The sequence below is a fragment of the Melanerpes formicivorus genome, unplaced genomic scaffold, assembly GCF_026170545.1.
Source record: "Melanerpes formicivorus ecotype bairdi unplaced genomic scaffold, bMelFor1.0.p_v2 SCAF_3, whole genome shotgun sequence".
In the NCBI taxonomy this organism is placed as follows: domain Eukaryota; kingdom Metazoa; phylum Chordata; class Aves; order Piciformes; family Picidae; genus Melanerpes; species Melanerpes formicivorus.
In genome coordinates, this window is record NW_027142355.1 from 4,825,335 (window position 1) to 4,889,491 (window position 64,157).

Below are 64,157 nucleotides of genomic sequence, written 5' to 3' on the forward strand. Positions count from 1 at the left end.
CTAATACTACTACTGATGGAAACTTAGTACTGGAGAAAGACAATGCTACAATCTAGCAGATTTCTGCTTCAATCACCTGCCTTTCATAATATCATAGTATCAGTCAGGGTTGGAAGGGACCACAAAACTTATCTAGTTCCAACCCCCCTGCCATGAGCAGGGACACCTCACATTAGATCAGGCTGGTCAGAGCCTCATCCAGCCTGGGCTTAAACACCCCCAGGGACAGGGCCTCAACTACCTCGCTGGACAACCCATGCCAGGGCTTCACCATTCTCATGGTGAAGAACCTCCTCCTCACATCCAGCCTGAATCTCCCCACCTCCAGCTTCATTCCATTCCCCATAGTCCTATCACTACCTGAGATCCTGAGAAGTCCCTCCCCAGCCTTCTTGTAGGCCCCCTTCAGATACTGGAAGGCCACAATTAGGTCACCTCAGAGCCTTCTCTTCTCCAGACTGAACAGCCCCAACTCCTTCAGTTTGTCCTCATAGGAGAGATGCTCCAGCCCTCTGCTCATCCTCGCGGCCCTTCTCTGGACACCTTCCAGCACCTCCATATCCCTCTTGCAATAGGGGCTCCAGAACTGGATGCAGTACTCCAGGTGGTGTCTCACCAGAGCTGAGTAGAAGGGGAGAATCACCTCCCTTGACCTGCTGGCCACACTTCTCTTGATGCAGCCCAGGATCTGATTTGCTTTCTGGGCTGCAAGTGCACATTGAGAGCTCATGTTGAGCTTTTCGTCCACCTGCACCCCCAAGTCTCTCTCCTCAGGGCTGCTTTCCAGCTTTCATGCTTACCTTCAGGAGACTAACTACAGAAAACGTGTTTTATGTTCACTGGGTCTAGACACATTTCTCCATTTCTCTTTGAATTTAAAAATAAAGACAGATTCTCTGCTGACAGCTGAGCATGCATAAACCTGAGAAAGGACTATGTGCTGAGGATCGGTTCTTCCTTTGATGAAGAAGTAATCACTGCTTTGGGCCAAAAGGTTATTCTACCTAGAAAAACTCTATAGTAGCATCTTGGGGGGTGGGGAAAGAAGGCAAATAAAAAGGATGCAGGTTTATCAACAGTCTGTTAATCTGTTTACCTTCTGCTCTGAGCATCTGGGAAAACCCCATCTACCAGCAAAGGTCTCTATCTTAAGCGCAGCTCCCCTGGTAGTTGCCAGGTTTTTGGCATCAACATCAAGAAGAGCCGATTCCAGATTGTGCATGCCTGCCAATGTCACCTAAGCAAACACTTTGTGTCTGATAGACGATACAAGTGTTATCATATTTCTTAAGCTTGTGTCCCCAAGCTGGCACACACAAAACCATAATGTGGGTTTATGGCTGGTTTTGAACTTGGTCTGGGTTTTTTTAGCACTCTCTGAGGTTTTTTCCTCAGAAAACCATACACTTCCTCATCTAATCCTTAAGTAACAAGTTTCAAATTCACACTGCCCGAGTAACAAAACTCAGAAAATATGATTAAGCTTCAGGGATTCTAAAACACACACATGAGGTAACAGCTCAAGAATTTCACTCAGAAAAAAGAGTCCAAAAACTAGCAAAATGACCTCAGAGTATGTTTGTCAGTGCTGTTAAAAACCACAATAAATATAAAATATCAAACTTCACCGTTTCAGGGCTGTATTAATCTGTTTACAGGCATTACCCAAAAATGCAGGTATTACCCAAAAACTACATTAGAGAAAAACCTGAATAGCTGACAAGTTATTATTCTAGCTCCTTCTAGCAGGTTGCTCCACAAGTAACTGCAAAATTCGTTGTGAAATAAGAAGTCAGAAATCACCTCATTGCTTGTGCTTTGATATCAAGATACAAACATTTTACTTCTCAACCTGTCTCTACATCAGTTTTGGATCTGTGATTTCCAACAACCAATGGCTTTTTTTCCCAGAACAAAATAGCAGACTTGCCATAGCAGTTTGGTGGTCAAAAAACAGAAGTCTCTTCCACAACTGCACAGACATCCTCAAGCTTCTGAACACTACCCTAGAGAGAAGTGTTGGGCATTAAACCTCCACAGCTCACCTTCCACCCTCATACCACCCTAACCTTTCCTTCTCTCACTAAGAAGACTCCATGCAGTAAACAAATACATAGCAACAGGAATCCTTACTGCACTGCTACAATACTGGTCCTCTGAGAGTCAGGGATTTAGTCTCTCCTAAGCTTCCCTAAACGATTTTCAGTTTTCTATAAATAAAGCTGCTTATCACTGTACTTAAGCTTCAGGAACTTTAATTAGACCAGGAATTCCTCTAATGATTAGATAAAGGCTGTGGCAATGGATTGGTAACAGTCAAAGAGAAACAAAAGGATGTCTCCTCCTTTCTACTCTTTATGTGCATCTTGCAGCATAAGAAATTGTCAAATAAAACCAGTGTAAAGAAAAGCCTCCTTTCAAAAGTATGTTTTAAGCTTCTGCTTACTAAGAGAGGAGAAAATATCTTTATACCTCAGCACGCCCTGTAAGCAACCAACTTTGCCTTCCACTTAAGGCCTAAAAAACATCAGAGCAGTACTAAGCTTCAAAAGTGTCAAATGCTGAACTTGTCAGCTGCTCTGTAGGAAGAACACAGACTTCTGGTGTACTCAGCTGAGATCTGTAAAACCCTGGTAAGTCAGAGCGTTCACTGACAAGAGTTAACTATTTGGAGCTCCTTCTAAAGCGCTTATTAACAAAACCATGTTTGTATGACCTTGAACTGTTGCTGGACTATTGTGCTTGCCTGCAGCAGTAGCTGTTCCCAGAGAAGCTGCTGAGCAGCTGCGAGATCTGCCAAGAGCACAGGGTGTCACATTCTTGCTCATTGTGCTTACTCACTAGCACAATCCAACTTTCCAGACACGAAAACTCCAGTGATTTGACAGAGGCTATTTACTGCTTTGGCCTAGGCAGCCAAAGTCCCTTTTAAAGTGCAATCAAGATGCAGGTTTATTTTTAAAGTTGTGCCACAGTTAACACATAAAAACCACACAAGTTTTAGGCTAGTTGGGTCAAATTAATTTTATTATGCTCCAAGATGAATTGCCACCAGTGCAACATCCTATTCACTGTACATTTCAAAAATTCACATACTAAAAATTTCAGTTGGATAAATGGAAAACTGAATGATTGAGAAGTTCCCACGGATTTCATTGCGTACAAGTGGCGAGCCGATATTGTCTACGCACACAGAGTGTTGAGATACAAAAGCCTCATGCTAGTTTGTTAATTGCTAAGGCTATCTGGACGCTCATTTAACCAGAATATATAAGAGAGGCCTTCATTACAACGTTTAGCAACAATGCACCAGTATCATGAAATGCTATCTTCTGCTCATAGTGCAAGTGGCGGAGTGCTGAAGCATGCAGTTATGACTACCTTAACTGCCCTTGCAGTCTTTATGCCTGAAATTTATCATGTACAAACACTAAAGTAAATATTAACCTGGACACCACGGAATGTGAGTGTACTTTTTGTACGAAGAAACAGAAAGAGAAAAAAACCAAAACCTTTCTTTGGCCAGTATCTACAAATCAAAGTTTCATTCAATCAGGTAACTTCGGAGCTCCCAAAACCCGGAATATGAAGTTTGATTAACGAACTGTGATGCTTTATTGTTAACTATATTACAGAAACTCCAATTCTGGGAGCGCAACAGCTAAACATATCTAGTAAGTAGCATGTTAGGAAAACCTCCAGGCCCCATCTGCTTCATTTTAAAATGCCCTATAAGCAATAAAAAATAAGGGAGCAGTGCCAGAAGTTATAGGAAAGCCATACAAATATTTTCCTTACACACAGTTAAGTTCTTGACTCCACTGCCATTAGCTACCCCAGGCTGCACTTGCACTTGATCCAATGTTCAAGTCGTTTTACAGCAAAGCTAGTAGAAAGTGTTTCTAGCAGCAGAGGGCAATGTGAAAGTTACTGCAAGAAAATGAGACCACTTGGAAATTTTTTTCCTCAAGTTATGTGCTTAAATTACACTTGGAAGTAAGTTAGCATCCTCTGAATAATTTAACTATAACCTTACCTCTCCCACTACTTTTCAGCAACTTTCTTCTCATATGACTAAATTAATTCTAGGTTACAACCGAGTTAGAAATCCAAGCCGTATCATGCAGGTCCAGCCTGTCAAGATCAGGTCAACACTGGGTTTCTGTCAATACAATTCTGATAATTTAAGTTTAACTTGATAGCTTGACTACAGTCCAAGACCCCGGACACTATGCATTAACTACGCTCCAAATATGACTGACTTAACTAAACATTCCATGTCAGATAATGTGGTTTTTAAGAAGATTTTCTACCTGAAAGTTACACTAAGTACAGTAATTAATGCTGCAGATATTAAATACCCACATAGCATAGATTAGTATGTTGCAATAGGCAGATATGCCAATGCTTACTGCACTACAAAGTACAACTTACATAAATGTGCGAGCTGTGACATGAGAATCCCATCTGCTGTACACTTACTCAAATACTATTCTTGTGACTCGGGTTCTTGATCTCCATCACAACCCTTGGTCTTAAAGCCAACATATGAAGACAGAATATTGCCATAAAGTTCACTACTTACTCAGAGGGTATATTCTGAGTTAAGGTTTTTCTGACTTTATGGATGTAGGATTGGTGCCTCAGCATTTGTTGTGTACCATAACGCAAAGACTGCAGAGTAATACCACTTTTGTTTATTAGTACACCGATATCCTACACATCTTAAAAGGTAATTAAACATTATCGAAGCAAGCATTAAACGCAGCCCTTCAGCCTTTGAAAACCATGTAAAATTGATTTAAAAAAATAAATCAAACTGTAGCAACTGCCAGCCTCCAGTACAGCCCCCGGTAATTTACACTTCTTCATTCCGAAAGTAAAAGCTGGGAAGAAAAAAACAAAACAAAAGAAAGACTGAACTTGTCTGCATCAACGATGCCTTTATCACTATTACAATGTAAAGCCACCCTGTTTTAACTACAGATAGAGCTCCCTAGTTGAAAGATTACTGCTGCTGTTCAGTAGCAGTCAACACTGCTACAGCCAGGGCAAGGTAATCTTCACAACTAAGCGTGCATCGCCGCGGTGATTTTGTTTTAGGTGACACACGCTGCTAACGATTTGAACTGCAATGTTGTGACGTACCTGGAACCGTGCAACAGTGCAAACCAGCCTCAACGTACATGTAGCATTGCATTTGAAATGAAGGGGCTAAATAAACTAAGAGCTGCATCATTTAAAGAACATAGTGCTATACTAGGTTTTAATAAGAAAATTTAGATACAGAAAAAGTAGGGTATGAAAATAGTGTTTTCCTTCTTGCATTATAACTAAATTACATTAAGGTTTTTGTCAGTCTCACATATTACATTTAAACTCCCTTATTGATGGAATTGAAAGTATTCACATGTACATGATCATCCAGGTGTAAACTTGCACACATTAACAGGGAGCATCTTTGTAGAGGATTATGACAAACCTTTACAGATTAAATGAGGTATTGCACAGATTAATAAAAAAGCAAAAAGGCAACAAAAATATACAGCAAATTGGTAGAACATTTACATGATAATTTTACAGAATCCATAGACAGAAAGTAGTGTTTAGTATATCATTCACCTTAAAAAATATATATAATAATATAGGATCAATCATCCCATTCATCATCATCCTCAAAGTCTTCTTCGTCGTCTTCATCCTCATCTTCATCTGTAAGACACAAAAAGGAATAAAACAAAAAAGCAAGTTGCACACACCAAATGAGCATGACAAAAGTGTTACTGATTCCTCCCCACAACTTTCTGAAAACAGAGCAGTTCAAGGAGGTCACAACAATATATTTGATAACTACTTTAAGATTTCTAGACACAACATTCAGGCACTGGCTGAAAGTTAATCTAATTCAATCCCTTTCTCACTCCTTTCCCCGCACATGAAAAACATATCTTGTTTTCTGTCATGAAAAGGGCAACAAAGTTGGTGAGGGGTTTGGAACACAAGCCCTATGAGCACAGACTGAAGGGACTGGGGTTGCTTAGGCTGGAGAAGAGAAGATTCAGGGGTGACCTTATTGCTCTCTACAACTACCTTAAAGGAGGTTGTAGCCGGGAGGGGGTTGGTCTCTTCTCCCAGGCAACCAGCACCAGAACAAGAGGACACAGTCTCAAGCTGTGCCAGGGGAGGTTTAGGCTGGAGTTTAGGAAGAAGTTCTACACAGAGAGTGCCCATTAGAATGGCTGCCTGGGGAGGTGGTGGAGTCACCATCATTAGAGGTGTTCAGGAGGAGACTTGATAGGTGCTTGGTTGCATGGTTTAGTTGATTAGGTGGGCTGGATGATAGGTTGGACACGATGATCTCTAAGACCTCTTCCAACCTGGTCTATTCTATTCTATTCTAAAAAGAATCAAAAGTTCTCATTTAACATACTACTTATTGCTCTTCCTTAGAAAATGTGAAAGGGGCCAACTTGTTCCAAATTTAAACCTCAAGGAGGGATTAATTTCTGATATGTGAGAACTACTTCACTAGGTTTACGACATCACAAGATCTCTGTTTGCTGTACAAGCAGATTAAAGAAAGTAAACTGCGAGCTAAAGGCTATTGCAGCTACTGGAAGAGTCTAAGCTGTGTAATGCACACTGGCATCAGTATTTGTTGTTAACTTTATTCAGCCTTCCATGATTTTTATAATAGTTTTAAAGTTGTAGCCTATTAAAATTGAACCAGAACAAGAGGACACAGTTGCAGGCTGTGCCAGGGGAGGTTTAGACTGGAGGTCAGGAAGAAGTTCTACACAGAGCAAGTGATTGCCCGTTGGAATGGGCTGCCTGGGGAGGTGGTGGAGTCACCATCACTGGAGGTGTTTAGGAGGAGACTGGATGGGGTGCTTAGTGCCATGGTTTAGTTGATTAGATGGTGCTGGGTGATAGGTTGGATGTGATGATCTTGAAGGTCTCTTCCAACCTGGTTTATTCTGTTCTAACTACTCATTTGTGAGGGAAGAGCATTTCCTTCCTTAGGACAACATTGTATTGAGCACCATTCTGGTATTTATGTAAAGTATCAGAACAGAAGATCACCATGTGGGGCAACAAACCAACAAACTATACTGCCCTTAGTCAAATGGTCTGCTGAATGCAAATGCAGCTTTGGCATCAAGGCAAGCTCAGAAGAGACATAACCAGTTGCACTGTAGCTACTGAACTACACTTATTACAAGCTGGCATTTGAAATGCAAATCCTCTTCTAAGCACTGAAGTGTGGGAAGCTGATTCAGTACTAGTATGGGACTAGTCAAGTAACGCTAGTTATCTGATCATTATCCAGCAGATGGCATCCAAAGCACACCCTAATCCAGAGCTTTAAGAGCATGAATCTTTTCCACAGCTTTGGCCTTTAAAAGTTAACTGCAGATTTTCAAGCAGAAGAGTGAAGAAGTATAAACAATTCACAGTTGGATGTAAAAAGGAAAGCAAAAGATTATTCTAAACGAATTTCATTGGCCAGATGTGAGATATTGCTAGGGGTACATCTCAGCATTAAAAAAACCTTCTCTCCAATGTATTTTTATGACTTATTTCACCAGACAACTAGTGGATAAAAATAAATCAGTCATTGACAAAACCCACAACTTCATAAAAATATTGATATTGCTTGGTCAGGAAGTTTTACTTCAGTATTACTGGAAACTACTATACACCAGTAATTCAAAGTAGCATGAAGTAACCATTCAAACCATCACTAGAGGCTTGCCTAGAGCATTGGGTATTGGATTATATGCCGAAATCTGTCGGGTTTTCCAGCAATATTTTATGTTGAAAACCTGACACTGTGAGACTCACCTGAAGAATGAATGGCTTTGCTCCTTTTCTGCATAACTTCCATTAATGCACCCACAATTCCTGAGGTGGGTGCAGGTGTTGGTGGTGCACTCTCCTGACCATCAGATACCTTCAAAACAATAAAGGAAACATTAGAAAGATGCAATTAATAAAACAGAACCTGTATATTTCAAGATAATCTTGTAAGAAAGTTTGCTGAATTTGTTCTCAGCCAGAAGGGAGAGTAAAATTAGCTTGTTTCTTTAGCTCAAGTGAAGTTGTTTTGTTTTTTTCTGTGATAAAGTTAACCTCTTTTGCCAGGTAATACAACTATTAGTATATACTTAATCTTAAGGATTTCGCAGCTCTGAATATCATGAAGCAAGTGCTCAGCTTCTTAACATGGTTGTGCAAGCTTGGCTAGTGTGCCTGCCTGGTGACACATGGGTTTGATGGGTGGACCACTAGATGGATAAGGAACTGGCTTGATGGCTACACCCAAAGAGTGGCTGTCAATGGCTCCATGCCCCAGTGGAGTCCAGGGACAAGCAGAGTCCCCCAGGGATCAGTTCTGGGACCAGGCTTGTTCAACATCTTTGTGGGTGCCATGGACAGTGGCATTGAGTGCACCCTCAGCAAGTTTGCTGATGACACCAAGCTGTGAGGTGCAGCAGACACGCTGGAGGGAAGGGAGGCCATCCAGAGGGACCTGGACAGGCTGGAGAGGTGGGCACAAGCCAACCTCATGAAGTTCAACAAGACCAAGTGCAGGGTCCTGCATTTGGGTCGAGGCAACCCCAGGCACAAATCCAGGCTGGGCAGTGACTGGCTGGAAAGCAGCCCTGAGGAGAGAGACTTGGGGGTGCTGCTGGACGAGAAGCTCAACATGAGCTCTCAATGTGCACTTGCAGCCCACAAAGCCAATCAAATCCTGGGCTGCATCAAGAGAAGTGTGGCCAGCAGGTCAAGGGAGGTGATTCCGCCCCTCTACTCAGCTCTGGTGAGATGCCACCTGGAGTGGGGAACAGGCTGCCCAGGGAGGTGGTGGAGTCACCATCCCTGGAGGTGTTCAGGAAAAGTGTGGCCATAGCACTGTGGGACAGGGTTTAATGGCCACGGTGGTGTTGGGTGGATGGTTGGACTTGATGATTTGAGAGGTCTTTTCCAAGTGAAATTATTCTAGGATTCTATTGCGTCTAGTTCTGGAGCCTCTATTACAAAAGGGATATGGAGGTGCTGGAAGGTGTCCAGAGAAGGGCCACGAGGATGATCAGAGGGCTGGAGCTCCTCTCCTATGAGGACAGACTGAAAGAGTTGGGGCTATTCAGTCTGGAGAAGAGAAGGCTCTGAGGTGACCTAATTGTGGCCTTCCAGTATCTGAAGGGGGCTACAAGAAGGCTGGGGAGGGACTGCTCAGGATCTCAGGTAGTGATAGGACTAGGGGGAATGGAATGAAGCTGGAGGTGAGGAGGAAGTTCTTCCCCATGCGGGTGGTAAAGCCCTGGAATGGGTTGTCCAGGGAGGTGGTTGAGGCCCTGTCCCTGGAGGTATTTAAGCCCAGGCTGGATGAGGCTCTGGCCAGCCTGATCTAGTGTGAGGTGTCCCTGCCCATGGCAGGGGGGTTGGAACTAGATAATCCTTGTGGTCCCTTCCAGCCCTGACTGATACTATGATACTATGATCATTATTTCTTTCACCCTTGGTATATATTCCAGAAAATACTTTTTTCTAGTTTGGGTTTGTTAGCCAGGTCTGCTTTGGGCTGCTTCTCCCTTCTCAAAGTAAAGGATTTCAATACTGCGTACCTGACCTGTCATAGCAAGTAGATATGAACATGTCCTCACACTTCTTACATCAGAAACCTCAAGAGGACTGGCAAAACAAAACAAAACAAAGGAAAAAAAAGACAGCAAACTAATGTTTGCCCAAAATCTAGTGTTGGCCTTCCACTGCCATTACTGTTGAAGACATCTCCTGCAGCTGCTCAGACAATTCTACTGAAGTATTCAGGAAACCAGCAATGTTTTGTAGTTCTTGCTGAAGTTCTCTAGAGCCTCAATACTGTGATGTCATCACTGTAGGATTATGAGAAGTGAGAAATGAGTTTGAAACAAGGATAATTTCAGGCACCAATCCTCACCTACAGAAAATAGTTTCCAAGCACTTCTCAGTACTACTGTTTATTTTCTCAGTACTACTGTTTACAGTATCACTTCAACAACTCTAAAAAAGTATGAGCCAGCCTAGAATAGAGCTGCAATTTACTGTCCATACTGCAGTACTGCAGCCATTTTGCACACCCTAAGGGGGCACAGATGAGAGACAGCTTTTACTCACTGATTTCAGCTGTATTCCCTGTCGTATCTGGTCTAACAGTGCATCCCTTCCTGAGCAGGACACTGGTCGATTGTTCTGTTCTACTTTCTTTAACTGAGCTCCTTCTCTGATTTGATCCAAGAGTGCTGCTTTGTTTCCTGCAGGAACTGGAAGCTGGTGATCGACCTCTGAAGGAAGGCCTGGTGGTGGAGGAGGACCAGGAGGGGGTGGAGGAGGAGGAGGTGGAGGAGGAACAGATGACCCACTTGCAGGTGGCGGTGGTGGTGGTGGAGGGCCAGATGGTGCAGATGATGAATGCACTGGTGGTGGCGGAGGATACATCCTATTTGGAGGGGGTGGGGGCACTGCTGCACCAGGTCTAGATGGAGGTGGGGGTGGAGGTGCTGCTGTGGGAGCTCTTGAAGGAGGTGGAGGTGGTGCCCCTCGGCCCCTAGCAGGGGGAGGAGGAGGGCCTGAACTATGGGGAGGTGGTGGTGGAGGTGGAGGGGGTCCTCCTCTACATGGTGGTGGTGGAGGTGGAGCTGAAATGAAACAAAACAATTTACAATTACATGCTATTCTATACAAGAAAGTCTTTCAGAAACAGCAGAAAAAGAGGAAAAAAACCAGTCTTTTGCAAGGATCTCTGTGCCTGTGCAAATGTTACCAATTCTGGATTAAGTTGAATATAGAATAATATAAACTGTGCTTATATGAATGGACACCAAAGCTGAATGCAGCCCCCTTGCCTGTTGTCTGTTTTATAGAGGAATCAACATTGCAGGGAGCAAGTGCAATAGACAATAAGACTAAATAAAAGTCACAAAACATCCTTGGTCATTAATTCTGGTTTGGTCCTGCAGCAGTAATTTTCTTCAGAATCTAATGATATCTTAAATTAGTGTTTCAACTTCTCATGACAAAATGTTGAGGGGAAAAAAATAAACATACCAAAAGACTCTTCTAGAATTTTGTTGAACTAGAAGGCAAAGGGAAACAGTTTTGGAAAACAAACATAATGTGAAATACAGAATTTCTACTGTATCTCTCATCCATTATTTGTTTAGGTAACTGCACAGTCCATTTCTTAAAGGCACAGCCTCAAACGGTCACAGTCATTCTGGAGGCAAATTATTTTGAAGTAACTTCTTCTGGAAATAAAAAAAGCTACTACTTACAGAGGCAGAGTAATTGACTCCTCACCCCTGTTACTAAGAATTAGTTCCAACAATATCTTTATGCCAGGAACTGTAGAAAGGAAACAGCTTCAGGGCTACCTCAACACACAGGATCATTTCTATACGACACAGCCTCAAAATATACTTGCTCTGCTAATGAAATTTTAAATAGCACCATTTAATTTCCTCTTCCATTAAGCATCTAACTTATGGCACTTTAGAATGTGTGACTGATGCATGTAATTAGTTAATAATCCTGGTGCCATCCCACAACTAAGAAAATTCATGTTTGATTTCACATGCTTTGGTAACAAAAAGTGTATTACACTCAAGAAGATACCGCTTCATTTACCTCTTCTCTTATCACTTTCCTGTTGCATGCTGAGAAAGCAGGCTCTCTGCACAAGAACAGAGAAAGGACATCCCCCAAAGAGTGCTTTTGAGCAAGCAGGAGACTATAGTGCCTCAGTGCCTCCTTCCCTGCTCATCTTAGAGAATCATATCACTCCTAAAATGCTGTGTAATGTTTTGTAAGTTCTACAAACTGCTCTGCATGTTTCCATCCCTAAAAAAGAACAACATAAGGAGAATCTCCTCGCAAACTTCACACATTTTCCAAGAGACATACTGCGAATATTCTTGATACTAAGCAAGTCCGCTTTTTGGTCGCCCTGCTTGTACTATCCTTTGCGTCCACTGGAGGGCAGTATTTACCAACGTAATTTACTCCGCGAGCACTACAGACTGCTTTTCTGTACCGCTGCGAAGACATACAAACATGGGTTATGCTTCGGACTCTCTGCTGCCTGTAGATTTTAAACGCAAGTTCTAAGTTTTCCTGTGGGGAAGACGTTTATTTGCACCCAGTTTAGAAAAATATGCCACCACCATATTAGAGAGAGCTGATGAGTTTTCATAAGGCTTGCCTGTGCTCAAAATGAGGAAGGAGGGACAAGGAGGAAGCATCATTAGCGCCTCCTCTTTCCCTCTGCTAAACAAATGATACAAGCAAAGCAAGTTTTAGCTTTTTTTAAACAAATGTACACTAATCTGAATATTGTTACTAACAAGAAAAAAAACCAAAACAAGCAAACAAAAAACCACACCACAAAGCAAGCAAAAACCACCAACCCTGTAAAGTCTTCTATTAACAGTACTGTAACTAAAAAACAACCAACAGTACCAAAACTAGGGAAAGGGCAGGGAAAATAACTTCTGTCTTAGCAGTCCTAGCAGGGTGAATATGTAAGCACAGAAATTCTTGCAAATAAACACCAAAAAAATGTGTGTCAGTTGGGAAAGAACACTTCAAACAGCAGACAAGCCTACACATCAAATAACGTAAACGTGGCTAAAAATCGCTGAAATATTTTATCAGCCTCCATCAGAAAGCACAGAGGTAGATTATTATCACACAGTAAAGATGAGGCAGCTTTTCTTTCAACCACATACATGCAAATGGCTGTAAGTTGAACACTCAATTAACAGAAAAAACAGACATTTAAAAAAGTATTTTGGGCTAGACGTAAGTAAAACCTGAAAGTTTATCTTCTCAGTCCAGTTTTATCAGTCTGAGAGCAACAGCTCTGTAGTCATTTAAACAGAGTAAAGATTATATAATGCAAGTGACAGGGTTTTGAGGAAAAAAAAAATAAAAGTAAAATCTAACTGCAATTCTGGTTGCAGATTCACTGGGGAGATTGATTATAATTTTTAGCCTTGCAGTCAAACGGATGTGGACTATGGCTTCTCATCTAGAGAGGAAATCACACAGCAGCATGAATACTTTGAAGCGTATGTTTAGATGCCAGCTCAAATACATACGTACCACTCCACCGTGGAGGACCTGAGGAATAAATGTGACAAGTCATTGTACCCTGAATCTGCACTCAAACAATGTAGCCACTAAAGTGCTATAATTTTCAATGGCATTGCTATCCTGTTTCCCTCAAGATGAATTCTAGGCAATGGTGTCCAAAGTTTGACATTGGCAGTGCAAGTTTTCAGACCGACTTGTTATGTTACAGGAAATGGCTTAGGTGAGAATTCTCTTGCAGCAGGACCCTGCTCAAAAGCAGCACATTTTACTTTGAATTAGAAAACAAACAAAAATGCTTTAAAACAAAGAAAACCACAAAAAAATAAAACCAAAACCCACTGCAGCTGTTGCAAGGCTCATTGCTGAGTGCTACCAGGGTAAACAGGCACCATATGTACATCTGCCAGCCATGCACTGCTACTATAACAAACAGCAAGATGGCTTCTAAGACTAAGTTATTTATAAGATTGAGACTATAAATAAATACACAACATACAGTCTGAAAAAAAACCTCCATATTGAACATACTGCATGGCTTGTAGCTTGCAGACTAAACATTAGTGGAAATTACTTCACTGACATAAGATTCTTACTCTTTAGGGAACAAGTGCACTCACGGGTCATCAACATTTTCATCTCTATTACAGTGTACAGAAACATTATGAAATCCAGTGCAACTGTGTGACTTGAAGCCCACAGAAGAGAAACAAAAAGTGCTTATCATCAGGGAGAGGGAGGTTGTAGCCAGGTGGGCGTTGGCCTCTTCTCCCAGGCAACCAGCACCAGAACAAGAGGACACAGGCTCAAGCTGTGCCAGGGGAGGTTTAGGCTGGATGTCAGGAAGAAGTTCTTCACAGAAAGAGAGATTGGCCATTGGAATGGGCTGCCCAGGAAGGTGGGAGTCACCATCACTGGAGGTGTTTAGGAAGAGACTGGATGAGGCACTTGGTGCCATGGTTTAGTTGATTAGATGGTGCTGGGTGATAGGTTGGACTCGACGATTTCAAAGGTCTTTTCCAACCTGGTTTATCCTATCCTACCCTATCCTATCTTACCCTATCCTACCCTACCCTATCCTATCCCATCCTATCCTATCCTATCCCTCTTCTACTCTAATCCTTGTGGTAAAAAAAACCCCAAAGCCCTGAAAGTAAAAGGAATCCCACCTTGTCTCCGCAGTTCATTTTTAACAGCTTCCACACCTCCAGTTTTTTCAATGAAATCATATATGACCTTTGAAGTTTCTTTATCTTTCAGCTGAGCCTCTGAAATTCCACACAGATCAAACAGGTTTTTCAGTTCTGGGTCTAAGTTGTTCACCTGAAAGTCAGATATGTTAGTTTCAAGAAGCTTGAAATAGAAGATTTTTGTTTGAAGTATCATTGGTACTGGAAAACCCCATACACCAGGTAATTAAAAAGGAACAGCAAAGCCACATACCTATTTCTGGGTTGTCTTTTCACTCAGAAAAGACTGCTTCAGGAGAGGTAATTACTTTACACAGAAACTTAAGTTTTGCATCTTTCTCCCCCTTGACCTTCGATCCCTCCCACTGCCTTCAATTCCAACACCTCTATGATTGTATTGTATTATAAATCACAGTTTGTAACTGTTTGAATGCACAGCTTTTTATTTAATGCCAACCTTCCCAACTTACATTAAAAAGCCTTAAAAGCTTGTAATCATTCAGTCTCTTGAATAACTTGTTAAATTACTTACATCAAACCCTGTGTTTGGATCCCAACCAACATGTCCAATGTGTCTAAAAACAGAAGCAAAGTCCATTTAATCAGCATAAAAAGAACCTTGTTAACTAAAGCAGGATGCCAAGGCAACTGGAGATTACTACCAGCCTCTACCTCCAGCCTCATTAAGACATGAAAACATTCTTACTCTGCAGTGTCTCATTTAAGAATGGAATAGTAAAAACTTACTTCACTCTCAATTCTTTGCCTTGTGTCAAAAAGACCAATGGGAAAAGTAATTTCTCTCACTGGCTCTGTGCCACCCTGTGCTGCCTACAGATGGTGATGGAAAGACTGCACACAGCTACTGAAGCATTATTTTATGTGTAATTTATGTGAATAAAATTATGCTGTAATCAGCTAAAAAGGCCAAGGAGTTTGTTCCTGACCAAGCTACTCCATGCAACTGCCCCTGGCTATAGAAGACAGAACAACAGTGTTACCAGGTTTCTTTTTGTCAAGGGCCAGTCCAAGAAATCATCAGGAAATCCAGTTGCACTCTTGGAAGCCAACACAGTTTAGGCTAAGACAGTCACATTACAAGGAATGTTTTACTCTCCTTACCTGGTACCTATTGCACCAGACCTCATACACTTGCTTAGTACCCTCAAGAACACCAATTTTTTTAATGAGAATACTGAAACTCAGTGAATAGTTTTGGCCTTAGTATAACTCTGATAATTTAACTACTTAGCTTGAGGGACACGAAGGAAAGTAAAACATCTGCTTTAAAATTACATTATGCTACAAAAGAGGCAAAAAAGGAAAGCCCCTTGCTTTACTCAAGTATTTAAATGCTTCTCACTACCAAAACATGGGATGATTTATTGCTTAGAGAATTTCAGATGTTAAGCTACAGCTGGCTCCCATAAATTAGACATGCATTTCCTAACACACAGTCTCATATCTGATTGGAATGTGTTAACTGGCATTCTGTCACTGTAAAGTGACAGAAATTTACCAGCTCATCAACATATCTGCATATCTGTGCCACTCAGGACGCCCTCTGAAGAGGCTGTGAACATACAATTCAGAGCTCAGTGCACTTAATTAATAGGAAAGTTTATATGGAGTAGTGCTCATGGTATTTCTCCTTTATTTTTCATCCTTCACTGAACATCCCTCCTATGAAGAAAGACTGAGAGAACTTGGAATGTTTAGTATATGGAAGAGAAGGCTGAGAGGGGATCTTATTAATGTCTGTAAATATCTGAGGGGTAGGTGTCAAGGGGAAGGGGACAGGCTCTTTTTGGTGGCAGGTGGTAATAGGACAAAGAAAATGGATACAAGCTAGAACACAGGAAGGAAGTTCCACCTCAACATGAGAAACTTCTTCACTGTGAGGGTGATGGAGTGCTGGAACAGACTGCCCAGAGTAGTTGTAGAGCATCGTTCCCTAGAGACTTTCAAAGCCAACCTGGACACATTCCTGTGTAGCCTGCCCTCACAGCACTCCAGCTAGCATTCACTGTGGTTCAGGTTACACACAATAGTGACATATTCAAGACTTCAGCATTTGCAGGTGTAATTCACATTAACACACACAAATTTCAGAATAAACCCCCAAAACAATAAAAAAACCCCAAAGGAACATCAAGAGACTCCACCCACCAACCCCCAAACTCCAGAAAGTTCTTACTGGAAATTAGAAGGTGTTCCAATATCTGCCTTTGTCAATCTTCTCTTTTTAGTTTTTCCTTTCTTCTTTTCTTTGGTATATGAAATATTGTTGACTTGTGGAGTATAAAACCTGTTAGTTGTAATTTCTGGGTTTTTGATATCAACAGTTGCCATTGGTAGACTTGGACCTGTGAAGGTAAAACAGGTAGAATTTGTGTTTTACAAATTTGGCAAAGTACTTTTAAACTAAAGAGTTTTCATGAACACAGAACAAATGGAATGAGACACAGCAAGGTGTAGCATAGCTACACTCCTAGACAAAAATCCAAGAATGAGCACCTTAAATAGCAATGCTCAGTACCCATTTCCATGGCAGCAGAGAAAACTGATTGCAGTGGAGAATAGAATAGACCAGACCAGGTTGGAAAGGACCTTTGAGATAGAGTTCAACCTATCATCCAACACTATCTAATCAACTAAACCAGGGCACCAAGTGACCCATCAAGTCTCTTCCTAAACACCTCCAGTGATGGTGACTCCACCACCTCCCTGGGCAGCAATGGCCAATCACTCTTTCTATGAAGAGCTTCTTCCTAACGTCCAGCTTAAACCTCCCCTGGCACAGCTTGAGACTGTGTCCTCTCATTCTGGTGCTGGTTGCCTGGGAGAAGAGACTAAGCCCCATCTGGCTACAACCTCCCTTCAGGTAGTTGTAGACAGCAATAAGGTCTCTCCTGAGCCTCCTCTTCTCCAGGCTAAGCAACCCCAGCTCCCTCAGACTCTCCTCACAGGGCTTCTGCTGCAAACCCCTCCCCAGCTTTGTTGCCCTTCTCTGGACATGTTCCAGCCAGTCAACATCTTTCCTAAACTGAGGGGCCCAGAACTGGACACAGTACTTAAGGTGTGGCCTAACCAGTGCTGAGTACAGGGGGACAATGACTTCCCTGCTCCTGCTGGCCACACTATTCCTCATGCAGGCCAGCCTTCACTTACTAAGTGCCAAATACGAATGCTTTCTGCTGTCACACCAAGAAACTGAACATTGCAAGAACTTCAGAAGGCTGCTCTGGATAAACTGTTGTCTTCATACTCAGGGCAACATCTATGTGAGCTAATCACGACTTCTAATGTCTCACTCTTTGACAGGTTTGCAAAGTAATTGAAGTTCCAAGTAAGAAACAGAGCTTGAAGACTAGTGACAGCAAGAACAGCAACAGAAAAACAAGTGAAACACTCAAATTATGAATGATACTCTCAAACATCATACTTTGGCCCATCCATTGGCCACAGCAACCCCATGTAGTGCTACAGGCTAGGGTCAGAGTGGCTGGGGAGCGGCAAGGCACAGAGGGACCTGGGGGTACTGGTTGATGGTAGGCTGAACATGAGCCTGCAGTGTGCCCAGGTGGCCAAGAGGGCCAAAGGCATCCTGGCCTGTATCAGGAAGAGTGTGGCCAGCAGGAGCAGGGAGGTCATTCTGCCCCTGTACACTGCACTGGTTAGGCCGCACCATGAGTCCTGTGTCCAGTTCTGGGCCCCTCAGTTTAGGAAAGATGTTGACTTGCTGAAATGTGTCCAGAGAAGGGCAACAAAGTTAGTGACGGGTTTGGAACACAGCCCTGTGAGGAGAGGCTGAGGGAGCTGGGGTTGCTTAGCCTGGAGAAGAGGAGGCTCAGGGCAGACCTGATGGGAGGTTGTAGCCAGGTGGGGGCTGGCCTCCTCTCTGGGGCAACCAGCACCAGAACAAGAGAACAGTCTCAGGCTGTGCCAGGGGAGGTTTAGGCTGGATGTTAGGAAGAAGTTCTACACAGAGAGAGAGATTGCCCATTGGAATGGGCTGCCCGGGGAGGTGGTGGAGTCACCATCATTGGAGGTGTTTAGGAGGAGACTTGATAGGGTGCTTGGTTGCATGGTTTAGTTGATTGGGTGGTGTTGGATGATAGGTTGGATGTGATGCTCTCGAAGGTCTCTTCCAACCTGGTTCATTCTATTCTATTTTTTGATTATGAACAATTCTGAATTATTACTGCAGTTGTTGAAAAAGCTTCTGAACCACATTCCTGTCAATTTTAGCATTTTACAATTGTGTTACTCATAGAATACTGGCAAATAAACATACCTAGCATGTATTCCACACAGATCTTCAGCTTTGACAGAAGGTAACTCTTGATATAAGCAAGAGATAGTAGCATTTAAACACCAGGAGTCAATTTCTATGCATGTGCATTTATGAAAAACTCATCTATAGTTATGTATGTATACACATACTTGTAAAAAATATGCAGTAAGGGTATTTTCAGTTTTGAAAAAATGAGATTAAGCAGTAAATTTATAACCAGTTTGGCCAGAAATAGTTTAAAAACATCCTCTATTTGCCTGTGAGTTACTACCCAGTATTTAGTAAAGAGTAAGACTCATGCATCCAGTCTTACTGGGCAGATGACAAAAAAGTCTGCTTAAGATTTGATAAATTGGATCCTTTTGGGACACTATTTTTTCCCATAGCTGCATTTTGTGTGGATAATTCAGAGTTCTCTAAGCATTCTGTAAGGACCAACAATCCTTAGGTTTCACAATCAAAAGTCCAAATGAGGAAGGAGCAGAAAATGCACTGGGTAACATAGCTGACATTTCTGGCTTACACCTCAGTGGGAAGCACCCAGCATAGCCCGACAAAGAACAAGAACAGAAACACACAGGACTAGGCAAAACTAATCTGAAAACATATGACAAATCCTGAATTCCTGCAGGAGTCTTAAAAGGGCAAAGATTTGAGACTGCATTGAAACTGCAGAAAGATTAATTTCTGAAGTTTCTTCTGCTGAAATGCTTCCATCTAGAAAGGTTACGATCTAAACATCTGTCCTTTGAGAACACCAAAGCACAAACTGACCACACAGGACTCTGCAGAACAATTTGCATTATTAAAGTTCCACTGAGGATGAGCATTAATCCCACTAGTCAGCAAATACTATCAAGGCAAAACTTCAGGTATGCAGTTAAGTAAAATCTTGGGGATGAATTGAAAATACAAACACCAAAACCACTCTAAGAGTTATTTTTGAGGTTAATCACCTATGATATTTTTCTCTGTTATGATCTATTTCCATCTATATCAATATTTGGAGTCTCAACAGCTGTGCTGATGTTAAAAGAAGAGACACCTGGACCTTTGCAGTATTACGAAGTTTGTGATATTCTTCTCCAAATTCCTAACAGACATTGGAAAGTGCATATAAAATCCTGAAGTAACCATGCATGGTCTTAACCATATAAAGCATGAGCCACTTGCAAATTTGATTTTATGCAGATGAGCAGACTGAGAAGCCAAATTCCTCGATACTAACAACATTCATCCAGAAGTTCACAGCAAACTCTAATAAAAGATGAAAATCTTTCTTACCGTCAGGTTTAGAACTTAGATGTCCACGAGAGATAACAGAATCTTGGGAATAACTGTACTCCTCTAGAACTGCCATATTTATATCCAACAAAATTTTTCCTATCATAAAACATGCACCTTCCCCATCAGGTGCAGCTAGCTCAATAAATGAAGGTGAGAGAGGCATATACAGCTCATCGCTAGGAAGTACCTGGCAGTACAGTGGTGTTAAGCATCCACTGTTATCAAGGTCTGTGATATCTTCAGAAAATGTAGTACAGAACATTTTGAAATGTTAATTCTGGGGAAATTTATATTAGAATCTCTATAGGCATCAGTCCCAGGCTACAGACACCCCTACAATAAACTCTAGGTATCGATCCCAGGCTACAGACACCCCTACAATAAACTCTAGGTATCAATCCCAGGCTACAGACACCCCTACAATAAACTCTAGGTATCGATCCCAGGCTACAGACACCCCTACAATAAACTCTAGGTATCAATCCCAGGCTACAGACACCCCTACAATAAACTCTAGGTATCCATCCCAGGCTACAGACACCCCTACAATAAACGCAAACTGTTCCGGTTAACAGCTGAAACAAAATTCCGCCACATGCTTCTTAAAGAGTCTCTCAAAATCTACTTCCCTGACAAATTCTTCTTTCATCCAGAACTTCACTAAGAGGTCAGTTCACCTACAGTAACTCTTCTTGATTTGCATGAAGAGATCTAGCTGTCACAAATGCGCAGAGCATAAATCCCAGGAAATTACAGACTAATACATTTTACATAACTCTTGATGCCAATTTGATTTTAATCCTGCAACTGTACCACCCCCCAAAAAAAAATAAATCTCAAATCCATAGTACTGAAAACATCACATGACAAGACAGAGAGGTTTTTCCAAGCAGCTTCAACATATGCAGAAAATCCAGACAAACAAGCTCCACTAAAACAGAATTCCCCGCAGTATTTCAGGCATGGATCATGTGAGCACAGAAATGTGACTCTTCTTGTTTTTCAGTTTGAAGGGTAACTACACATTGATACTCAGTAGACAAAAAAAAGCAGACATTCTTTCCCCCTCACCCCCCAAACCCAGAATTTCACTACAACACAAAAGCCAGTTGATAGTACAACAGTTTTTCTCCCAGTTACATGCTGAGAGTATGTAGCTGCTCTAGTCTGAATTGCAAATGCTATAACCCATGCCCTGGGCGTGTCTCACCTGCGACTACAGAGGGAATGAGCACACCTAAGCAGAGAAGCCAGACACTACAGAGTTAGAGTAAGAAAATGAAGACAGACAGCTCATGAAGAATACACAGTCTCAGTGAAATGGTTTACTGAAAAACCAGAGATGCTTTGAGCTTTGATCACTAATTATAAACCTGAAACTTTGGACATAAACCCATTCTTGAGTCAGACCTTTGGTTTCTGTGTAAGTAAAGTGAGGAACTGTGCCTTGTGGTGATGGTGGAGGCTCAGGGGAGACCTAATTGCCATCTACAAGGACCTGAAGGGAGGTTGTAGCCAGGTGGGGGTTGGTTTCTTCTCTCAGGCAACCAGCACCAGAACACAAGGACACAGTCTCAAGCTGTGCCAGGGAAGGTTTAGGCTGGATGTTAGGAAAAAATTCTTCACAGAGAGAGACTGGCCATTGCAGTGGGCTACCTGGGGGTGGTGGTGGTGTCACCATCACTGGAGGTGTTTAGGAAGAGACTGGATGAGGCACTTGGTGCCATGATTTAGTTGATTGGATGGTGTTGGGTGATAGGGTGGACTCCATGACTCTGAAGGTCTTTTCCAACCTGGTTAATTCTGTGTTCTGTATTCCACAGGCTATTCAAGATAAAGGCACAGGATCAATGAATGCTACTTCAGTGTGCAATATTTTTCTCATTAAGTGTTGTTGTCTGAGATCTTACAGGATTAATGATGAGAGTACACTAATAATAAAAGTTTATCTGGATCTAGTTTTCTTAACTTGTATTCAAAATACAGGTAGCAAACTAGACAAAAATGTTGTTAGCAATCAAAATATTTACAGTAGAGACAAGGGCTAAGTTTTCTGTGGTAGGTGGCACTGCAGTCACCACTGCTCTTTTAATTCCTATCTAATCTGCAGACCCTGCTGTCAGGGATGAGCTCTTTAAGTGAGCAGAAGCAAACATTAGAATAGAATAGAATAAACCAGGTTGGAAGAGACCTTCAAGACCATCACATCCAACCCATCAACCAATCCAACCCACCTAAACAACTAAACCATGGCACCAAGCACCCCATCAAGTCTCCTCCTGAGCACCTCCAATGATGGTGACTCCACCACCTCCCCGGGCAGCCCATTCCAATAGCAAATCACTCTCTCTGTATAGAACTTCTTCCTAACATCCAGCCTAAACCTCCCCTGGTGCAGCCTGAGACTGTGTCCTCTTGTTCTGGTGCTGGCTGCCTGGGAGAAGAGACCAATACCTGCCTGTCTACAACCTCCCTTTAGGTAGTTGTAGACAGCAATAAGGTCACCCCTGAGTCTCCTCTTCTCCAGGCTAAGCAACCCCAGCTCCCTCAGCCTCTCCTCACAGGGCTGTGTTCCAAACCCCTCACCGACTTCATTGCCCTTCTCTGGACACGCTCCAGCAAGTCAACATCCTTCCTAAACTGAGGGGCCCAGAACTGGACACAGTACTCGAGGTGTGGCCTAACCAGTGCAGTGTACAGGGGCACAATGACCTCCCTGCTCCTGCTGGCCACACTCTTCCTGATGCAGACCAGGATGTCATTGGCTCTCCTGGCTTCCTGGGCACACTGCAGGCCTACCTGCATGACAATGGTCATCCTACCATTGACAAGTACCCCCAGGTCCCTCTCTGCCTGGCCACTCTCCAGCCACTCTGACCCCAGCCTGTAGCACTGCATGGGGTTGCTGTGGCCAATGTGCAGAACCCGGCACTTGGATGTGTTCAATCTCATGCCCTTGGATTCTGCCCATCTGTCCAGCCTGTCGAGGTCTCTCTGCAGAGCCTCTCTACCCTCCACCAGATCAACTCCTGCCCCAAGCTTGGTGTCGTCCGCAAATTTACTGATGATGGACTCAATGCCCTCATCCAGATCATCAATAAAGATGTTAAAGAGCACAGGGCCCAGCACTGATCCTTGGGGCACACCACTGGTGACTGGCTGTCAGCTGGATGTGGCACCATTCACCACCACTCCCTGGGCTTGGCCCTCCAGCCAGTTTCTAACCCAATGCAGTGTGCTCCCATCCAAGCCATGGGCTGACAGCTTGGCCAGGAGCTTAAATGTTCAAGCTTAAATGTTCAAGGCCTACACTGATGATTGTCTGAACTTCCTCAAAACTCTGTACTCATTTTTTGAGAAGTATTAAAACCTGCGGGAGGCTTTATTTGGACAGAGAAGATCTTAGTAGTCCCCATAATTCAGAACTAGTTAAGGATTGCCTAATTTGGTGACATACAGGTCCGAAACAAAGCTCTATATAAACACTTCACGACAGCAATAGGAATAAATAAACAAGCATTGATTCATGAAAAAAAACCACCCTTACCATTTGGTGGGTCTCGTCTTTTTTCTGTTGAAAAAGAAAGAGAGCTATTTATTCATATGCATCACAAGACAAAAAAAGAATTCTCAATTTTACTTTCCAGTGAAGCTTTCAATGACCTTGATCCCAATCCAGTAATATCCTTAAAGCCTACTTGATGTGCAATTGAAACAAAGCATTACAGAGCAATAAAACCCCTGGCTTACATAATGAGCACCGATTTCAAGTGAGCAAACCCAGTATGGGAACACAAAAATAGCAACTGAGTTGGTTTCAGACATGTTGATTACAAAGCAAGGTAAAAGACTAACAATTAGATGCTTTTTGTACAACCTACCAAAGCAAGACTTTGAAGTGTTATGGCTTCTAATTTCCACTGAATGAAACTGTTCCTTCATTTTTATTTGAATTAATTCATACTTCTATAAAATATTCCTCTCACAGGATCTAACATATTTTCATTGCATGTACTTGAAAATAATATATGACACAGCACCTAAGTTATCAAATAGGTAACTAAGCAATATGGAACAGAACCACAATCCCCTTGGTACTAATCTCATTCTCTATTCAGAAATTCTATTCACAACATGAAAGTGTTTCACAGTCCATGAAGAATTTGGCTTCATGATGCAAAATGTATTTGTAAGCACTTCACACCTCAGTACTCTCAGGCTGTAATAGTAAATTCTCCTTTAAAAGAGAGATCTCTCACTCACTAGTGATTCCATTTCCCATTTCAGCAAGTCTCAGAAAAACTGTGAAACTATTCTACTTTTCCAGACACAAAAATAAAGGTAAGGAATAAGGTGTGGCCAGAGATCACATTGACCTTGTCCTAGCAATATTACTGTAAAATACTAAGGGGCAGTTGTCTCTTAGATCACAGATGATTGTTTTTAGGCAGGGACAGGGAGAGCCTCTGCAAGGGTACCTCAGCACAAGGCATCACATCTGAGGGGACAAAAAAAAAAATTGAGGACACAGTTTTCTCTTCCTAGAAAACTCAGTTTGAGAAACCACTCATGTTGCACTGAAAAAAACCCACAAACCAAACAAACACAAGAAAGAAAAAAACCCAAAACCTCCTTGCAAATTCAACTTTTGGAACATAATTAGAGACAGTAAAGAAGAATGCAGGCCTGATTGCGAGTCATTTGGCAGAGGATAGGAAGCTGGCAAAAGCAAGAGGTATTTATTCATAGGAAGTGTTAATTGGCCTTGTGCCAAATCTTGGGAATCCGTTACAATTCTCATTAGAAGAAAGAGTTCAAGAGATAAGACAGTGGAAAACAAAGCAAGACATTTTAAACACTTCCTGTGATTTTTGCTGGGTACATAAAAGATTAATTTTCACCCAAAGATACCAGATCCTTTTTCCTGTGATTCGTACTGCTGACTAGAAAATATGAACTCCTGTTCTGATGTGTGGATGACCTTACTGGAGTGGAAGATTTCTCCTTTTTTGAAGATGCACATGCTTAATGACCCAAAACAGACAGACTTCACCAGCTGCCTACATCCAAGAAACACAAGTCCCTTCCAAAAGTATTCCTGGAAACAAGAATGACCTCCATTGAGACTTGAATCCAGTGCAAGCCGAGCACTTCAGAGATGCCCTTATCTCCTAGGCAGCAAAACCAAAAGCTGTGACCAAAGATTAAAAAACCCCAAACAAACCATATTAAATACCCAGACTGAAGCTCATGAAGTGCATTAGAAAGGACATTAAGAGCTATAAGCTTGTGTAGGAAAAAAAGGCAGCTTCACTGTAGCCTTAACAGAGCCTCAGACCCATACCCACAAGCAATTCCTAACAGTCAAGAAGCCTCCTAACTTCAGATAAGCAATTCAAAACAAGGCTCTGTTCTGCAAGTCCTTGCTGCACTTTTATGGCTGAGTGCTTAGAGGGTGGGGAGGATGCTGTGTGTATGCATATTACAATTTCTGAGGCAAGATAATTAAGACTAATGCTAACTATGTGCAAGTGAGAATGTGCTATGCTGACACGCACCAAGTTCCCCCTGCTTACTTGGGGAACTATTTGAGATTAAGGTTTAAGAAATAAGTAGACAGATTATTTAAACAAGTCTACCAGAGAAATTTACTAATTATAGTAATTTCTTAATTTCTTCCCAATCTATGGTTAAGAATTTAAGTGACTTGAAAAGAATGAAAATCAGAATTTAGCTAGAGGAAGATGAGCCTGAGATTAAGACGACTAGGACAGCACATCAATAATTCTTTTTCTGCCTTTCCCTCTGATTCTGTTTCCTGTCAGATATTTTGTACATTTGCAAGCTTTTGTACATTCTTTGGAGCCAAACTTTTCACCTCTCTGAAACTCCAGGTGCACTTATTCAAGATTTGTCTGCTTATTGGACTGCATTTCATGCCCCCTGAGGAAGGACAGAACACCACTGCCTCCTCTTGCAAGTGTTAGACAGCATTAGGTGTGCTAGTCTCAGCACAAAGATAAAGTTTTGTGAGACAGAACACACAGTTCTTGCTACCTTCCAACAACATAAGCTTTCCATAAGACTCTTGCAAAAGTCTCCTAACAAGTCACAAGTGGTGTAACAGGCCAAGTCAATACGTTGAGTACTTATTTCAGTTGAAAGCATGTCAGGTGGCATTGGTATGAAATGAAACATATTTTGGGAGGCATGGGAGTAAAAATCCCTTTTAAAAGAACAGCATTAAAATGATTAGACTATGACATCTGTGTTTAGGAATTTAAGATGCATTACAATACACAATTTATATAGACAACACAAATATTATGCAACTTTGATACATATAATTTACAGTATATATATAAACAGGTTGGACTTGATGATCTTTGAGGTCTCTTCCAACCTTAGTGATACTGTGATACTGTAAACTATGCACAAATTTATGAATACATAAATAAACACTATCAGCAAATCAGCTCTGACTTAAGCAAATGCAAAGCCTGTTATTTTGATGCAGCTCTGTGTAATTGTGCTTCTAAGATACACAGAACTCCATCTGGTGGCTTGACTGAGGAACAGAATCACAGAATCACCAAGGTTGGAAGAGACCTCAAAGATCATCAAGTCCAACCTGTCACCACAGACCTCATGACTAAACCACGGCACCAAGTGCCATGTCCAATCCCCTCTTGAATGCCTCCAGGGACGGTGACTCCACCACCTCCCTGGGCAACCTCATGATTGTTTGCAATTCTTGTTTTGCAGTTTGCAAGTTCTGATCTTTTGGGTTGCTATTTTTTTTTTTAATTGAAGCTGTCTTCAAGTTTTAAGCGTTTGATGAGGGGCAGCTGTTTGTCAAAAGACAATGCATGGAATAAACTTATCCTACAAAAGCTTCAGCACACAACCCAAGATAAGATTTCAAAGAGTAAACAAGAAAAAAAACCTACAGGGTCCTGTCAAGAAAAACTCCCTGTGGAAGGGCAGAGGTGAATTCATCTCTATACTGTGTACAGGAGGTTTTAGACACAATAGTTAAGAGGAAGAGAAAACAGATTCACAGAATCATAATATCATTTACATTGGAAAAGATCTTTAAGATCACTGACTCCAACCACAATGTATGTCTGATAATATGCAAGCTATGTAAGCTGATGTAAGATTACTTTTATGCAACGTGTTTGAGAAATTATTAAATGCCATTAAGTGACCAAAAAAACCCCAACAAACCACAAACCACCAGCATTTAAGATTCTGGAACAAATGCTTTGCACTCAAGTCATCACACCTGAAGTCCGAGCAAATACACATAGATCTTGTAGGTTTCCAAGAATACTTTCAAGGATGGCACTCCAAAATGAGGGCTTCCTCCTTTTACATTAGTTTACACTGCACTGCTGCTGCAACTCAATTCCAGAATGCAAAAATGTAGCCTGAAGTCCATGCTACGGCTTACAGCATGCCGGACCACATTCATGTGCTCCCAAGTCTACATTTCATAGCACCTTATTCTTCACTGACATATGGCTGTCAGGCAAGTTGTTTACAGGCTTCCTGGAAAATGACCAAGCCAAAGTCTGTAGGAAGTCTGAGATGCCTTTAAAACACTGGCCTTGTTTCTAAGGAGTCTTGCATCTAGCTGTGCCAAACACTGTGCTGCAATGGACACTACAGACAAATTATGTCTCCTCATTTTGGCCTACAACAAAATCACTAGTTTTGAACAATATAGTTCTCTATTAAACACTGGATCAATGACAAAAATCCATTTACAGAAACTACTGAACGTAGCAGATGGTAAAATATTTGTTATAATTAGTTATAAACAGCCCAGAGCTAAAAGAGGGTTTAGTCAAATATGAGAACAACTTACAGGAAGATTTCTAGTTTTCCCACTGACAGCTTACTGTTTTTACTTCCTCATAATCTACATTTTCAAACACATTTTTACTTCCTCATGATTTCTATTTTCAAACACCACAACCTTGGAGTCTACAGGTTACAAGGAAACTTAAGAGTAAGGAGCACCAAGTTATTTCAGAAAGATAGCATTTTTGCACAAGAGAAATAACACAATTATTTAATAACACATTTGATAACACAATGACTTCTAAATATAAATATGGCAATAGTGTCTTCCTGTAGTTTTCAGACACAGAAGTAACTTCCTGCCTCTCCCCAACACAACATTAACAAGCCTGAATTTAAGATTAATTTGAATATTTACCAGATTTTCTCTGTCGCCGTCCAAGTAAATCTGTTACTGTTTTGCAGAACACTTTAGCTTCTTCTTCATTAGCAAAATTAAGACCAACTTGACATGTCTGAAAAACATTAATATTCCCCCACCCATGACTAAGAAAAATGTTGAAGGTCTTTCTTCAATGTCTTCTTACACCTTCTGAAGGTATAATCATGAAAAAACATTGCAATCAATCACATTACAAATTTGGCCTAAGGCTTAATGGAACATTCTATCTTAGCAATGTTTGTCTGCTAACCAATCTTCTAGAGATCATGGCTAACACATTTGAACAAAATACTGCAGCTTGAAATCAAAGGGAGGGAGAGAAAAATATTTTGCCTTAAGAATGTATGGTATTCACAAACATCTTCTGCAATTAAAACAATTTCATTAACGGGAAAGAACTGCTTCTGTCCTATGGATTAATAAGTTTTTTAGTTGAGATAAAGAATCATAGAATCGTTAGGGTTGGAAGGGACATCAAGGATCATACACTTCCAAACCCCCTGCCATGGGCAGGGACCCCTCACACTACAGCAGGTTGCTCACAGCCACATCCAGCCTGGCTGCAAAAGCCCCCAGGGATGAGGCTGCCACCACCTCCCTGGGCAACCTGTGCCAGTGTCTCACCACTCTCATGGGGAACAACTTCATCCTAACATCCAATCTGAATCTACCCATTTCTAGTTTGGTTCCATCTGCCCCAGTCCTATCACTCCCTGACACACTCAAAAGTCCCTCCCCAGCTTTCTTGTACCCCCTTCAGATACTGCAAGGCCATAATTATGTCTCCTCTGAGCCTTCTCTTCTCCAGACTGAACAGCCCCAACTCTCTCAGTCTGTCCTCACAGGAGAGCAGATCCAGCCCTCTGCTCATCCTCGTCGCCTTTCTCTGGACACCCTCCAGCACCTCCAGATCCTTCCTGTAATAGAGGCTCCAGAACTGGACGCAGTACTCCAGATGAGATCTCACCAGAGCAGAGCAGAGGGGGAGAATCACCTCCCTGGTCCTGCTGGCTCTGCTTCTCTTGATGCAGCCCAGTATGCTATTGGCTTTCTGGGCTGCATGTGCACACTGCGGTTTGGGAGGCTGGAGTGGGGACCAGCTTTGCCCCCCTCACCTCCAAAGGGAAGCATTGAGATGAAATCCTTTTATATGTAAGCTTAAAAAGCTTCAAGGAACACAGGTGATGTTGTACTTTTAAATAATTCACAGAATGAAATAAAACCCTCTATTATACTAGAAGAGGCTACTGTTCAAATAAAAGGCATTCAAAGAAAAAGGTATTCAAATATGTTGAGACTCACATCTCCAGCAAAGGTATGAAAATATCGTCTAGGACTATTATATACAAAGTTATTGTACAGCTCCTGTTCCCATAGTAATTTCCCATCCTGAAAAGAAGAAAAAGAGAAAAAAAAAGATTTTGAAAAACAGACTAATTGCAAAGTTTAATTTATTTGACAATAGAATCTCTTAAGAGTTGGAAGCTGCATGGTGCTAAGCATCTACCGTGCTGTTAACCCAACAAATGACTCAATCAAAATCCAAATAGGCTGGAATTTGTAGAAGAGCTGTGGAAGACTATTCCATCAGGTCACTGTGTTCTGTTCACAATTTTCAAAACATCTTTCAAGTTCTACAGTCCCTCTATAGTGATACCTGGAGCAGTAACAGTGACGAGTAACAGGAATACAGTGATAAAAGCAGTAAAGGAGACTTCAAGTAATTACCTCATGCTTGATTTGAAAACAGGTAAAGGAAACAAATATCTCATACTTTTCACATGTTTTATATATTTAAATGGCATTATAGTTCAGCACCTCAGGAACTGGTTTCTCATTAAGTCCAGCAGTCAAGTGACCAAATCACAAAGTCAAATCACAAGCACCAATTAGCAATCCTGAACAAATCTGAGAGACTTCAAGCACTGAACACAGACAGAAAACAAGTGGTTCCTGGCTTTAGAGGTAATGGGAAGCTTTCCCAAGTCTCAGTCACAGTATCCTTTTTGTTATGAAAACACATCTTACACACCTTATCTCTTAGCTCCCACTGTCTTAAGTGAAATGTTGTAATAGGACAAATATCTTCAGTACGTATGTATGTATTGTGGAGGAAAAACACCCAATGAAGTTATTTGACTTGCAGTTTTCACATGCACCAACACACCAATCAAAAAGATTGTTTCCACCCCCACAGAAGAGAGCATTTATTTGTTTAGTAGGAACACCCACAAGAATGTTGACAGCTATCCACACTAGTGACACTATACCAATTCTTACTATTTTGACTAATCAGACCTGTAGAGAACTGCTCTGTAATCTGTAATAAAACTGTATCTGGTATTTATTTCATTCACATAAACTGACATCTATGAAATAATTTACAGTATCTTAGAAAGCTGCACATGCCTATTAATAAGCACTGTAACTGCACCACTTAAAGCATAACTGTTTACCTGAAAACTTCTGTGAGTTTGTAGCTAAGGCAATCTACACTTATTCAATACAAAGTGGAGAATGAATACAACCAAGCTTAAAGAGTCTGAAAAAAGTAAAAAAATTGATGCTTACCTTAATATCAAATATTCTGATAAAATATGACCTCTGTGGATTGTCCTTTACAAGGCAAGCTACACCACAGCATTTCTTTGACCACATGGCATTGCGATCTGCTGCGTATATCTGAACAACTGCCGAAGACATCGTCTGAAAAACAAGAAGAGGTAGCTATTACTTTTCAGTTAGTTAAAAATTACTAATTCTTCATCTTATTTTTTTAAATCAAAGCCTCTCTTGATTTTGTCCCTTGTTTTAGGAAGCAATTTCGATGATTTCTCATTTAGCAACTTGACTGATAACACAGTAATGTTCAGATGACCCCAAATCACTCCTACACTTCAGATTTTCACTTCTATACCATCTTTAGACAGCTGAAGAACCTGACTGAACTTTGCTCTTCTTGTTCATGAAAATCAGCAAAGAGACTTTGTAAGAGGAGGACCAGTAACTACAGTGGTCATATGGAGAAGCCCCATTGTGTAACTAAATTTCTGTTCAGTACTTCAAACCGGATAGAAATGCAATACTGAGGCTAGAACTGCAAATTACACAGTGCCTGGAAATGTTCTCATGTATTGGAACACAACTGTCTACATTGCTTAATTGTTCCAATAGTCTCTGGCATGATTTTAGCCCATGCCAACTAGCAAACGCCTAAAATGCTTGGCCATGGTTTGAGAATTCACATGAGCTAGGCTCACTCACAGCTGGCTACTTGAAATCATCCTGTTTTCAAACTGAGACATATATGTCCTATCTTAACAGTCCAGTGAGGGAATGAATACTGGATCCTTTGAGGCATCACAGGGACATAAAGCTTAAAGGCTCTGTAATGGGATAAGACCAGAGGCCAGCCAGCCCAGGATCTACTCTCCAACAGCATCAGAAACCTAGGTAAGAATCCAAGAGCACATCATTACACTATGGGAGTACATCCTCAGAAACTGGCAGGCTGGAGTTTAACGACTGCATGAACCAGCGTATGTATTTTACAGCACATGTTGAATTCTTCCTTTGTGAATTTATGCAATTCCTCTTCAGATCCATGTGAGCTTCCGGGCATCAGAACACCAACCAGGATTGTGCTTCACATTTCACTTAAGCACTGTGTGAACAGTTAGCTACTTCAATCTAAAAGTTAGCCATCTGCTAGTTCCAGCTGACTGTCCCTCCTTGTTCTTACATTAGAAGATAGGGTTAGTGGTTTTATAGTTGCCTCTCCATGCTGCACACACATTTATCATAGTATCATAGTATCATAGTATCAGTCCCGGTTGGAAAGGACCACAAGGATCATCTAGTTCCAACCCCCCTGCCATGGGCAGGGACATCCCACACTAGATCAGGCTGGCCAGAGACTCATCCAGCCTGGGCTTAAAATAGCTGTCACACTTCTTTGCCCTTTAAGTTCTCTATTGTTTAGGAAGAGATACTGGCTTTAAGTAAGTATTGTACCAAGAAAATAAAAACAACATTTTGAACTTTAATTAGCCTTGTCACTCTCATGTGGATCTTACCTAGCCCTGCTACATGATTCTTTGATTGGGGATGAGACATGCTGTATGAACTCAGTTCTAGTACAAGGTTACAATAACACTGTTTTCTGCTTTGTTCTCCATTTCTTTCTGTGCTAAGTCAAAGAGTTTCATTTCCTTTTTCACTATGGAACATGAAGCAGATGTTTCCATAGATCTGTTATAGTTACAAGACCCTTCTGGAGGGATCATGTCTAGGTTGAGTAATAGGCTCCCTATTAGGTTTTCCTCACCTGCTCTACAAGCAATATTTTCCCTTCATCAGTACTGGCTACTGGCTTAAACATTTGACATCTAGCATGCAGGCATGTCTTTTGCACAATAAAATAATCTACTAAGTTCCAGTAGCACTCATATCATGCTTTTCAACCCAGTTTAAAACAGCCCAAAGAACCTAGATTTCATGGGATTTAAAAGAAAATATATTAAAAAACTTTCAGTATTGTTGAAAGAGTAAAAGTATGATAGCCAGACTGACAGACATTCCTTGGGGAGGCTTTATAACTTTTGCCCAAGAATTGTGATGTAACTTTCACAAGATTTTGAGACATAATTCTGTTTCTTTTTGCAACTGTCTCTTCAGAAGCTGTTAGACTCACTATAAATCTTTCTGGTAACCTAAAGAAAAAGCTAAAGCATGACCAGCTGATCAAAAGAAAGTTTTGCAGTTGTCTCCTCAAATGCTCTACAACTAAATGTAGAGTAAAACTTCTCTCTATATAAACTAGAACAGTATGAATAATTTAATCATAACTGGGCTTGTTAAACAAGCAAAAGAGGACACTTGAATTAGCCATACTACCGCAAGAAAACAGATAGATGATGTCAAGTTGAAGATTTAAGACAAGTCATTTCTCCCCATATGTTGCAACAGGTAAAGACTTTTGAGCACAACTGGCCAGATTTTGTTTAAAACTTCTTCTACCAGCATTTCCTCTCATTTCTCAAATATCATCTTGTTGTTAACACAAGACAACTTCAAAAGAAGCACAGGTGGCCCATTCTACAGTTGTAATGAAAGTATCAAATTCAACCACAGCAACCATCCCACTGCTCATGCAAGAAGCCTTCACAACCCTCCAAAACAAGTTCAGCTTCACTAAACTCTCCTCAACAGGCCTATGCAGCAGAAATGGGTGACCTTGGCAAGAATTACCCAAGTTAAATTCAAGACACAGAAGACAGTCTGTGTCAAGAAAGGACTCCCTATTGTATTATTATTATATTGTATTACAGGTTGGACTTGATGATCTTTGAGGTCTCTTCCAACCTCGGCGATACTGTGATACTGTATTTAGCAGTAAAAGCAACAACTGGATTACCTGGGTAAACCACTAACTGTTATAACTTGATGACTGCACAGAAAACCTTGAACCAGCACCTACCCTAAGAGCAGACAGAAGAAAAATACTGCACAAAGAGTGTGTCCTCATTCTGCATGATCACAGCTTGGATACCCTACAAATAGAGCTTAGTTTGCAAGTTAGAGAACAACATCTGAGGTATGTGTTGTTTTGAGGTCACCCAAGCTTAAAGTCCAATTGCATTTGAACATGTTCATTAGCATTATGCAAATAGTAGTGTTTACAGAGTGTAATAAGGCTTTTACATGTTAGAACATAATTACAAATCCCAACTTTTTTTCTTTTAATTAAAAGGACAATACAGGAAAAAAATATGAGGGGTACTTTTGTGGGGAGGACAATAAAATCCATCTCCTTTTACTTTAGCAACTGTCCATTTTCATCATGCAGTGTAGCGGTGCTATGCTTTATGCTATTCAGTTGCTGGAAGACAGGTGCCAAAACCAGGTAATCAATTTTAGACCAAATTAAACAGGACTCCCATTAAATAAGCTAACAAGTGCAATTTTTCCCCCTTTTTTTCCCCCCTGAGGCATATTAAATTGATTTGTAATTTAATATTTAGTTATTAATGAACCCTCAGGAAGATGACTTTGAAGCTGGCACTACTGCTGTGCTTTAACAGTTTTGGCAAAGATTCTGTCCATTTCATATATCTGGAAAAGATGCATGGGAAAGAAATGAGGTAGCCTACCAAAAACTAATGGGCCATGGAGATGAAAATCAACCCCCTTCAGGTTCCCTTTGTTTTTTCCAGTCAGCCTCTGGATGGAGGACATGCCATTGATTCCAGGGACTTGTCACAGCCCTCGAACCAATGACCCATGAAGCAGTAAGTTTGGTGTTGTTAGCTGTATGCCGACTGCCTCACTGACAGAACCGGTCTGGATCAGGGATATACTACAGGATACATACATAGTATCAACAGAAGGCTCATGAAAACACCTACCAACTTTAAGAGTCACAGTCTCCCCCCAAAAATGCAGAATCCTGCATATGTACAGAATTTAATCTCCTATGGGAGGCTTGCTTTTCTTAGTTATCCTTTCCAGCCCCTGTGAAGTGTCTTAAAACTGGAAAAACTTGCCCTGTACCGTAAAACTACCAGGAGCAGTTGTTTCCAAGCAGAGTAACCGCTTGAAAAATAAACCCTAAGCTGATACAATGCCTGTAGCTTCATCCCAAAGTCAGTCTGAAGACTCCTGGCCTGAAAGCCATAGCAAACCCAATCAGCTACTTGAAAATTTGCTGTGATGAATAGCTGTGTGCAATCCAAACCCTGCAGTAACAGAAATCAGTATTTTCATTATCCTATCCTTAAAGAAGGTAACTAGAAAAGTTGTCTTCATCAATACTACAACTACTACCTGTGTCAGGCACTTTTAAAGACCTGCTATGGTAGAACTCCTTACCATAGTTACATTAACATGTGATGAAGCCTGACCAGCTGATGCTGGGTGCTACCAACTCACTCATTTCTTCTTTAATACAAGACCAGAAAGATAGCTTGCAGTTTGCTTCTGGGGTGACTGTTCAAGAATAAAGGGTGGCTGTTATCATTGATATTAAAACAGTGGTAAGTAATAAAGTCTTCCTCAGGCAGCAGGGTTCAGGAAGTGAGACATGATAACATCAAGTACCACTTCACTGTGCAAAAGGCTTACTGAGGTGTAAATCTACTCTTGACCACAAGGCCAGGAAGCTTCCATACCAAAGCAATCTGCAACAGCCTAGCAGTGTCTGAGTCATAGGAGATACAGAAACTCATTAAGATTCATGAATATAGTGGAAAGACATGAAGTAGAAGTAGAATGCAAGGCAGCTAACTCTGTAAGAAATCCAGATGAATCCATAGAAAATTAGGCCTTTAGGCAATACTCAGTGTTTGACTACACTTGTAGTGTTTCACTACATTTTAAGTATTCTGTACAAAACCAGACCAAACAGAAAAAAACAAAACCCAAACCAAACATAGAAGAAAAAGTAGCACCGACCAAGCAAGCAGAGATACTGCTTGAAATCTTAGTTTATCTGGGGGAAAAAAAAAGATGTTTATGTTTAAGCAACAGCTTGACACTTCAATAAATTCACATTATTCAAAGCAAACAAAATTGGAGTTACTGAAAATACCCTCCTGTTGTTCTGCAGTTATCTTTACTGCCATAAATATACAGAGCTTCGAAAAATATTCATCACAGCTACGCATTTTAGCCCATCACTCTTTATGCAGAAACATCAAACCTGCCAGAGGGACCAGGCACTAGAACCTCCTCCCCTTCTCAAGGGAAGGCCCTCAGTGGCCCCACACGAGCAAGCTCTGCTCATTCTTTCTGGCAGTTTCTTTTCTCTTCGGCAGAGTGGTCCTGTTTCAAGAGAAAATGTAGCTATTTTCTTGGCATTGAAGATATCTCCTGCCAGTGGGAACAGTGTGTTCTCTTCCTGCTAGGAAAGGCTGATAACCCACTTCCAGGGTGAATGTTCTCCCCACCATGCAGTCCTACAGAAGGCATGCACTGCAATCTCCTCCAACAAATGAACTGAATAAGCCTGCTACGATTCAGATGATGCCTAACTAATTAGGCTACATAAACAACATGAAAGTATGCTTCCCTAACAATTCCCAAGTTATAAGCAGCAGAGGCATTTGCTAGAACAGACAGAAAATATTTCCCAGCACTTTTACAGAAACTTAGAAACATTGAATTTAAGTAGATTTAGAATCCTACAGTATTTATTAGGTGTGGATAGTAGGTAATCTAAACCTCTTAAGCATGAGCATCTAGTATGATGGCTTTGGTGCAATTCAGGCATAACAGCAAGGAATGTGGACACACATCAACAATTTCATCAAATTTTAACGGCCTCAATAAATATTCACAAGTCTCAACTTTTGTAATTACTTTTGTAGTTTTAGACAGGAAGGGATGGAGATAGGAAAACCAGCACAAGGAGAGAAAAGACTAGTTACGCTAAACGCAGACTGCTTTTGCAGTCTGAAAGGCCACAGGGCCAATGGCTCCACACAACAGAAAAAGTACAACAGATGCATGCGGCTGTCTTTTTAGCCTTTTCCCCTCAAATAGTAGATCAGGCTATTCATGGTTATTGCATCTTTTAAAAAGAAAAAAAAAACCAACCCACAACAAAGCAAACAAACAAACACCAACCTAAAAAAAAACTCAACCAAACAACAACAAACCAACCCAAATAATAAAAAACCAAATTGTGTGATGATACTTTTAGGGAAGACATTCTTCATAGAGAGAGTGATTGCCCATTGGAATGGGCTGCCCAGAGAGGTGGTGGAGTCACCATCATTGGAGGTGTTTAGGAAGAGACTGGATGGGGTGCTTGGTGCCATGGATTAGTTGATTAGATGGTGTTGGATGATAGGTTGGACGCAATGATCTTGAAGGTCTCTTCCAACCTGGTTTATTCTATTTTACTGTCTGGATAGTAAACACAGCACATTCTGTAGATGAAAATACTTTAATGAATCCATAATATTAAAAAAAAAAAAAAATGGATTTTAGTAAATTAGACTTTGCAACTGAAAGTGGTTTATGATTTCTGTCTTTGTAGCAGGCTGCCTCCAGAATCTTCACAAATGAATCTGGCACATGACACTGTTCACCCACTGGGGATTTGGAGACTTCTTCATTTGCAACTTTGGTAAATTGTGGTAACTTCAATTTTTAAAGCTTTTGCAGCTGTTAAAGGTGTATTTAACAAATGATTAGTAATTTCATCCCCAAAGACAATTGCGTATTGCAAAAAAGCTATCTTTGGACACTATGGACAGGATTTTATACTTCAGAAGTTTGCTGGCAGAGTTCAACAAGTTAAGCAGCTGGAAACAATCTTCACATTTCAATGCCATTTACAAGGCATTATTTTCAGAAGACAGACTGATTGCTCCACAGACAGGAGAAGTAAAGCAAGATTCCACATTATCTGACAGAACTGACATATGGAGAGCCTTTTGTAAATACCTGATCACACAGGAAAAGCTTTACTCAGTGCAAGTTGAAAAATGACTCCACTGAAGACTGAGGCCACCAGTTCTGTTGCCAGTGAAATTATTTGCTACAACAACCATCAACATTAAATTTTAAGCATAAAGCTTGCTTTCCTTAATTTCCCGTGATCTAACACTCATTTAAAAATGCAGTATCTATAGATGCTAAGAAATTAATATTTTTTCCATCTATACATAATGTTATGCTATGTTAAAAATATAACCACAGTGTAAGAGATGCTTCCTTCTTGTTTGAAAGGGGAAGGTAAATAGGAAGTTTTTCTGCAGTAGTGAAAAAAAAAACCCAAAACATTCTGAGTATTTCCTGTAATTTCTGAATCATGAGGATCTTGTAAGTCAAAAGACAGTTCCACACAACAAATTGCCCAAAACATTTAAGCAAGAGATCAAAACTAACTGGGGGGGAAAAAATGCTGTAACCAAGAACAGATATCACTGCCTTGTTCTTATCACACGTGTTTAGCTGCAATATCCTCACTCAAGATGCTTGACTGATGCGAAAAAGGTACCAACAATCACTAAGTGATGTTACAGCAAAAAAAGGGATTAAACAAGAGACTGATGTTGATCAAATCTAAACTAGAGCTAGCCAACTCCTTTTTCAAACACATGCTGCTCAATGGTGCATCACAGAAGACCAAGAATTAAGATGTGGGCAAACAAGCATAGCATGCAAACCAAATCAAACAGCACATGATTAGTAAGAGAGAAGTTCTTTTTCAAACACAGAATAAAAGACATTTTTAAATCCTACACCCTCATTTCAAACACCACATGCAAGACTTTGGTCTTCCAGGGATATGACATAACCATAACCACAAGCACGTTCCAGATTGCAATATTCCAACCTATCTCATCTTAGCAGATCATTTACCAGGTGACATACACAACCTGGGATTTCATTGATGAGCAAGCTGAATGCCGTCACTTCCTGTTTACCTGCACAGCATCATTTGTAGCTTATTCAGCTGTGTTGCTCTGCTTAACACTGCTGAAATCTTAGCTAGACAGAACATGACAACACACAATTATTTGTGTTCCACTGTTAAACTTACACATTTTGTTACTTTCAGAAATGTAGAAAGTGTGCTGCACACAGGCACCAGCCACAAACTTGTCACTGTTTTACTGCCAGGGAGCAAGAATCCTCACTGCAGAAAAAAAGACATTTTTGTCTTGCAGTTCTACTCCCACCCTCAGCCTCCCAATACACTCAGAACCAAGGCATGTAAGAATGTTCCTCTTCAGAGATCATGGAATTTTTAGATGAAATGTTAACGACTACCTTTCGATTTTAAGCCGTTTCAAATTAATCAATACTCCCAAGACTAGACTGATCCTTACACAGATACAGCACAGTACAGACATGTAGATTAACTGGTTCTCAAGCTATGTTTTATTGGTGTTCAAGTCATACAGATACAGGGCAAGAATCATGTTTCATGCCAACTCATGGGATAAAACTGCAGCTCAAATCTTTTTCTGTTGTATGGTCTGTTCAGCTACATGGGAAACCAGCTCCTTTGACTCGTCATTATTTTCTACTACCAACTCATTGCCTTTGTGCACTAAGGTCCTCTTTTGTTTGGCCTTCACCAACCATTTCACTTTCTATGCAGCAAGATTTTTCCAGATGGTACATACTAGTTTCATATTTAATGCAGGTTCTTGTAAGTAGCCTCACACTCACTTCAAACACATGAGAATGCTTTCAGAAAAACATTAGAATTCAGACCCTTATCATCCATAAAACCCAAAATTGATTGGATGTGTTGTTGGCTTTTTTGTTTGTCTGGAGGTTTGTTTTGTTTGGTTAAGAGTTAGCCCCACACTATCTCTTTATAGGTTCACTTAATGGTGCTTGTATCGTCATGTTCACAAGTGAAAATATTCATGACAACAGTCAAATTGAGCAAAAAAAGTAATGTGCAGCATAAGCCTTAGGAATTCCTGAATTATCCCAGCACTGGAACACTAATGAGCTCCTGAAAGTGCCATTTAATATCTACTGGTGCTCTGTCAGGTCCAGATTTTTTAAAAATTAAAATAAAGACCAAATATTTACTTCCCAAAGGTAAGGTTTAAGTAAATTTTTCTCAGTATTTATAAGCTTGAGGCCAGAATAAGAGATTTTAACATCAGATATTTACAGAACACTGAAATAAAACAGCTTAAATTATCACAGCATCACAGTATCACCAAGGTTGGAAGAGACCTCAAAGATCACCAAGTCCAACCTATCACCCAAGACTTCATGACTAGACCATGGCACCGAGTGCCACGTCCAATCCCCTCTTGAACACCTCCAGGGATGGTGACTCCACCACCTCCCTGGGCAGCCCATTGCAATGGCTAACAACTTTCTCCTCACCTCCAGCCTAAACTTCCCCTGGCGCAGCTTGATACTGTGTCCTCTTGTTCTGGTGCTGGTTGCCTGGGAGAAGAGACCAACCCCCACCTGGTTACAACCACCTTTCAGGTAGTTGTAGAGAGCAATGAGGTCTCCCCTGAGCCTCCTCTTCTTCAGGCTAAACCACCCCAGCTCCTTCAGCCTCTCCTTGTAGGGCTTGTGCTCAAGGCCTTTTCATAAGAAAACATTAACTACATGCCAACATTTAACAAAGAACCCCCTTCAATATATTAAGAAACTTGAGAAAAGGCTATTAGAAGTAAAACCTCTTTGAGTAATAGCCAGCAACTGGTCTCATAATCATGTACACAACTTGTGGTCTGTTCTGCAAAGCAGACTCAATCTACTTACATAAAGGTACTTAGAAATGCACCTCCCCAACACTTTCACTGTGCCACAACTCAACACATTTCAATTCCTTCTCCATCAGTCCATACACAATAGCTCTGATAATTTAAGTCAGCTATAAGGAAACTCTAAGCATACATATACCTTTTTATGACTTTTTCTTTGTTTAATACCAACAACAGAGTCTGCTACAAATAAAGTTACTGCTGGTTTTAAGTCTTAAAAAACTTATATATGACACACAAAAAAAAATAATAGGTGTAGTCATTATAAGATGCCTGGCCATATTCAAAGCTCATTCCAGGGAAGCAATGCTCAAAGCTCTTTTGGAGTAGAAGAGTTGGTGAAAGCATCAGCTGAATGTCTGGGAGACTGTTATTTTACATACAGTTCTGGGAACAGCATGCTGCATTTATTTCTCCCTTGTGCCTTCATTTCCTCATCTCTAATATGGAGACATAACCTCTGAAAGTTGCCTTGAGAACTAACATAGGGGGAAGAAAAAAACCCAACCAAAACCACTTTGCTGCCACAGACAGAAACACAGACTTTTAGGGCAAAGGTATGTGTGGGGTATATCTACATTATCTTCTCTGCTAATAGCAGAGTATTAGACTTTGTTCCCAATGTATGAACACTAATTCATACCTCACAGCCTGGTCACTGCAGACTGGTTTACATATGGAAATTGTCTTACCATGAGGGATGCCTTATGAATAAAGTGACATTTATTACAGATGTTAAAATTGTCACTGCCTGTATGGACTCCTCCTTTGCAAGTCCAAAGCATCACTTAACAATGCACTGTAGAGGCAAAAGCCACTTAAGTTCACTCATGTGTAAACAAGCTCTAGCAGTTTAAAAGCAGTGTCTCAGAATGGCATTATTATATGGACAATTCTGTGTAAATCTCAGGCTTAAGGTGTCACCTATTTCCATTTTAGACAATCCACATCTGTAAATTCTTTGTAACAAACTTACTAAGCCTTTGTAAGTCATTATCACACTTACTTTTCACACAGTACATTTGACACTTGATTCTTAAGATGGAAAAATAAGCAGCACAAGGCACATGACTCAATGATAAAAGGAAAATTATTTTTATGAAACAGAAGTTATTTCCCACCTACCTGGCATTTCTCAGTGGTCTTTTCCACAGTAACCCTGACCCCTGAGCAACAAAATACCCTGAAGTCTTAGTACATAAGGATAGACATTATGAAATGACACACCAAAAAGTAGTGAAAAGTCTCTCACTACCCCAGAGGAACTAGATAAACACCTGACAAGGTTTGAAAACTAGGCACCCTGTTCTAGCTATAACAGGTCTTCAGTAAGGGTGACCATCACACTATACATGCAGATTCTTTTATGAAGAATTAAAGCTACATAATATAAAAGCTACTAATACTTTATTTTTTTTGTATTACTACTTATGCCTCCTAGGAGCTGCATTAAGAGCTTGCCCTCGGCAATATTCTGTAGCATGGGCTCTGAAACTCAGGGTATGTGTTTAAATACTCAGGCCAGGTATTACCAACCTCAACTTCTACTACTCAAGAAAAGTTCTCCTGTACAATTTGTGTTTCTGTTATATTCTCCCCTTGGATTACCTAAAGGAATAGGTAATATCTGAGCGTAGTTTGTTGATGGAAAAAAATAAATAAGGAAAGGTATGGAGGAGTTTGCAACACCCAATTTTGATGGTGAAAACAAAATCCAATTAATTTCTGCCTAGCTAGGATTTCCAAAAGAAATTCAGATGAAGAACAACTTTGAAAACTCAAGATATTAACAACAAAGTTAATCTCCTTTTGCACACTTACTACCCACTGCCCAAAAATAAATGCACAGAGGGCTGCTGAACAGCAAAGATCCTTCCCTGAAGCCAAAATTCTTCCTACCTCCATTATGTGCCAGAAGGTTACTGATCATGAGTTTGCCTGCCCTGAAGTAACTTTTTCATAACAGATCTTAAGATATCTTTACTTTTGATTCCACTGGGGAAAAAATACTGAAAACAATAAATCTGTATTGCACTGGCAATTCAATCAGTCAGTATCATGACTCTAGTCAAGCATCATATTTGAAGCATTACATGCTTCAGTTTCTGAACTACTTTTCTACAAGTCTCTTGAGTCTGTTCTGGAGCTGAGAATAAGGCTAGCATGACCAATGTCACTGTTTCTTGCTGATTGGGAGAACTGGGAAGAACCTTACTGTCACACCAAGCATTTGTCACTCCTGAATACCTCCACTTACATGATGATAGGTTACAGTGCTTTTATGACAGCAGAAAGGCAGCCATTCTATTGTCACACCACACTAACAGAATAAAAAATGTTCATTCACACTAGTTGTAATCATAAAACAAGGGAAAAAAGGGTTATCAGTGACATACTGGTTAGGTTTCTTCAGATGTGTAACACCTCTGGAAATGACACATCTCTTCAGAATGGCACTGATGCAACCTGAACCCAAACAACTCAAAGGCGATACTCACTGTCAAAGTAGAAATTAGGTTTCTAGGGTTTCAAGTTTTTCTACAGATATTCCTGTCCTTTGTGAACACCAATTACTCTGAGCATCTGTACAGCCTCAATGTATTAGCATAACGCCAGAAAGCTCTTGATATTGAGTATATTAAAGACAGTATCAGTCCCAGGAGTATAGAGAAAAAAAGTTTAAGACAAAGTTTAAGAAAAATGGCACCCTACTCAATCTTTATACGAGTCTTCATACAAGAAATAGGGTATCTCTGCCAGTTTTTGGAAGAAATGATCATGAGGGTGCGACCTATGATTTCAAGAGAACTTGGCACATCCCTGAAGTGTCTAAAGAGGCTCAGAACTTTTCTTAAATTACCTACAAACTATTTGTCTGGAAAAAAAAACCCTCTAGACAGGAATTAATTTTCTTGGTAGACTAGTGCTCTGTAATCAAGAAGTATAGTAAGTATAGGGGGAATGGAGTGAAGCTGAAGGCCCCGTCCCTGGAGGTGTTTAAAACCAGGCTGGATGAGGCTCTGGCCAGCCTGATCTAGTGTGGGCCATGGCAGGGGGGTTGGAACTAGATGATCCTTGTGATCCTTTCCAACCCTGACCGATACTATGATACCATGAAATGGAGCAGCCCTTAAAGGTCATCCCTGCTGTACATAACACAGTCTGTGAAGAATTGATACAAGTTTGCCAGGTGTCCTTACCAGAACACAAAATATACTTTTCTTCCCCTCAAAAATCAGAGAATAGGATCAGGAACCTTATGAGATTGTGTTCACAATACATCAGATGCACTTTGTAATTTGTCCACTGCAGTGGGCTGTTAAATGCTCAGCCACACTTTTGTCTACTGGAAACTACTAGTCACCTGCATCTTCTCAGGTTCCCAAAAGCAATTTCTAGGAGTAGAGGAACAAGACTGACTTTTGTTGCTGGCAGGAAACCCACATTTTACTCTGGCTTGATGTCAAAGAGAACAGTTATGAGAACAGCAGCAGAACTGACCCTTATTGTCACGTACGTGCTACCAACAAGACTAGAATAATAGAACACTTCCATCTTCCCATCCCCAGCACTTCTCTGTTGCTTTTGTCTCCTGGTAGCTTTCACTGGTTGTGCAAGTGTTAATAACTAGGACCAGGAGCAGTGGACCTGGATCCAAAGGCAACTGGTACAGCAGAACGCACATCTGCACAAAACTCCCCCTCCTCCCAGCACAATGCAAACTGGGTAGGGACGGCCCTACTCATATTGCCTATTAGGAACTATGTTTACACCATTCTGCTCCCAAACCCACATTCATTGACTTGGGCAAGTACTAGCTGCATTACCCAAACTGTGCCAGGAAGCACGCCAACAAATTAAACACCACGGACAGTCACAGAACAGTGCATCAGTTCATGCTACTGCCCTACTTAAGTTTATTAGCATCAATATGTTAGGACAGATGGCTGAGATCAGAGGTGAGAGAACAGACAAGATGCATCTTTCTCCTACGAAGCTTCAATGTATCCTGGGTATGTGTCTCACATTTGGAGTCTGTCAGTTCTGGTTACTGGAGACAGAAAGGTCCAGACAGGTGCAGTCAGCATGAGGGATGAACCCTTTTGTTAAACACTGTGAATCTTGGAGTAGGAGCACTTCTTCAATAAGCAACCTTCATCTAAACAGTAAGAACAGAGGACAGATGAACAGACAGTATTAGTTGTTCACAGGCAGCAAAGGCCAGATATGTTCAAAGAGCCTGTTAAGGAATAGTATCAACTGAAGCACTGAGAGACCTCCTAAAGGACATAAAAATGAAGAAGTGAAAGTCATGACATGGAATGAAGTAAGATCTACATCTCCTAGAGAAATATTTAGCACTAAATCTACCTCCATGCATCCTATTAAACAAATCTGTAATGCAGCTGTGGCACATCTACTGGCTTCAGTACTAAGGCAAGCATGGGCACAGTCTGTGCAGAAATACAGACTCAGTAACAGACAGTCCAGTATTTAAATGTTGGCATCTGCATATGATATGGGCAAATCTCTCAAAGACAAAACTAAAATATTTGGTTTTAATAGGTGGCTTGCTGAATTGCTATTGAGTTCTTAGAGATGAAGTGAAACCAGCATTTTCTGTTCCAAAGGCATTAAAACCATGTATAATTTTAAAAAGTTCCAGCTACATGAATTGAGAACAGTGCTAACAGTGTGGTATAACACTTAAAGAGGTCAACATTGTTTAAGAAAGATTAAAATGACAATATCTATTGTATGGCTAAAAAAACCAAACTAGCTGATATAAAATTGCATAAAATTAAGCCCCAAATCTATAATGTTTTGAAACTGTTCATTGCCAGGCTACTAAAAATACGAATGCTAATCATTTTGTGCCCAGTTATAACATGAATTTCATACCTGAGATACTCTTAACTATAGGGCAAAGGCAATTAAAGTAAAACAGCCTTATATTTATTAGAAATTACTGCTTCCTTCTTCACAAACATAAAGGGAAGCTTTTGCCTGTGGTATTGCACAGAGCACATGCTGGTACAGGATGCTCATAGTTTTCTTCCTTTTTTTCAGTTAACCACAAAATTCAAGTGCAGTTTTTCAGAGAGAAGCCTATTTGGTTGCCTCTGTGCATGTTCAGTGTCAGAAACCAAGTGATGCTTCTATTTGCTTTGGCTGACTGAAAGGGGGGTAAAGGAAAAAAAAAAGTTTACTTAAAAAGAATGACCACATCTTGGCTGTGCTCAGGAAGAAGTGTCACATGCTTAGAGGAGTGGGAAATAACTTACAGTTTAATCAAAGCAGGACAGGACCAAGCACTTTTGTGGTTTTGAATCTGAGCCTGCAGAGTTGCTGAAGCTGTATCTTCCAGAATACAATTTCTTATTATAGCAGCTTATGAACTGGAGAGTCTGGTCCTGCCTGGAGAAGCAGCAGTGGAGGGTGGAGCTATGCAAGGAGCCTGAGGAATATCATACTCCAGTTTTGCCTCCACCTCACCTATACACCAAAAGTTCTCTTTTCTATAGCAATAACAACAATTACTTTGGACCAGTGAAGATGAAATAGGAGAGAAATATCTAATGGCCACACCCCAAGCTGAAGTGCACCTTTATGTACGCAGCAGCAAAGAGCTGGCTGGCATAGAGACTCTCTCCTCTTCTCCTCCTGCAATGGCTTGTGGAGTTAAAATAATACAGACCAGGTCTATCCCAGCATAGGGTATGGGGTAGGACTGCATCTCTGATAAGACACAATGTTCATCAGCAAGAACAAAGCACTTGTAAGGGAGTGGAGGGAACTTCTACGTGGAGATCTTTGTGCAGATCATAGATACAGGGGTTCAAAGAAGAGAGGAAGATCTTGGAAGCACTTGAGGTACAAAGGGAAATAAGGGGAGGAAACCCTTTTGCTGGGACAGAAAACTTCTAAAAAATAAAAAAAGCAAGCAGTGTGTGTGATAAGAGAGTGCAAGGAGACCCTGATTAAAGTGGAGGGACAAGTGTGCAAGCAGATCAGGGAGACTGGGCTTACTAAAGAAATAGTAGTTAAATTGATTCCTAAATATCATTACCAACTTTAGAGTAATCTGCTATTAAAAAACCCAAATCTTAAAGCTTTGGGGTTTTTGCATAGAAACTAAGACTTTTTTTATGTCAATAAAGTATTGCTTCTGTTATGAAATGTACTAAGGTGGTTGTAAAACATCCCTTAATTATCTTTATCCCCAACATAGGAAGATATTGATACAACAAATCATTATTCATTATTTTATTATCTACAAATCCCATAGAGATAAATACATCTCCTGGCCACCACCTTGAGGTGGGGGGGAAGGGGTGTGTGCATGTGGGGAGAATGCATTTACAATTTAGTGCCAAATTCCCGTATTCAAATATTCTTGTTGTTCTCCAGTCTAGACATAAAGATAAGCATTAGGTCTTGTTACTTGATACTCAGAGAATGCTATTTAGGAATCCCTACTTTAAACATAACTCTTCTTGCACATAATCTCACCAAGTGCTGCCTAACTTCTGGGAAAACCATCAATAACACTTGAAGCAAATGTATTTCTTAAGTGCTTGCAATTTTAGAGGCAATAGTTATCTTTCCATAATTAAAGAGTTCAAATAATGAAATGCAAGGGGGTTTATCTTTTTAAAGAGGAGGAAGCCCCATTTTCTTTCACTAGGTTGGTGTTTTTCAGATTGCAGGCACAATATCCCTGCATACAATATGCTCAGTGAGCACAGTTACGTTCCCATCTAACTACACCACTCTGATACTGTGTGGTGGCTAATCAACAAGGGGAGATGAAGGTAAAATAACACATTCACTGTGGAGAGAAATCAGGTAAGTGTAGGGGAATTCTCAACTACACAAATTTGTGAAGGAGAAATCATGTGTGAAAGCATCTTACAGAAACGGAAACACTTATGACCTTGATTAGCGAGCCTTTATGTGATCTTTCAGCTTTAACCTAGACATACTGGAAAATTGGAAAGTGCATTAATCCTCTTTCTCAGAAAATGCAAAATTTATAAAAAAGGAAGCTGCTTTAGAGTCAGTATAGTAGGGATAGCTAAATAAGCAGTACAGGGAAAACCACCTCAGCAAGGCGAGAATGCATGTATGAAAGCAAGTGCCTAAGGTGAGCTGCAATCTGCAAATCTGCCAGTATGTCACCAAGCTCTGCAGCAACAGCTTCCTTGCCAGCAATGATCTCTGCAGAACATTAAGCTTACAGGAACTGAGTAATTCACTTAATGAACTGCTTCCAGAATCATACACTCTTTACACAGACATTTTAATTTGAGATGCCTGAAGTGTTTTTCACTGCATGAAGATGAAGAGCTGTTAGAGAAACTGTGCACCTTCAACTCATGGGTAGCTGAAAATACACTACCAAATCTGAAGAATTAAGCAGGTGAGCAGCTTTCTAAGAAAGCACCCCTGTGATGGTTTGTATTACGTCTCTTCTTCTTCCCTTTGACCCTTCTAGTACATTGCTCCTGTCATATCAAGACCACAGCACACTCCAGGATCTTTAACTACAACTATCCCTGAAGGTAACTGCATATCTACTGTGCCCATTTCATCAGTTATCCAGGCATAAACAACACATCTGAGAGCAAGAGAATTTAGTGTGGAAATGTATCCAAGCACATACCCTGAGAAACAAAACTATCTTGTACAGCATCTGAGTTATGAGAAATGGCTGTTTAAAACCACCCATGAAGATATACTGCCAGTTTTTATAAATCCATTTTGTATGATTTACTGTTACAATGAAAGCAAAGTGGCCACTTAAAAAAAACCCAAATCCCTCTGTGCCAAACTAACAATGTCAACCTTTCTTGATCAAATTGTACCCCAACCTGCCAATAAGCTACTCTGCCTACTACCCGTGACACGTTTGTTATTTCCCACATTTTATTATATATGTATTAGGTCATGAAACCTTAAAACTTAGTATAGGGCAGGTGACTTATTTCTGTTCTACAAAGATTCCTCAAGAGACAACCCTATGAAACATGCTCACTGGAAGAGAAGACACCATAAACCTTACCACAGCTTTAAATGAAAAGCAAACTACTTCTGAGCACTTAGAAGCTCACCAAACCCTGTCTCCAACGCAAACATCTCTGACTATAAAAGGTCAGTGAAAGAATCAAGACTTTTGTCATGTTGGTTAAACAACAAAATTCCTAGATGACATTCACTCCTCATATACAAATAACTTCAATGCTTCCCCTGTTCCAGCACTGACCTGTTGCTGGCACAGCAGTAACTAAGTTTGTAATTCCAGGACTACTAGAGGTAGTAACAGAGAAATAAAGGCCATAAGAATCTCTACCCTTGAGAAGCCCCAAAGAAGTATTTGCGGTAGAAATGTTCCACTGGTAACAGATTCAGATCAACATTTCTAAACAGATAAAACACAGAAATCACATCAATTCTCTGTTAAAGGACAAACATTTACATATCTGCATGAAATAGTAAACTCAGTCTTTATTTTCTAACAGAAACTCCCGCTTCCTTAGGCATTCTCCTAATCAAGTGGTGTCTGGACATCTTGGTGAAAACCTTGTAGTCAAAACACGGCTGTTAATCTGAATCCTACTTTAAAACTTTGCAGTCTAAATTCTTCCATCCAACTCTTAGCTGTGAGGAGCTGGTAAATTACAACACAACAGCTTGTGACTACAAATTGTTTTCATCCTGTTGTGTTTGCACACCATAGGATTCCAGAGCATGTTATCAGGAGTATGAGTGGTATACTTGGCAGCCAACTAACCACAGAGATGTTAAGAGACTTCTGTCACTTGACTACCTTCAAAACAGCGAAAACGTCTACAAAGTAGCTCAGGAGAAAACACAGGAGCACTGAAATCCTATTTGTTCCAGGCCTGCATTACCACATCACCTTCTGTTTAGCAACATGTAACACTTCAGAACAGAGACATGCAACTAAAATTTGTTGTAGGACTCACATTGCATCTCAAGCAACAAATCTACCTGTTCAGCATATGAGCTACAAGCATGGTCAGAGAGATGCAACTACTACAGTCACTGAAGCAGACAGAAATTCAGCTAAAAATTTTAAGTTCCTATGCTAAGGTGAGAAGATTTGGATAAAAGCCAGTGATGTTTACTGACAATGATGGGATTTGAAAACCTGCATTTCTGTCTCTTACTCTTGAACTGAATCCCACACTTGTGAGTTGATGCTTTGTCTCAAATACATAGAGCTATGAGATACAATGCCTTGTAGTGTGTTCATATGTGGTCTCAACACATTTCTCATCCATGGATGCAATAATCTGTTTACAGCATAGCTCACTACCTTAGCTTAATAGCAAGTTGTGAGAACAAGAAGTGTGAGAAACACTTGACGATAAATAACCCTACTGTAGATACATAGAGGCAGTGTGAGTATGATGGCTAAGCCACCTGCTCTGAAGAGTCTGATATGACCCATTTCTGTGAAAAACAGTCTTGTACACACAAATTTCGTTCAGAGGAACTTTCAAAACCCAATATAACTAATTCTAAAAGGAAGATTACTGCTGTCAAGTTGCTTAGGTCAAGGATTCCAGGGGATACTAGTGAGGCATCTGAAGATGTTACATGTATTTTGATAGAATGGGACAGACCTCAAAAGAAATCCAGGCATAACTCTCAAGTCTTCTGTTCTACAGGACCCTATCCTATATATTTTGTTTTCTTCCTCTGCACCTCATTTAAAAATACATGCAAAGTGATAACCACCACTGAACTGATGACTCAGTTCTTCCTACACATTCAAGAGATAACTCCTTTTCAAGCTACAATGTCAACCTTTTTTGGATGTACAGCCTGCAGCGGAAACTCAAACGGAAGAGACTCAACGCTTCTCAGCCGCATGAACTTGCCCATCACTCAGACCTGTAGTCTTAGTTCTTGCTGTCTTTTACTGATAAAACCTTTAATTCTTATCAAGTAAGAGCTAAAATAAAAACCTGAATGGTGGTTGTATCTCAACTATTACTATAATTTGTCCTTTGGCTCTGACATAAAATTTTGTTCTGGTCACAAGCATTTTAAAAGCAGCTAAAACAGTTTTCTGAGTTTACTGTTGTGTCACTTCTCTTTTTGCATTATCAGTTCCTGTTTACTACATCAACTATGGCAAGATCTTACAAAATAACAACCCATTGCCAGCCTTTCTCATTGTACCTTTTCTAAGTGTTGAGTTCCATTTCTGAGCAGTATAAAATATCCATACCCCATTACCTACTTCTAATGTTATTAACTGCACATTTTCCTTGTTTTCTTTCCTAAGGCCTCTCACACAGAATAATTTCTACAGGATAAGCTAGTTTATCATCAGTAACATTACTGATCAATTTAATGTAAATTATTAAAGTATCATCGCAATTAAAAATCAATTAATGGGACAGCCAGCTTTTTTTTCCCTGACAAAACTATTTCTTATTCCTACAGACAAATATTTAAGTGACTTACTTTTGTATAACTGAGCAGAGTTAATCAACAGCATCCAAGTTTTGTACAACTACAAAATTATTTCATTAATATACACAAAAGTAATTTCCTAGCTCACCTTAGCATAAGGTTATAGACTTTCATTTCTACATCATGATAAAAAATGGCTATTGAAACATTTCTACAAACTTACCTATTTACCTGAATAAAAAAATCTGTTATATGCCTAAGCAACAATAACGTTCTGAAGGGCCACCTTATGCTGCATCCCTACTGAGAGTAGTCCTACATTTGATTTCATCTTTCAACCAAATTAACAGTAACTGCAGCTTCAAATGTTAGCCAGAACCTTGGTTCTGAAAACCTGATCTGTCATGGGCCAAGGAATTTTAAATGCCTAGATTCAGGGAAGTGTTTTACAGCTCAGAAAGTGGTGTAAAAAAAAAGGAGTAAGAAAAATCAGTAACCTTCTATATGTACATTTACCTACCACACAAAGAGATTCCCAAAGTATCAGTAGTAGTCCATAAAATGTTATCAGTCTCATCAACACACAAAGAGCAATGGCTCCTCTCCACTGTGCCAACCTCCAGGTAAGTTTTTGTGTTCTCCAGTCATCATTACTTAAGATGCCATTGAAACTACGTCATTATCTATGTTCATACACTGCAAGTACTCAATCAAAATTAAGGTACTTGAAAAATTCCTTTGCTCTTCCATAGAACATAAATTGAGTAGTTCAGCCCTCAATGTTATGTTAAAGTAGTTGCCTTGTTATCAGTCAAAAACAGAGTCAAAGGAAAGACTGCTGAAATAAATCAGGTCCAGAGAGCCACACGCTTTCTTAACCAAGCCCCTCAGGACTGATAACAGAACTATGCCCTCCATAAGAACACTATAAATCATTACTACAAAAAGAGTACCTAGTCTAACATCTAAACTGTTCCTCTGGCATTTATTTCGCTAGTAATCTAAACACAAGGTCAAGCGACACACAAATGAAAATGATGTTGATATGGCAGATGCATAGCACATGCATTAGCATATCCATGCTCCACACTGACAGAAACACTGCCTGTAGCAGCCAGGTAGTGCAGACAATTCAGCTGATGGGAAAGCAAGCTTGCAACATCCTACAGAACTCGTAAGGTTTTCCTTTCTTAAAAAGTAGCATTTAGTCTGAAGTTTCACTAATGCATAATTCAAACAGGGGTATTAAGAGATCAAGTATCATGTACTTTATAGCAAAAAGGCATTTCTCAGTACAGTATGCCAACACTGAGTCAGGCTGAAAAGGTCAACAGCATCAAGAACACTGAGCTCTGACAGAGACATCATGGATTGAAGCTAGACAGTCAAATCTGTTACCATCTTCAGGTGCCCATTCCATTTCTCTGACAAATGTTGCCCTTCAGCAGACAAAGATGTTTAAACTGTTGATGAATTGTCACCATTTTTGTCTTATCAGAAGTTATAGTAAGATGAGCCTATGCTTAACCTAGCAAGCATACAGAGTTGGAGGGGAAAGGTAAGAGAACAGGCTTAAAGGAACTTCAAATTGGAATGTCATCCAAAAGTCAGTGCAAGCCACAAGAATGTGTAGTTTCAAGAAAAATAAATAACAAGTGATGTCTATGAAGCTATCAACCTGTCATGTATCTCATGACACCCAGATACTGTGAGGATATTTACCTCCAAAGTCTGCTTTCAGAAGGCTATTTATGCAGAGAAGTTGAGAACTTGAGTAGGTGAGTGTTACAGCTGAACGTAACAAAAATGAAGAGCGTGTTCACTTGACAAAATGCAAGTTGTAGAAACAAACAAACATAACACCACACCCTGGAAATGAACACGTGCAAACACATGCACTCTTTTTAAATTTAGAGAAAAGTGTCGGGCTTTGGTTTTATTTCTTTAATGAGCTAAACATATGAAGTATTTTTTTGAAAGTACTTTAGTTAACTGGAGGTAGTTTTTTTTTTTCATAAATCCCTTACTTTCCAAAACACCAAGCTTTATAGTCTCACAGTCTGACCCATTTAACTTAGCTACTGTGACAGCATCTTATTTAACCCACCCAAACGTAACTATCACCTACTTCCTGTTCTGTTACTACATCTTAGGCTTTCCTTGCAACAGTCAGCTTGATCAACAATACTATTTCAAAGTCCAAAGAATTATGTAGAGCCATTATGACTGTAAGGGTATCCTGATTTAAAAACTCTTCATAGTGCTACAGAAAGTAGCCTAACATCAGTACGCTAGGTGATGGATAAAAAAGCACTAGGAGACAGCCAGGTAACAGAATTTTCAATGGCTTCCAAATACCTGCTTTCTTTTTAAAGAATATTCGTCTTTATTTTCACTTCTCAAAAAAAAATGCAATATTTCTAAAAGCCACTTATTTTCTAAAGGAAAGAGTTAACTTTTGAAGCCTTCAAGTAGTTCTTGACTATGGATAAGTACAATTTTAATACAGTTTTATATGCAAGAAGGTATTCTGAAAAAAACACATACTGATATACTTGGTGACACGTTTACTACAAGGTGTTTTCTTTTAACCATTGCATTTTTAATTGCCTTTTCAAACAGGAAAAGATGAAGTGTTTGAGTACACGAACCTGTTGTTTAGGCTAGGAAAAGCACAGACTGAATTCAAAGCAGGCCTAGCACTGATACGAGCCTTCCTACAACTTCATCAACACCGCTTTGTTGCACTGCAGGTGCACCTGGGGCTTGTCCCAGCCTTCCCGAGCACTTGAACTTTTGTCACCGAGCCCCGCGACTGCTCCCTCGCTGCCCGGTGCCCCCTGCAGAACATGGGTCAGCTGCAGGGCAGGGGTGAGCTCCAGTGGGCGCCCCTCAGGAGCTCAATGCCGATGAACTGGGAAGCAGGGAAAGACAGAACCCATACCGGCACTGAAGGCGGTCTCGGAGCCGCCCGGGTGCACACGGCTCCAGCCAGAGCTGACACGGCGGAGAGGGTGAGGCTGGGCCCGGCGCTCGGGGCAGGCAGCTCCGCTGGGCCGGGCTGGCCGAGGGGCCCTGCCACCCGCGCTGCGGCCGTGGCCACCGCCGTTCATTGCCCCCAGCACCCCACTTCACTCCCACCGTTCGGGGTGCTGCGGACGAGATGGGCAGGGTGCGAGGCCTGCGGAGGCCGCCTCCTGTCCGGGCGTCGAGACGGGGCAGCTGAAACTTCCGCAGCCCTCAACTTCCCTGCGCCCCGGCAAGCCTGTCCCCATACACCCCCTGCCTACTATGGCCCCCCGTCCCCCGCGTCCAGGATCGGGCCGGACTCGGGGATGCCCAACCCAGGAATACCACGGGCAGCCCCCTCACCTCCCTGCCGCCCGGGCCAGGACTCACCACGCATTTCTTGCCGAGGAAGCTGAAGAGACTCTCGTTCTCCTGCAGGGTGAGCAGCATGGAGCCCACATTGGTGACCCGCCGCGGCTGCGGGGGCTGCTGCTGCGGGTTGCCACTCATGGCCGGGGCCGGCACGGCGCTGCCCTCGCCGCCCTGCGACTGTTGGTGCCCGCGGCCCCCTCCTCCTCCGCTGCCGCCTCACAGCAGCCGCATCGCGGAGCCTCCCTCTCAGAGCCGTGGAAGGAGGAAGATGGATAAGGGCGGCGGAGTCTCAGCCAGCTACCGGCGGCCCGCAGAGGGGACTCCAGGAAGGGTGGCTGCCGCGCCGGTGCCGCTTCACTCTGGCGGCCGATCGCACCCGCCCCTCCGAGAGACGCTAAACTTCCAACTCCGGCCCGGCTCCGGCGGCCCCACGATCCAACATGGCAGCGGGGGCGGGCGAGACCACAACGCGCGGCAGCCAGAGGGGAGGCCGGCAAGCGCGCTGCCGCCGCGACCATGCGCTGTGCGGGGAGGGAGTGGGGAGGGCGCCGACTTCCGCTCCCGTCGGGCCGGGCTGGGCTGTGCCGTGCCGCGCTTCGGCAGTCCGCTGGCGAGAGCCGGCGCTCTTCTCAGTACCTGACAGGCCGGCTCGGCCGCTGCTGGGCGGAGGCGGGGAACCGCAGGACAGGAGGAAGAAAAAGAGGAAGGAGCGGTCACCAGTGTTCCTGCCCTAGATGGAGCCCACACGGCAGGGACCGATGCGGCGCTGTCTCGGAGGCCTTGGGAGCCGCAGGGCTAGGGTGTGAAGGGGAGGGCGGCCGGGGCGCCGCGGACGAGGGACTGCGGAGCTGTGCTGGCCCGGCCCGAGGCAGAGGAAGGTCACATCCGTGACTGGAGTCACCAGGAGCTCGACGAGGTGCCGAAATCCGTTGAATCGCACCATTGTCTGAACCGAAGCTGGTTGCCGAGCAAGTGTGGTGGGTGGCCAGGCCTCATGCAGAGATGCGAGGACGAGGGTGTGTTGGAAGCCCTTACATTTTTTTTTGTGAAGCATGATTGTATTCATAACACAAAAATGTTTTCCCCTTTTGTAACAGAAAGGAAACTGTTTCTTCATGGTTTGCTATACAAATTACCAGATGGGTTGGGGTTTTCCCTGCCGTGTTGCGTGGGGTGAGTTGTTCATGGAGTTCAGAGGGGCAGGAGGGGGGTGTCAGCCATCACACTGCTCAGCGCAGGCTGCAACAGTTTGAGGTAAAATACCTAAAAATAGTAGTAGACATTTCAGACTCTCTGGGGGTCAGTTGCTGAGGAGAAATCGGGTATCAGCAGTCTTTGTCAGCTAAACTTCCCTCTGCTTCTCCTTATGAGTTCAACTAGCTGAGATGAGGTTGAAGATCTTTCCAAGCCTGAAGTTCCAGAACACAGCTGCCTTATGCCTCGTCTGGCTTTCAGGAAAAGAAAAAAAAAGCCACCTTTTTTGTTTGCTTGTTTTTTGGGATTTGTTTTGTTAGTTGTTTTTTGGTTGGGGTTTTTGTTTGTTTGGCATAGGTTTAGGGTTTCGGTATTCTTGCATGCAGAGGTGAAAATTAGACATCCAAGTGAGCACCTTCTTAGTTTTCTCAGTGTTTTTAGGTGGAGAATATGTTACATTCACATCCTTTTTATAATTTAATTGTCCACCTGTAACATGACTCCAGCAGGATTAAGTGGGGGCAAAAAATTGAACTCCCTTTAAGCTGGAGCTGAACAGATTTGTCCAAGTGTTTCTATAATGTGTTTGGTTTTACACCAAAGGATGGGACTCAGTAAGTCAGAAAATAGTAGATTTCCTGTTCATATTTGTATTTTAGTTATCTTACCAGCTGAAAAGTAATAATAAAAACCAGTGACTGCTATGGAAGGAATTCAGAATCCTTCTGCCTTAAGTTCTGTAAAACTAATACATGATTTGGGATCTGTTGGAGAAGAATAGCTTCTAAACGGATCTGTCAGGGCTTCTTTTAAGTCCATTTAGTCTACAGCAGTGAGATTGCTCTGAACAGAAAATGCATGATAAAATTTCTAATAAATCTTAATAAAATAAATCTTAATAAATGTAAATCTTAATAAATCTTTTTCATTCTTTCACACTTCCCAGTGATAGACAATTTCTTCTGCATTTAATGAAGAGTAATAAAATTTCTGAAGCCAAAGCTGTTTGCTGGTATGTTTAAAGCTGAAAGTTTATAACCTGCCTTTATAATGTACTGCTCACTCTCTGTATCCAGAAGTCACCAGTTAAATAAAGTCTTTCTGAGAGGAAGTTTCCATATTTAGTCAAAAGCATTGAATTGACAATCTTTACAGAAATTTAAATGCAATCATATTAAACCATGCACTCTCTAAACACTGTAGGACAGAATTCTTTCACTGGGCACTCAGCTGCAGTATCTTGAAGAATGGCTTGTAGATAATTGTACAGCTATGCAAAAGCAGTAATGCTGGAAAGTGCCAGGCTCAAGTAGCTCTACCATGCTGTCAGGAAAATGGCCTATCTAATGGTACAGGACCCACCAGCCAGCAGCAACTCTCTAAATGCTGTTTGCCCAGTGGAATAAAGCAACAGCCACATAAATAAAATGTTGTTTTCTTCCAGTGTCACATTAGAGCTGGATATTGTTCTTGCAAGCATCATTTGAAACAAGTATACCAATAAAATGCAAATGACTATTACAATATTTTCTGGTGTATGTTTTAAGCATAAAAATTTAGTAAAAGAATTTCCCCTGAATCTACTTTGTGGATTTGTCAACATTTCTTCTGTTTATTGTGACTCAGGTTTTGGCTTAATTTTGAGTTTACCCTCTTGCAACTGCAGAATTTGGCTCCACGTTTTACCCTTCTAACCTCTGTCTAACCTGTAAATGAAAAATGGAAATGTTTTAATAATTGTGGAAAAGTGCAAACACCACTCTTGTCACAGCAAAGGAAGATTTACATAAGAGAGATTTCCCCCTTCACCCTCCCCAATATTGAAAATAATAGTTTCAGATGCATAAAGGCCAGTCAATCCACTCAGGATGCCAAGCAGATACTCCAAGGAGAAAATCAGAAAGGTTACAGATAATGTACTGCTGACACAAAGAAAGAATGCTGAAAAAATGGAGATGTGAAGATGTTGGACAGCTTTCTAGAACAGCAGAGGATTCAATACCAGCAGGTGGGAGCATGTGAGATTCTTGTTCTGACCAAATTCTAGCACTCACAAGTGCTAGCACATAATGACGCTTTTGTTAATCTGCCCCTAGTTGCTGGGCTGAGCTTTTGGTGAAGTCTTTGGCAGACCTTCCTTGGTGGTGGGCAATTCTTAGTGTAGATTTCAAACCCAACACAGATACATGAGCATAAAACCCCTTGCTGCCAGCATAATCCCTTCTGGTGGTCATGCACACAATGTTGCACAAGCACTTCCTTGTTTTTACCCTTTCCCTATTACAATCTCCAGATTATTTAAGATTCAGCACTAGTGTTAGCTTCCTGGGGAAAGGCATCTCAAGGTGATTGTAATCTATGTGTATGGATACCAGTCCCACAGAGCTCAACACTGCTTACCAGAAGAGAGGAGTGCCAAACAAGAAATGGAACGGGGATCTGCCACTGTTCAAGTACTTCAGTGTTTTCTGTTAAATTGCACCACTGTCTGAACTGAAGCTGGTTGCCGAGCAAGTGTGGTGGGTGGCCAGGCCTCATGTAGAGATGTGAGGACGAGGGTGTGTTGGAAGCCCTTACATTTTTTTTTGTGAAGCATGATTGTATTCGTAACACAAAAATGTTTTCCCCTTTTGTAACAGAAAGGAAACTGTTTCTTCATGGTTTGCTATACAAATTACCAGATGGGTTGGGGTTTTCCCTGCCGTGTTGCGTGGGGTGAGTTGTTCATGGAGTTCAGAGGGGCAGGAGGGGGGTGTCAGCCATCACACTGCTTAGCGCAGGCTGCAACAGTTTGAGGTAAAATACCTAAAAATAGTAGTAGACATTTCAGACTCTCTGGGGGTCAGTTGCTGAGGAGAAATCGGGTATCAGCAGTCTTTGTCAGCTAAACTTCCCTTCCCTCTGCTTCTCTCCCTGTGTCTTCGACTAACTGAGATGAGGTCGAAGACCTTTCCAAGCCTGAAGATCCAGAACACAGCTGCCTTATGCCTAGTCTGGCTTCCAGATGCATGAGAATGAAAAATAAAAAGCCACTTTTTTTATGTTTGTTTTTGGGTTTTGTTTTGTTGGTTGGCTTTTGTGGGATTTTTGTTTGTTTGGTATGGGTTTGGGGTTTGGTTTGTTTTGGGTTTGTTTTTTTTTTTTTGCACGCAGAGGTGAAAATTAAACATCCAAGTGAGCACCTTGTTAGTTTTCTCAGTGTTTTTAGGTGGAGAATATGTTACCTTCACATCCTTTTGATGATTTAATTGTCCACCTCGGAGGTGCTGAAACAATCCCCCCATTGTGATTTACTTCATATTGCAGGAAATAATTGAAGAAGCACAAGAGGAAAGGAACTAGAGAAGCACAGGATGGAAACCTGCGAACACAGCTTTTTGTATAAAGCTGTACTCTCTTGCCGTCTTCCCAATGATCAGGCAGAAACAGATGGCAATCACTTCTGCTCATAGGCTTTTTCCCCTGTAATTAAGAGCCTGTAACTGTGTCCAAAACTGTAAGTAAGGGAGAATATGGTGGAAAACCCTGAACTTCCAGGATAAAAAGAATTTAAAACATGTACAGATACAGGACTCTGCAATCTGTGGATTTCACAGGGGTGGCTTGGGCCTTTGTTGTAAAGGAAAACCAGCAGCAACCAATGCTTTCAAAGTACTTCCCAGCAGTCCTAGGTTCTTCATTTTCATTTCTTTCTTGTGTAAGTAGGTGCATGTTTTAGTGGAATGGGAAATATTTTAGCTAAAGAGTGTTGGCAACACTTAGCTTGTAGAAAACATACATAAAAAGGTAAAATCCTTGGGAGCACTTAACAAGACACTAGGGTTTGGGTGGATTTTGGAGTATTGGGGTTTTGTTTGTTTGTTTGTTTGCTTTGTTTTTATTTCATAAAACAATTAGTCAATAGCCAAAGCCCTTCCAAGAAAATTTACATGCCTGTGTTGTTGATTATAGTGTAAAGAGCTAAAAATATAGTGCACCTTCAATAGGCACATCATAGTACTCTCACCACTTCTTTAACTACTTATATGCCTTAATTTTGTAATTTCCCCCCCACATTCCTATTAACTTTTACTGTTTGGTCCTTGTTATGTAGATTTTGCAATTCAAGGAGAGTTCTGGTGTTATGGGTAGTAGGTTTTGCTTCACACTGTTCTCACACTGGCTACCTGGTAGCTATTTGTAAGGGCCCTTCAACCTTCAGGCTCTATTGTTAGGCTTTTGTTTTCCTTTTTATTAGGGGTAAGCAGGAAAGGGAAGAAAAAAGGACATTTTCAGACTCTGTGTTTCATTAATTATGCAAAAGCTGTTTCTGTTAAGGCCTGAATGGACATGGAAATACCAGTATCTGTTGATAAGTCCAAATGACCCATTGAAAAACAGATTTTTGCCTTTGATATATTCCTGCCTAAAAACATAAAGTTTCAAGCCAAGTTCTCAAGGAGAGCCATCAGCTAGAATGACCTGTATGTATTTTGAAGAAATTGCAGTACTTCTGACTTCCCTTAGGGAAATTGCTGTCATTGTTTATCCCCCGTTTTCCTCTAAATTTCTCACTGCAGTCTTTAGGGTTCAAGCTGTGTTACCCACTGCTGACATCTGTAAGCTTTATGGGAAGCCGCTCTTCTCATGTGTTTTTCTGTTTCTGAACACCCACATGTAACACTAAGGTACTGAAATACATTGGAAGTGACACAACATGTATCAATATAAGCAAGTTTAATGATTTAAAAGGTTTATATCATAAATACTTAATAAATACTTTTTATTAACCTTGTCAGACTTATCTTTGACAGGAAATATATATCCCTGAATTTTGCCTTTAAATGTGGGTCTCTACAGGAATTTTTTTATGCTTTCATTCTTTTGAGTTTCAGAGTTTAAATTTTCACACAATTTCAGAAATAACATTCTGCAGTGGAAAGGAGCAAAAAGTAACAAAAACTTTGTACTTACAGTTCATTTGTCTAGCACTGTGAATCATATTGTATTTTAAAGGTTTCATCAATGTCTGAATTATCTAACTGCAGGAAGAATTTAGTTCTCCAGTGATTTATTTGTTTATTTTTTTACTAGTGTCACTGCATTTCCCAAATCTGTTTTTATCCTAGTGCTGAATTTAGGTCACACTGTTTGGTTTTCTTCTTTTCCGTAAGATGAGACAGTTGATTACACCAAAGAACAAGCAGGCTTAAAGGAGAATGCAGCTTTCCTGCTGTCTCTCTTCCATGTCATTTTATTCTTGGTGACGAGTGGAGCAGCCTGGGACAAGTGCAAAGCTTGCTGCTGCAACTACATAAGCACGGCTGGGGGAGATTGGGAGTGAGAGGATGTGAGAGGTACATCAACAGGGCTGCCTGGGAATGAACAACAGGGAGGAAGGTCTTTCCCTCTAAACAACGTTTTTGCTTGGGCCTGTAGGAAACATCAGTCCATTTACTGCAAACCCACTTTTGCTTGGAAGTGGGGTTTGAGCTGTGAAGACAAAAAGTTTGCTTTTTTTTAAGTAAACGACCTTCTTTTTCTCAGAGACCTCATTGAAGAGGACTGGTTTTGCATTGTTTCTGTATGTATGGAAAATAACATATTTTAAAACAATAGGTTCATTCACTCCTACTCTCTGTGCACTGAACCTTTAAATATTTAAGAATCTCAGCCTGCTCTGGAGGTAAGTGAATCATCTATTAAGCTATGGTTCATTTCAAATTCAGTCACTGCATTTCTCTTCTCACTGCATTTCTCTTCTCACAGATTTTATATTGCCTGTTTCAAGCAGGTACTAGTCTGGAATAGAGATGTGGACCATAGGGTGTTTTTTTTCCCCCCCTCCATATTGAATTTATATCTTACAGATTTTGGCTACAGAAGAACATGAGGTGTAGCCACAGAAGTTGCAAAGCTGACAAGTTTTATTTTAATTAGTGAGGAAAGCCTCTGCTAATTCCACATGGTTGTGGAAGCATAGTGTCAGTAGGAAGAATTCTCTCCTTTTGTGGGGAGGGCTGCCTGAACAGCAGAGTTCTCACTGCATGAGCAGGCTGAAGCCTGAGATCCAATGCTGTGGGACAGTAAGTTCTTTCATTTCTTGCACAAATGCCATCTTGGGTACCAGCTAGAACTTTTTCTCTCCCTGTAGTGCTTGTACCATGTCTGTCTGTTTGCTGTGTCTTTTCTTGCCCTTATCTTTGACCTCAGACTGTTTACTTGAAAGAAAGTAGCTTGTACCCTTCTATTTTGCTCAGCAAAGGATAACATCGGATTTGCTTTGGTTGTAGAATTGCACTTTCAGTCTGCTGGGGTAAGATATGAGCAATTCTGTTTTAACTTTGAAATCAGTTTTGGACAGATCTGGCTCTTTTCAAGAGCTCCTCTACCATTCCTTTGTGGCCTCAAGTATCAGGTTGTATCACTCTCCTTTTCAGGACTGTGGAGAAGATGGACCAAACAACATACTGGAAAGAGAGACATCCTCCCTCTCCTCTTACTATTTATTGATGGATTATCTCCTGTAGTAACTATGGAGCAGTTCTGTAGCTGCTGTGCAAGTTAGAGGAAAACATATTTCTTTCCCCAGGCCAGCTAGCATTTAGCCTTGCATCAAAGCTCATCTTCAAAACTGTATAGTGCAGGGTTTGTTGAAACATTACTTTTATCCTCTTTGCTTGGTTTATACCTTGGCAGAGGTGTGACATCTGTGTTTTACTCCCAGCAATAACCATCAGTGAAGGAAATATGTTAATTTTTATTTATCCACAGGTCTTAAAAGGAATGTTTCTTCCTTCCTCTCAGTTTCCTGCAATTTTTTAAATTCAGTGTAATAGACTCTCCCTTCAGCCATTAATCAGCTACTGTAAAGCTCAAGAATGTTAAAAAAAAAAAAAAAAGAAAAAGAAACACGTGTTCTTTCCTTACTGCAATCTGCATATCCATTGTTAGAACACATTTCCTTAACAACAGAAGTCTTGCTCTGGCTTTGAAACATCAGTTCTTGTTTGCAGTGTGACTAACCTCCCACCCTGATCAGTGTGGTTCAGACCAGGAAGCCTTATCCTTACTGAGCAGAGAGGGTGTAAAGGACCGGAAACTGTTGTAGCTCAACATTGCTGGGAGAGGGGCACAGGCAATTGTATGCAAAACTCACTCTTTTTACTCTAAGCACCAAGTACAATATATGTACTTGTCCTCTTTAGAGCTGGCTTGAGATCAGTAGTTTACTCCCAACAGGTTGATGAACAGCTGGCTAATATGTACTGCAACTTGGCAACAATTGCAGTTTACATCCTGATGTATGACTTAGTAACATTTGTGTAATATTTATTTTCTTGGTTTCTTTTTTTTTTTTTTTTGCTCCTCTCCTCTCCTCTCCTCTCCTCTCCTCTCCTCTCCTCTCCTCTCCTCTCCTCTCCTCTCCTCTCCTCTCCTCTCCTCTCCTCTCCTCTCCTCTCCTCTCCTCTCCTCTCCTCGAGTCTCCTCTCCTCGAGTCTCCTCTCCTCGAGTCTCCTCTCCTCTCCTCGAGTCTCCTCTCCTCGAGTCTCCTCTCCTCGAGTCTCCTCTCCTCTCCTCGAGTCTCCTCTCCTCGAGTCTCCTCTCCTCTCCTCGAGTCTCCTCTCCTCGAGTCTCCTCTCCTCTCCTCTCCTCTCCTCTCCTCTCCTCTCCTCTCCTCTCCTCTCCTCTCCTCTCCTCTCCTCTCCTCTCCTCTCCTCTCCTCTCCTCTCCTCTCCTCTCCTCTCCTCTCCTCTCCTCTCCTCTCCTCTCCTCTCCTCTCCTCTCCTCTCCTCTCCTCTCCTCTCCTCTCCTCTCCTCTCCTCTCCTCTCCTCTCCTCTCCTCTCCTCTCCTCTCCTCTCCTCTCCTCTCCTCTCCTCTCCTCTCCTCTCCTCTCCTCTCCTCTCCTCTCCTCTCCTCTCCTCTCCTCTCCTCTCCTCTCCTCTCCTCTCCTCTCCTCTCCTCTCCTCTCCTCTCCTCTCCTCTCCTCTCCTCTCCTCTCCTCTCCTCTCCTCTCCTCTCCTCTCCTCTCCTCTCCTCTCCTCTCCTCTCCTCTCCTCTCCTCTCCTCTCCTCTCGAGTCTCCTCTCCTCGAGTCTCCTCTCCTCTCCTCGAGTCTCCTCTCCTCGAGTCTCCTCTCCTCTCCTCTCCTCGAGTCTCCTCTCCTCGAGTCTCCTCTCCTCGAGTCTCCTCGAGTCTCCTCTCCTCGAGTCTCCTCTTTTCTTCTCTTTTCTCTCTGTGGTGTGTCAGGGCTGGTGGTGTCTTGCCCATCCTGTTATGCTGCTGCTGCACTCCAGGAGGCCACGGTGAGATCCTGTCAAAGGTCAGTCCTCACCTGGTAGATGAACCCAGACCTGAGGCTTCTCTATTGCAACAGGCTGCCTGTGGTGCATTAGTACTTGTTTAATTGTCTTACTTCTATGAGGTTTTGCTAGTTGATGCAAATATTTCAGGGTAACAAAAAGAAGAAAAAGAACAGTCTTTATGCATCACTCATCTTGAAGGTGTATGGCTCCACCTCATAAAGCAAGATTGAGAACATGCATATCTTGATCAGCCTGATTTTTGTGTTCAGGGAGTTTACACGTATCAGCTCCGGGCCAAGTGGAGCCACTGGTGCAGTGAACTGTGTCATTTTTATAGGAAAAAGAGAACGTGTTTAACAAATCTAGAAGCTTAACACATGTGTGCTGTAGGAGCTTTAATAAATAAAAAGAAAATTAAATCGAACA

The 64,157-nt window shown here is 41.3% G+C and overlaps 1 protein-coding gene across 3 annotated transcripts; it reads right to left on the bottom strand.

Annotated features, from left to right (window-relative positions):
- Positions 1–3,009: 3,009 nt before the first annotated feature.
- Positions 3,010–54,713, bottom strand: WASL (WASP like actin nucleation promoting factor). Of its 3 annotated transcripts, XM_068165503.1 has the most exons (13): positions 54,271–54,713; positions 30,731–30,865; positions 29,462–29,548; positions 28,136–28,232; positions 23,456–23,479; positions 16,522–16,690; positions 14,857–14,899; positions 14,304–14,457; positions 13,147–13,164; positions 10,162–10,682; positions 7,846–7,954; positions 5,623–5,712; positions 3,010–4,886 (listed from the first exon to the last, which is right to left on the bottom strand). In XM_068165503.1, the coding sequence occupies exons 1-12, from the start codon at positions 54,388–54,390 to the stop codon at positions 5,651–5,653; spliced, it is 1,539 nt and encodes a 512-aa protein (XP_068021604.1). In that variant the 5' UTR covers positions 54,391–54,713; the 3' UTR covers positions 3,010–4,886; positions 5,623–5,650. The 3 variants fall into 3 exon arrangements, with proteins under 3 accessions (XP_068021604.1, XP_068021611.1, XP_068021620.1); XM_068165510.1 differs by lacking the exon at positions 13,147–13,164 and having other exon boundaries at positions 54,271–54,711; XM_068165519.1 differs by lacking the exons at positions 23,456–23,479; positions 28,136–28,232; positions 29,462–29,548; positions 30,731–30,865; positions 54,271–54,713 and adding an exon at positions 19,906–20,630.
- Positions 54,714–64,157: the final 9,444 nt, after the last annotated feature.

Bases quoted from the DNA above. Each gene is read 5' to 3' on its own strand.
- WASL (XM_068165503.1), bottom strand. From the start codon at position 54,390: ATGAGTGGCAACCCGCAGCAGCAGCCCCCGCAGCCGCGGCGGGTCACC. The intron at 30,866-54,270 runs GTGAGTCCTGGC...CTTGTTTTTCAG, and splicing joins TCCTCGGCAAGAAATGCGTG to ACGATGTCTTCGGCAGTTGT. The intron at 14,458-14,856 runs GTAAGTAATTTA...TCTGACTTTCAG, and splicing joins ATCCAAACACAGGGTTTGAT to GTGAACAACTTAGACCCAGA.